The sequence below is a fragment of the Myotis daubentonii genome, chromosome 19, assembly GCF_963259705.1.
Source record: "Myotis daubentonii chromosome 19, mMyoDau2.1, whole genome shotgun sequence".
NCBI lineage: Eukaryota > Metazoa > Chordata > Mammalia > Chiroptera > Vespertilionidae > Myotis > Myotis daubentonii.
The window spans coordinates 24,361,450-24,432,128 of record NC_081858.1 but is presented as its reverse complement, the minus strand read 5'-3'; the positions used below and the strand labels follow the sequence as shown (position 1 = coordinate 24,432,128).

General features: G+C 55.0%; 1 long non-coding RNA gene across 2 annotated transcripts; it reads left to right on the top strand.

Moving 5' to 3' along the window:
- Positions 1-17,765: 17,765 nt before the first annotated feature.
- On the top strand, positions 17,766-24,516 carry LOC132222226 (uncharacterized). Of its 2 annotated transcripts, XR_009450165.1 has the most exons (7): positions 17,766-18,752; positions 20,071-20,179; positions 20,331-20,540; positions 20,927-21,499; positions 21,670-21,846; positions 22,136-22,259; positions 23,734-24,516. It is a non-coding gene; the product is annotated as an uncharacterized LOC132222226 (long non-coding RNA). The 2 variants fall into 2 exon arrangements; XR_009450164.1 differs by having other exon boundaries at positions 20,071-20,540.
- The last annotated feature ends 46,163 nt before the right edge of the window (positions 24,517-70,679 follow it).

Below are 70,679 nucleotides of genomic sequence, written 5' to 3'. Positions count from 1 at the left end.
CGTGGGTGCACATGGGCCGCCCCCACCAGGCTCTCTGCCCCTTGGGGGTGGATGGAAGTTCTTGTTCTGGTCCATTTCCGGCCCAGAGCCTGGCCCACAGTGGGTGCCCGGGAAGGTCTGATAACGAGTCTCGGGCCCTGTGTCTGGCTGGAGCGTGGGTTGGGGGCTGGCAGACCACAGCCCCCGGGCCAGACCCCCCTGCTGCCCACTTTTATAAATGAAGGTCTACAGGAGCACGGCCACGCGTGGGTTCACGTGTTGTGTCCGGCTGTGAGGACAGTGAGCAGCTGGGACAGAACCGTGAGGCCTGCAGCGTTGGAGAGAGCTACTCCCCGGTCCTTCCCAGCTACGGTTGCCAACCCCTGATAGCAAAGGAGGAGAGGAGGAGGCGGATCGGAGCCAGAGGAGGTGCATGTCCACAGGGCAGGTTGCTGTGGCTGCTGAGCTGCCCTCAGTGGGCAACGAGCCTCCCCCAGGAGGGTCCCCGCCCTACACTGAGCAACAGGGACGGAGGCCAGGCCAGGCAGAGCCACAGGAAGAGGAGGAAGCAAGCCCTAGCCGGTGTGGCTCAGTGGATAGGGTGTTGGCCTGCGGACCAAAGGGTCCCGGGTTTGATTCCGGTCAAGGGCACGTACCTTGGTGGCAGGCTCCTCCCCAGCCCGGGCCCTGGTCAGGGCATGTGCGGGAGGCAACCCATCGATGAGCTTCTCTCACATGGATGTTTCTGTCTCTCTTCCCCTCTCTCTTCCACTCTCCCTAAAAATCAATGGGAAAATATCCTCGGGTGAGGATTAACAAAAAATTTAAAAATGTTTTTTAAAAAAGAAAGGAGAAAGCAAGAAGAAAAACTCACTCCCCAAAATCGAGCCCCCCATTCCCCCGTCCCCGTCCCCCCCACCCCCCCGCACCTGCTTCCCTGACCTCCTAGGAGCAGCCAGCTGCTGCCCTGCAGGCCGGGCCTGAGGACGCGCATCAGAGGGGGACCGCGGGGTTGCATCCAATTTCCTGGGCCGCCTCATCGAAATGAGAAATCTGAGCCCGGGCAGCCACGGAGGCTGATAACACACTCGCAGGTGAACTCCTCACTTATCACCGCAGGGTCACCTCTGCCTCGAAAGACTTGTTTTCCTTAAAAAAAAAAATCGCCTGGGACGTGTGACGGGGTTGGCTGTGATAGGAAAAAGCAAAAAGCAGAGAACAAGGCAGAAGAAGACTTGATTCTGCCAGACTTGGGGGAGACGGGAGTTCTGCACCCTGCCTGCCTCCCTCCCCCTCCGTGAGGAGCAGCCTGGCTCCCACGGGCCCCTGCTGGCCAGGAGGGAGCCAGGGGCGGTGGAAGGGGGGGGGCGAGGAGGGGAGATGGGGGATTATTTAGATGGGGTGCCTCTCCACATGGCAACAGTTGCCACATGAAAGAGATGGCAGCCCGGACTCCACCCAGGGTGGTTTGGCCAACAGAGCGGTGTTTGTGCAGGAGGCACTGGGGAGGGCGATGGGGCGGCAGGAGCCAGGGGTGCTCGCCCCCGGCTGGGTTCCCAGGCTCCCTGCCCCTGGTGGGACCTCTCCCCTCCAGCCGATCGGCACCCGCCTCGGAGTCACTGGCCTCTCCCCGCTTTGGGATCCTGGACCCCCAGGTTTTCTCTCTCGGCCTCTCTCTGCCTCCCTCCTCTGGGCCTCCCTGTCTCTCTGTTGCTGTCCCTCTGTTCGCTCCTGTCCTTCGTCCCGTGGCCTGTGTCTCTCTCCATCTGTCCTCCCCCACACGGCCCCTGTGTTTCTCTCATAGTCCTCATCCCTTCTCATCTCTCATCTCGTCTTTTCCCAGGTCTCACCTTTCTCTCCCGCTCTGTCTTTGCCTGTGATTCTCTGTCTTCCTCAATATTTCTGTCTCTCCCCCATCCTGTCTGGCCCCGTGTGTCTCTCCTGCGGGGTTTCTCCCTCCTTCTCCTCTGCCCCCCCTGTCTCTGCCACAACCTCCCCATTCACTTAGAAGGAACTTCGTCGGCCCTGGCCCTGCTGCCTCCCCAGGCTGAGGGGCTGGTCCCTGCAGACCCACGTGGCCTCTCAGTGCTCTGTCCCCACCATGTGCATCCTCCTGGGTCTGAGGAGGGGCTTAGAGCGTCAGAACTTCCCCCATCGCAGGAGGACCCCAACTCCGGGACTCTGCCCGATGAAGGTCAAGTAGGACAGATGGGACCAGAGTCCCAGAGGGTGAGGGTGGGTCCCAGGGGCAGAGGGAGAAAGTCAGGGGAGACTCTGTGAAGCTCCGTTAAGCAGACCAGCCTCACTCTCCGTGAGTTCTGGGTCCCACAGTGCCAGCCAAAACGCAAACCCTGTCTGTGCCACTTCCTAGCTGGGTGACCCTGGGCAAGTCTTTCCATCGGTTTCAGTCTCATTTCCTCATCTGCAAAACGGAGGTCACAATAATATTGGCCTCATGGGTCGAAGGAAGGATTAAATTATTAAATTGAATCATGTTGTTAGTATACCGCCTGGCACATATTGGATATTCAATGAATATTAGCTTTTGTTATTGTTATTGGGAAATCATAAGACCTGAACATCCTGTGGGACGTCAGAGGGGGAAAGGACATTTTAGTTGGGGTTTTGTGGGTTGAGTAAGAGTTTGCTAAGCTGACAGCGTAACCTCCAGGTTGATGATACAGCCTGAGTCAATCATATTTCCTACAAGTAGAACTACCAGTCCAGAGAGGGGAACAGGCCTTCGTCGTGATTATAAACTACAAAGAAGGGAGTGTGGCAAGCCCACAGGTCGATGTTGACATTCATTCTGGTTCTGCCTCTGAGGCCTCTAGAACAGAAGGGCAAATAGATTGCCCCACCCTATAATGACCACCACTCCTCATGCCTCTCGCCTCCAGCCCATCTGCTCCCTTTTGCCCCCTAAGCTGAGAGCAAGCACACAGCTATCCCAGAGGCTGGGAGAGGGCTGGCCTGGAGGCGTGGGGGCAGCCAGCGCTGGCAGGTCTGCACAGCCCTTCCTCCAGCTGGAGCATCCTTGGCCCCGAGCAGCGTGCAGATGCTGGAAGGAATGAGGAAATGTGTCTCAGAGCAGCTGAGGGGTGTCTAGAGCTCCCAGAACCAAAGCTGCAGCCCCAGCAGCTGGAAAAAGCTGCCGTGCGCTTGGTCTTCAGGGCAGCTCAGAGGAGCCTGTTTTCTCCATCCCCCCCCCCCCCCCCCCGCCGCCCCCATTCTCTCCTTTTCTGCAGTGAAGAGAACTCAAGGAAACAGGAACTCGCTCTCCCTTCTCCTCACTGCCTGGGGTGCCTCTTCCCCCTTGAGGTCCGTCCACGTATTTTTCCAGAAAGACCGTGGCATCGAGAAAAAACACGCTGCTTGAGGCCAAACCCGTCTGTCTGGGTGACCGTGGCCTGCAGTTTCTGGTGAGGCTCTGAAGGGTCTGGTACTCACACCCCGAATCCCGCCCGTGGCCGCGGGCTGGGCCTTGGGACTCACTGCCAAAGAAGATGACATTGACAGGAAGTCGCTTCTGAGATGGAGACTCTGAGAGACCGTGGCTGCCTTCTTGCTGGCTTGCTCTCTCTCCTCCTCAGCTTGCACACTCTGATGAAGCACGCTGCCGGGCTGGGGGTGCCCCTGGGGCCAGGCACTGAGGGTGCGCGACCTCTGGCCAAAAGCCAGTGAGGAAACGAGACCCCCCCAGTCCAACAATCTTCGAGGGCCGAGTTGTGCCAACAGCCGTGGGAATGAGCTTGAAAGCACATCTGACCCAGTCGAGCCGTGAGATGAGACCACAGCCCCCGGGGTCGAGACCTTGAGTGTATAAACCCGTGAGCGGCTCTGAGCCAGGGACCTGGATGAACCTGGACTGGCGACCCACAGGGACTGTGGCATCCTCAGCATTGCTATCTGTAGCCACTCTGTGGTGGGGCAGTTTGTCATGCAGCAAAGATTAACTAGACAGTGACCTTGAGGAGGTGAGTTCAACTCTTCCAAGTGTCTATAAAGTGGGTGCAGCGAGTGTGAGAACTCAGCGGGAGAATGTTTGTGTGGGATCTGTGTCCGGGGGAAGCTCAGGAAATGAGCCTTTCACATCTCAGGCAACAGTCTTTCCCGGACCAGCCCTGAGGCCTGGGATAGGTGCTGGGGACATGGCGAGGGGGGAGTGGGGAGGAATGGAATGGGAAGCCTGGCAGGAAGGCTGTCACACTGGGCCCCCTGTGGGACCCCTCGAAGTGCCCCCAAGGGTGCCCCTTCTGTCTTCACCCAGCTCCGGGACCTGGAGCCTTAAGGCATCACTTGGGTTCAAATGCACCACCCGGATTTATTATCCAGGCCTCCTTCAGGCGCCCCCGCCCCCCACCTCTCTGAGCGTCGCCGGTAGCTTCTACCCAGGACAGGGGTGATGAGAGGACTAAGGGTTCATCCCTCCAGACTCAACCCTTAGCTCCAAACCCAGCAGCAATGTGCAGGCGCTGCAGGTGCAACAGGGGCGAAGACAGTGCGTCCCAGAGCACACGTCTAGGGGAGCGATTGTGGATCCGTCTAGAAGCCATGGCACCGGAGACAGAGGAAGCCGGCCCCAACTCCCCTAAGCACAGGGGGAACTTGTTAATACCAGTCACCAGGCAGGACCTGCAGGAAGAGCTGTGGGGCCCGGGCTCAGCCACAGCCTCTGTACCTCCTGTCCCCATCACAGCTCGTCTCCACGTGGCCTCAGCCTGCGGACAGGCCTGTCCAGGGGGCCGGGAGGGTGGCTGCTCAGAGTCCCCACATTACATCCCTCCAGCTCAGCACCCCGCACCCGTCTTCTATTGCCGTGTAAGGAACAGCCCAGCCCGGCCAGCGTGGCTCAGAGGTTCAGCGTTGACCTATGAACCAGGAGGTCACGGTTCAATTCCCGGTCAGGGCACAGGCTCGGGCTGCGGGCTCCATCCCCAGTGTGGGGCGTGCAGGAGGCGGCCGATCCATGATCCTCTCTCATCTTTGATGCTTCTATCTCTCTCTCCCCCCCTTCCTCTCTGAAATCAATAAATGCTATAGTATATATGAAAGAAACAACCCAAAGACTGAATGTCTTAACTGAATGTCTTAAAACACCATTGATTTCGGTCACAAACCTGCCATTCCGGCGGGGCTCAGCGGGACAGCTTGTCCCCGCGTCTGTTGGCATCGGCGACAGCAACTCCAAGGCCGGGGCTGGCACCGTCCGAAGGCTCCTTCGCTGACGCGAGTGACAGTTCGTGCTGGGCTGCGGCTGGAGCCCCGGCGGGGCTGCCACACCGAACATGTGGCCTCTGCAGGCGGCTTGGGCTTCCTCACAGCATGGCGGCCGGGTTGCAGAGACGCGCGTCCTCAGAGGGAGAGCCAGGTGCAAGCTGTGTCCTCTTTTGTCACCAAGCCTTCGAGGCCCTGCAGAGCCTTCTGCGGCAGTCTGTTCGCTGGGGCGGTCACACCAGGCCGTCCTCACCCACGGGGAGAGGGAGCAGATCCCGCCTTTGGTTGGGGGCAACCGGCGTCAGAGAATCCGGCCACATGTTCAATGAAAACCAGGATCCAGACTCTGCTCCGCGGACGCCGGTGGTCCCGGCTTGGGTCCCATGCGCACGCCTCGGACCAGCCCCTCTGATGGGGATGGGATGTTGTGATTGTCCAGGCCTGGGGGGATCAAACCTCCCTTCTGGGGGTCAGGGCGCATGTGCGGAGGGAGGGCAGGGTCTGTAACTGGCAGCCAGACTGGAACCATGTGTAACGCGAGACTGAGATTTCTCCAAAGATGGGAGGGTAGGAAGACAAAACAACATATGTCCTGTCCAGACAGCAAATAAACAAACAAACACGCAAGTACGTAATTACTCAGGAAGATAAATACTCTGTTGGCACAAGACGGGATGTTGTCAGAGTGACTAACGGTGGGATGGAGCCAGCTGGGGAGGGCCTTTCGGGCGGAGGGCTTAGGCCGTGCAAAGGCCCTGGGGTATGAAAGTGTGGCATAGTCCAGGACTTGAGTGGCCATGTGGCGGGAGCAGAGTAAGCGAGATGGGGACCTGGCAGAGGCGAGGCTGGATTACATGGTGTCTCAGAGGCCACGGTCAAGAGTTTGGCTTGGAGTCTATGAGCAATGGGAAGCCGCCCCCCCGCCCCCGCCGTCAGTTCCAGTTCATAGTCATGCATACTGTACCCCAAATGCCGGGCAGGGACGTATTTTGCACACATTTTCAAAGCCTGTTGGGTCCTTTCCTTCCTGCCTTTTGGCCACTCATCCTGCTTCCCCTTCAAGTCACTCCCAGGATGTGACGTTTCCTACCCCCTGCCTCCCCCCCGTATTCCCATGTCTTTCTACAACCCCCTCTCACCCCCCTCCCAGCGGCTGCTCTGCCCGCCCCGTCAGGCCAACCTCGCAGGTCCTGACTGTGCGCTCCGTCTCCCGGGAGTTACCAGGGCATGTCCTGCTGAACCCGAGACCTGCGCGACCGCAACAAGTGGCAGCGTGAAGGTGACACTTCCTTCACCAGCCGCCACCCACGCTGCCAGCCCATCCATCACTCGCTGGCACACTCAGTCCATCCAATTTAAATAAACAAAAACCCCAAACACGGCCCAGTGATGGGAACGCGGACAGACCCTCATCCACCGCGTCCCTGGGCGCACAGGCCTGCCGCGATTGGGCCTCCCAGAGGCGGAGGAGTTATGGCGATGGTGCCGCGTCCCTGACAGTTTAATCAGATCTCGAAAATCAGGGCCATTACACGGTGCACCTGCTCGTGGGGTCAAAAAGGGGGAAAGTGGCTGGTGGAGTCTTCGATCACGGCTTTTAGAGAATAGACTCGGGCAGGCCCTTCTGAGCTGATGATTCATAGCATGTGTGTGGGGGAGGGCTGTGTGCGGGGGGGGGGGGGAGGGGAGGGTGGGAACTAACCTTATGCTGAGTGGCCTCCGGCAAGAACGAGGGAAGATGTCCACAGTGGCTTCTGGCTACACAGCTGTATCTGGGGAGGATGGGGCATGTCCCGGATATGAAGCAAGACACACAGGGTTCAAGACCTTCCCGTCCTCCCTTCTTTTCCCTTCCCTCCCTCCCTTCCCTTCCATTCCTTTCCCTTCCCCCTCTCTCTCCCTCCCTTCTTTCCAAGGATGCTTGTTGGCCAAGCCCTGGGCACGGGGATGCTGTGATGACCCAAATGTGTCCAGGCTCTTCCTTCAAGCAGCCGACAAGGATGGCCACAGAGAACAAGCTGGCTCTCAGAACATTGTAGCAGGGGTCCCACCCAAGCAGGACCTTAGACACAGATGCAGGGAAGGGAATTTTTTTAGATGTGACTGCCAGAAGCAAGGGGGGAGAGAGAGAGAGAGAGAGAGAGAGAGAGAGAGAGAGAGAGAGAGAGAGAAGGAAATTGCAATAAAGGCGTGTTGTTGTTGATCTGGTCACCACTGTGGGCAGCTAGGGTGCAACACTGCTGGGGACTTCCTGAGAAAGCGCACAGAATGCTCCTCAGCTTCCAGAAAACCCCGAGGCAGGAAAACAGAGATGCCCACGTACGGGATGCTGTCCACAGGCAAGACAGCGCTCACTCCTGATGTGTGACATCAGTGGGGCGGACGGTGTGGCATGGCACACCATGGACAGCTCCTACTCCTGCATCCTGGGGGAGCTGGGGCTTCTGGGCGATCAGGGTAGGCTTCCTGGAGGAGGTGGTACATGAGATGAAATCTGACCACTGAGAAGCAGTTAGATAAGCAACAGGATGGGGCGGTGGGTGGGGTGGGGAGGAAGAAAGGACACTCCAGGAAGGTGGGATAGCATGTGCAAGGACCCAGAGGCGGGAAGGAGTGTGGTGCATTTGAAGACTGAATTCTCATGGCGGGGGAGCAGAGAGATGAGGGGGAAAGACTCAGGACATGGGACAGATGGGGCTGGGACCCAGGCCCTGGGAGCTCTGTGGGCCTCAGTAGGGAGGGAGCCATCGGAGGGCATCGTGGTGTGCCCCCCAAGACCAACAGCTACCCCCATGTCACAGATGAGGAAACTGAGGCCCAGAGGGGCCGCCACACAGCCAGAAGGAGGCGAAGGCCAGCTCGCACCCCAGGCTCCCACATTCTTCTGGACAACCTTGACGGGGGGCCGTGCCCAGGGCTGTAAGCAACAGCACCTGCCTGGTCCTAAGTCTGCCTTTGCTGGGGTCTGGGAGGGCTCTGGTGGGAGACAGCTGGGAAGTGACGTGAGCCATCACCGGGTCTTCACGGGCTAATAACCGCGCCGGCATGGGGGGGCGGGGAGGGAGGCAGGCCCGGGAGATGGATGGTGTCTCGGACCTCCCTCGCCATGCCCGGACCTGTCTCCGGCCTTCCTCGGGGAATGTGGTCCTTGCCAGGAGGCCGCCCCGGCTCCTCTGCCGTCTCCAGGCGGGGCACGTGGGGCTGGGCACACTGACCTCAGCCACGGCATTCTCCCCATTTTACAGCGGAGGAAACTGAGGCCAGGCTCCATTGGAAGGGCCTCCCCAAGGACGAGAACCAGCTCAGATGCACCTTCGAGTCTGGCAGTCAGCTGCGGGCCTGTTTTCAAGAAAACAATAGTGAGGCTGGTGCGACTCCCCTTTTACAGAGAGGAAAGCCCAGGCTCAGGCCGGAGGAATGTGCCTGAGTACATGGGAGCACAAGAGGTGGGGCTGGGACTTGAACCCAGGCCACTCATGCAGCCTCACTCCTAGTGGTCCGATGGCCACGATCTCCTTGACCTTGACTCTCCGAGTGGAGCGTGGGGCCTGTGCTGTGGGGCATTTCGAGTTAAAAGTCAGAACCGTGGGAGCGACCACGCAGCGGGCACTTACCCTGCGCCGGGCACCCTTAGCAGGACCTGAAACTGTGCCCCCAAACGACAGATGAGGGAACCTGAGGCTCCCCGAGATTTCCCTCCCCTCCCCGGGCCACACTTCTCCTGAGGACAGGACCCTGCCCCCCAGAGAAACACGCACGCGTTCCCCGCTCTGATTCCCACTTTCTTCCTCATGTGTGTGTGGGCGGATCTAGGCGTGGGGCCTCCCGGGGGAGCCCAGACCCAGACCGAGGCATCCTCAGGGGGCCTCTCTCCCCACGGCCCGTCTGTGGCTCCGGAAGCCAGCACCCAGCTGTTTGGTGTCCGCGGAGCAGGCCCAGCTGTGGCCCTGGGTGTGCGGGCCTCCTTGGCTGGCCCGGTGCACATTTGGTGACAGGGTTCAGCGTGAGGTCGGGCGTGGGCTGGGGAAGCACTTGTGCAGGGGTGAGCATTTGCAGGAACCTTCTGGATTCACCCCCTTCCCCCCACCCTGGGCTGGGGAGATCCCACGGAGCCCTCTCTCCAGCCCCCTGACACCCACGCGTGTTGGGGTCACTTGGGAGCTGGCTTCCTCGGCCAAGCAGGGGGTCCCAGCTGACGGGCTGTGTGACCAGGGGAGGTTACTTACCCTCTCTGGGCCTCAACCGCCTCATCTGTAAGGAGGGGTCAGACTGGCTGGATCATCTGCCTTCCACAGTATGTCTGGCCCAAGGGGCCTGGACCAGCAGCCAGGAAGACACACTGCCCCTTCCTCAGCCTTTCCCAGCCTTTCCCGGCCTTTCCCCAGCAGTTCTCAGCCTTTCCTGGCCTTTCCTAGCTTTTCCCAGCCTGCGGACCCAGCACGTGGGACTCAGTGTCTGCACCTGTGAAATGGGTTTGCTGCAGCACCTGCCTCACGGGCTATGCAGCACCCTGGGCAGGGACCTTGGTGCATGGAGCGCACTGACCAGCAGAAATGCGGCTTCACTGGCAACCCCTCCAGGTGTGAGGCCGGGACCAGCTGTGCCAGGTCCACCAGTGGCCCCCGCGTCCTCCTGTGTGCGGCGGTGCCAGGTAGCGCCCTGATTCCATGCGGATGTAGCAGGAGGGCCCAGAGCCGTACATGGCTGCTAGGATACCCTCCCCTCCCTTCTCCCTCCCCTTCCTCCTCTGCCTCCCGTCCCTCCTCCCTTCTCTTGCTCCTCCTTCTCCCTCCATCCCCTGCTCCCCTCCTCCGCCCTCTTCTATCCTCCCTCCCCTTCCCCTGCCCAGGAGTGCCCAGAGGCCTGGGAACAGGGAGGGGTGACACCAGCAGTTCCCTGGTCCTGTGAGCAGGTCCCCCACGCTGGGGCTCTGAGATGAGGCTCCTGAGGGCCCCCCTCTGCACGCTGGCTGGCTAAGTCCAGGAGGAGGAGAGGAGGGTGAGGGACGGCCCTCTCCCCTCCCTGCAGGACTGGCTAACAGGCAGAGACCCCCTCCCCAGGGCTCGGTGACTCCCCTGTCGCTGCAGGCTTCACCATGGGGAACCACAGAGGTCCAGGGCCAGACCTTGGGCCTGTCCCTGCGCCTCTCTGGGCCTCTGTTTTCCCATCTGAGAAATGGGGAGAGTGAAATTTGCCCGGGTCAGCGGGACTGTTGTCCTGAGTGAACGAGACACAGTTGGTTCAGAGGGTTCCTGCAGATCCTGGCATGAGGGGCTCACCAGAAGTGGGGACATAGTGGGAGCTGGGGTGCCAGGGGGTGCAGCCTTTTCATACCTAAAGCCCTGTCTGTGCCCCTAAATAATGCTTTGATTGAGGCAAACTTTGAATTTCCCGAAGCCACAGACCCTCTGGCCTCCTGACAGACTGAAGGGCCAGTGCAACCATGACTCAGCCGGGCCCCATGCGGGGGTGGGGGTGGGGGGTGTCTCAGAGCCCCTGGCTCGCTCCTCCTGGGGGAGAGAGGGTGGGTGGATCTGGGGGTCCACTGTCATGCTCGAATGATGAGGGCATTGCCCGGCCCCTGGAAATGCGGGACTAAACCCGCCACTTGTCCAACATCGCTGTGCTTGGCCTCACTCGGAGACAAAGTTCAAGCCCAGACTCAGACCCAGCGGGGCCTGGCTACCCGCTCCGTGGCACCCAGTGCAGGTGGACCAGCGGGCCCCTTGCCCCAAATTGGTCCAAAGAATTGCAAGACGGGGAAGCAGAGCAGGGGCCCCGGGGGACGGGCTGCCCGGGTCTCTCAGGGACCATGACTCGGCCTGAGCACCTGCCTTTCTAACAAGCTCCTGGCAGGCTGCTGCTGGCCCTCCCGGGGCCCCCTTTGAGGACCCAGGGTTGGGGTTCCAGTGGCAGCCCCAGAAGCATGAAGTGCTCCGCTGATGTCGGGGGACAGGGGGCTGGTCCTCTGTCTGCCACGTGAGCTTGGACACCCGCCTTGGCCGCTCTGAGCATCCGTGTCTCAACGGTAGGCGGGAGGGTCAGGCATCATGGCCTCAAAGCCGCCTCCCCTCTGGCCCTCTAGCCCCCCATGGAGCCCACCACCCCGGCCCAGATGGGCCTGCCTGCGGCCTCCTCCACCCGCCCGGCTGGAAATGACTTTTAAACAAAGCCCGCGTTCCCTTCAAGCCCGTCCCCTCCACCGCGCCTGCCGTGTCCTTGCCAAGCCACGGGCTCAGATAAACAAATGGCGAAACCTCTGCAAATAAATAAATAATAATTCGGGGCCCCCCCTCCCTACCCCCCACCAGATCCCACCTCGCCGGGCATCTTTTCAGAACAAGTGTCCCCCTGACACCAGGGGCCCTGGGGGAGGAGGGGCAGCTGGGGGGGGGGGGGCGGGGAGGACAATTGGAAGAAGATGAGGTCAGACCCCCAAGAAGGGCCGCTGGTTTTAATCCCATAATGGAAGGCGGGGAGGGTTTCGCCTGCGAGGGCTCCCAGTGGACTTCGGTCCTGGGGATAAAGTGGCTTTTAGGGCTATTAGAAAGTGGGTGTGCTGGGGCCCGGGAGGGGCCGGAGGGGGAATTAAAATTCTGCTCCCGCCCAAGGTTCCTGGGCTCCAGCTCGCCGCGCGAGCATCGATCTGATCTGTTCCAGCATCTGACTTTCAACCATGACAAAACTGTGGGCAAATTAATTGTTCTCCGGGATATTAAGCATCAGACTCCATTAATCCTTTCCGCGCGCGATGCTGGCTGCATACTAATAGGGAGGGTTCCAGCCTGCGGTGGGGTGTTTTTCCTGCCCATGGAGGCCCCCCCGGGACCCCACCTTTCTCTGTCTCCCCCGGGTGTGGGTGCTGAGGACCGAGCCCCCCCCCCTCACCCCTCACCTGGTGCTCTCCTTCTTCCCCTGGGTGGCCAAGGACAGAGGGGGGACAGGTGGGCCCAACCTGAACCTCTCCTCCCCCCGCCTGGGTGTCTCCCCCCGGAGAAGCCGGGGGACCGGTGGCAAGATTGTTTTATGCAAATTCCAATATCTGTATGCAGGCGCGGCGTGAGGAGGAACGCGAGAAATAATTACCAAATTATGCACGTCGAGTTGGTTTTCCTGAATCCCAGGCCCTTAAAAGGAAAAGGCGAAAACACAGCGACGCGAGTGTATAAAACAGAAAAAAAACCCTACAGCTCTGGTCACCCAAGAGTAGGGGCTGGGGGGCTGCTGCCCTGGCTTGAGGGTCTCCCTGGGGTTTTGAGGGGGATGACGTGGAGGATCCAGGGCAGGAGTCAGGGGTCCCAGGCTCTGGGCTGTCACCAGAGGGCAAGGTGTCCTAGAGCAGGTCACTTCCCTGCCTGGGGCCTATTTCCCCATATGCAGAAGGAGAGGAAGGAGAGAGGGCTGATGGTGCCATGTCTTGAAATGTGGGTGGAGGAGTTGGGGAGCCCACTGAGCTCTGTCTGGGCTGACCAGACCTGCCCAGTAGGGCTCCATGGGGACAGGGAGGACCCCTGGGGTGTCCCCTTGCCCTGCCGACTCTCCGTCGCATTTTCAATGGCAACACCCTTCTTCTGTCCATAGGGTTTCATGCCACCAGCGCATCTCAGTGGCCTGAGGTTATGATCCCACTTGCAGACTGCAGCCCGAGCAGGAGAGTACCGAGCCAATCATGACTTGTAGGGGACAGAGGAGGACTCGGTGACTTAGCTGTGCCCCCATCCTGGGCAACTCTGCCCCCTTGAACCCCAAGACACCTTCCCTGGTTACTGCTGCTTGCTTTCCTCCTATGTGGGGGAAGCTCAGTACTGCCCAGAACTGGGTGTAGTTCTTGCCTCCTACGGCCTCAGCTCTGCCGGGAGCCTCCTGCGCACAGAGAATGCACCTGGGTTAGACCCCAGTTTAGAGGGTCCCAGACCTAATGACAGGAGGCGGGAGCCACCTCCACCACCACGGCCACCAGCATCCACACACGCATAGCACTTGGTGCCAGGCTGTTTCTACGCAGCATCCCTTCAGCCGCTCACAACCACTCCATAGGGCGGGTCCCACCATGATAAGGGAACTGAGGCTCAGAGAGGCCAGACCACTTGCCCAAGGTTGCGCAGCAAGTCAGCGACCGTATCGGTATTCAGACTGCCTCTGCCTGCCTTCCCAGCCCACTCGCTCCATTATATCTTCAATTCTTCTTTCCCACTGTCCTGGGGGGTGGGTGAGGCAGGCTTTCCTTACCCCCCACACTGGCTCCGCTGCTCCCCATTTTTCCTAAGATGCCTTCTCAGACCTCAGCGGGCAGGAAAGCGTGCCAGCAGCTCGCTAACTGAGCGGATATTTATGCCTGTGCAAACACCACGCACAGCTTCTGCATGATTTGGAGCTAAATGCAGTGTTCCTTAATTGATGTGCATGTAACACACAAGAATATTACACCTATTAGAACTCACAGACAATTACCACTCCCAGGGCCACGGCCGCCACCACGTCCCCTAGACAAAGGCTCTGGGGTGGCCCCCGCGCTGGATTAGTTGCCCAGGGAAATGCTCTGTCCACTTCGTATTTTGTGCATCAAAGTTTCTACGAGCTATGCTACCAGGGCTGATGGGGCATCAAAGGTTTTTTACTTTCCAGCTTCCCCAAACCTCAAGGGGCTCATTGTCTACCTTGTTTGGACTGTTTCTAAAAGAAAACAAAACGTCGCCTCTTCCAGGGAGCACCCTCGGATTGCTTCAGCTCCTCCAGGTACTTTTCTCCACCGATATCCCACAGCACCTAGGCTATATGAGGGCAGGGACCCCAGCTGGGACACACCTGGGATATCCAGAGGGCCTCAGCTCTCACAGTGGTGAGATGAGGTCCAGAAAGCGTTTCCACGGCTCTCAGGGGCTGCAGGGAGAATGAAGCGAGGTGTGGGTTTTGTGCAAACCTGCAGCGACTTAGATGCAGCATCTTCTCTGTGCATGCATCATTCCATTTGTCTGATGGGCATGCCGATACCTTCCTGGGGAGCTGGGTGGGGGTGCTAAAGGAGCTGTCCTCATATGTAAAGAGTCAAGCCTGGTGCCAAGTCCTGGGGCACAGGGCCCAGGGCCTGGAATATTACATAAGTCAGGCATCTTGTTCCCATTTGAAAAACATTTGTTGGGCACCTACTGTGTGCAAGGGCGAGACTGGGAGCTTAGACACAGGCATGACCTCCTGCTTCAGGAAGCTTCCAGTCTGGTTGGAGAACAGGGTATGGGCAATAAGCCCACAGACCATGGCTAATCCTGGCTCATGACATATGTTAGGAAGGAAATCATCTACATGGCAAGTGATGGGTAAGGTCTCTTTTTGGGGGTGGTCCAGGAGGGCTTCCCGGAGGAGGTGCCCTCTGAGCAGAGGCCTGAAGAAAGAGGAGATGTTGCCAGGTGACAAGGAGGATGAGCAGCCTCCTGAAGTTGGCCCATGTCCCCTTGTCACTCATCATTCCCCGGCCGCTGATAGGATGGTGGCAGATGCATCTCTGGTTTCTCCTGTGGTTGCTTCTTGGGGGTCTACTCCCAGATAAACTGACCCCGGGGCCTACCGATCGCAGGGCCTACCGATGACCCCTCCCAAGCAAAGACTCTCAGGGGTCAGGGAGTAGCAGATTGCTCTGGGCTCCCAGCTTGGGGCACCCCTAGAGTCCTCCCAGGTAGACCTTTCCCCAGGGGCCCCCAGGCCCCACCTGTCCAGGCTACAGGGATTAGGAGGGTCCCCAGAGCTGCCTGTCAGATCCCTCCCCAGACACCGCTTTCAAAAAGGATTAAATAAATACATCCAGTAGGAGGGGGAGCCCCGGCTCTCACTGCCCGCGGGCGGGAAATTAAATAATGTTCATTTCTGCCGCTGCGAGCCGGGACAAGGCTGGCCGAGCCGCGGGGCCAGGCCGGGAGGCGGCCGCGACTGGCAGCTCATGGCAAGCCCTAAATCAGAGGAGCCGATGAAATTTCTAATAGCAGGAGCGCGACTGGCATCGGCGAATAAATAAAGTTCCCTCTGGAAAGGCAGCTTATTCCAGCCTGGCCGCCAAGGATATTAAAGCCGGGAGGACTGGCGGCTGCGGCCGGCTGGATCGAGGCCAGAAGCCAGCTGGGCCCGGGAGGTGAGCCTTGCCCCAGGAGAGGCCCTGCTGCCCCTGAATCGTCCCCGGGGTGGAGCCCCGGAGCCTGCCCAGCCCTGAGCTGGGTGGGTGCCTATTTGCAGCAGGAGGGTGTGAATGTGTAGGGCGGGTTTTATTACGCCCATTGCCCAGGTGCGCAAGGGCTCAGAGAGGCAAGCTGGCCTGACCAAGGTCACAGAGCTGGGAATGGTGCGCAGGGTGGAAGAGGGCAGATTCAAAGCCGGATCTGACTCCACCACCCCTTGCAGCCTCTGCAGCCACTTTCCAGGCTGCTCCTTGTGGAGTTGAGCCAGCCCAGCCTCCCAGGGACCCCAGTCCAGCGGGGGTGGGGAGACGTGTCCACAAATCACTCTCATGATGCCTTTCCCCCTGGCTCCAGTGGAGCTGAGGGACTGAGTCCTTGGACTCTGGAACCAGACTTCCTGGGAGAACCGAATCCTGCCTCCACCACCACCACAGGCAGCTGTGTGGCCTTGGGAAAGTTACCCAACTTCTCTGGGCCTCAGCTTACCCATCTGTAGAATGGGGATGGCAACAGCACCTGCCTGCCTTCTAGGGTGGATGTCAGGCTCCACTGAGGTGATTGGTGTAGAGGGCTTGGTGTGGGGCTTGGCACGAGTGCCTTGTAAGCAGGTGCTTTCATTTCTTACCGTTCATTCATTCATTCATTCATTCATTCATCTGTCCATCATGCATCCATTCATTCTCCGCTGTGGTCACAGTGCCTGGCACCTGATTGGTGCTCTGCACACATTTAATTTCCCAGCATTAGACTTGTCACTGCGGTGCTGGGGACACTGGCAGGGACAGGGGCAACATGGCAGGCTGGGGTCCCAGCCCTCACGACCCTGTGGTCTGGAAGGTCTCAGGAAGGTATTAAACAAGTCTTCATAGAAATAAAAAGGGAATGTTCAGGTCTGCAGGAGTGCAATCTGAGACTCATATCCCCTAGAGCCTTCGGGTGAGGGAAAGGTTCCCCCCATCCCAGGCACCGCTGGCCCCGTCCCCGGAAAAAGCTGGGAAACAGGGAGGAAAAGCAGGGTGAGTCCTTCGAGCCCCTCGGTGGGCCAGGCTCTAGGGCAGGCGAGGAAACCAGAGGACGTGAGAGGGCTCTGGGTCCTTCCTGCCCATTTTGCATATGGGCAAACTGAGGCCCCCAGGTCACCCAGCAGAGAGAGGAGAGCCAGAACCAGGATGGATTCTGGGTGTGCGCCCTTGTGGGAGGACGCGCACACACCAGCCGGAGGAGGTGTTCAAGCCCCCCAGCCAAGTGGTGTGCCCCTCTCAGCTCCGGGAACCCCGCCAACAGCCCCAGGAAGGAGGTGTGTGGGTCCGCCTTAGAGGGCAGGAGGCTGGGGCTTGGTGGGCCCATCACAGCTGGCAGGGAAGGGGCTGGGATTCAAAGTGGGAGCCAAATGCTGGAATGTGGGCTCAGGCCCCGGGGAGAGGATGGACATGGAAGGGGGTGGGGGTGGCGCCTAAGGGAGGCCAGGGTGAGTTGCTCCTTCAGTCCCCTCAGGCCTGGCCACTGCCTGGGACAGGCACGCAGGTCCCTCCCCGCTTCTTTCTTCCTCCCCATTGCCTCTGGGTTCTGGTTCCATTTCAGAATCTGACTTCACGTGGCCCGGGCCCTTTTGTGCAAACCGCAGAGCCGTTTTCTCCGTGATTATAAATTTTTTTTGGTTGTTTTGGAATCCAAAGTCTCTCTTGACAGGAAAATCGGTGCTGGAGGTTGGAGAAGCTGATTTCCTTCTCCATGCGAAAGCCATTACAGGCCTGTCCGGGCCGGAGCCCACGCATGTGTGCGCGCAGACGGTCCAACTCCCTTCCCTGCGCCCTGGAAAAGTGCGTCCAGCTGTCGGCCTGGAGCCGGCCCGGCGGAGGTAATGCAAACCAGGCCGCCTGGGAAGCGTCCTTTAATCAGGGCTTGTGTCCGCCCGCCGGACCCTGCTGCCATCGGGTGCCTGCCCTTTCCCGCGGGGTGGGGGCCCCTTCGTGGTGGCTGCAAAGACAGTGGGACCTGGGCCTGGTGGTCCTCCGGGGGAGGTGGCGGGAGATTCCTGGCCAATCCGGGTCCCTCTGGGTTGGCATGGGCATGGAGCCACAGGGCGGGGGGATTTGGCAAAGGCAGGGCCGATGCTGATGGGGGCAGAGGCAGCGGGCACCCTCGGAAGGTGAGGGTGGGGGCGGCCCGGGTGGGTAGGAAAGGAGGGTGCAGCGGGGAGGCAAGGGGACCTCAGGAGAGAAAGGGACGACAAGGAGAGCATGGAGGGCGATGGAGGGGGAATGGCGGACAAGGAAGTGGAGAAATGGAGAGAGACACAGAGAGAGGGATGTAATGGGGGAGAGAGGGAAGAAAAGGATCGGGAGGGGCCCAGGAGGAGGGGACGGGGAGGAAGGATTGAGGGAGGGAGGGAAGACAATGGAGGTAAACAAAGGAAGGAGATGGAGTAGGGATGAGAGAAGAGAAAGTACATCAGATGCTGAGATGATTGTCCAGGGTCTGAGGGAGGGGCTGGAATCGGGGCCTGGGTCGGATCCACAGGCCGCCGTGTGACCTCGGACAAGTTCCTTCCCCGCCCAGACCCCGTCTCCGCATCTCCAGCGAGAGGCACGTGCCAGGGCTGCGGTCCGGCAGCGGCTCCAGGGCCAGCCCAGGAGGCTGGGAGCCGGTGGGGAGGAGGCGCGGGCTGTGCAGGAACTGAGGTGCTTGCCTAGGAAAGTGCACGGTTTTGCCATGGCGTCTGCCACGGCCCACGAAACGGGAGGATTCCTCAGCCCACGGCCGCGGCTGCAAGCGCGTTTGAGAGCATTTGATTTCTGTGTTGACTTTGGTGCTGGGCCTGACGTCCAGCAGCATGAGACGAGCTGCTTCCAAGGCCAGGAGATTACGTGTGTGTGTGTGTGTGTGTGTGTGTGTGTTCACACTCACATGGGTAACACGCCCTCTCAAGGCTTCATGGCACGCTGCCCGGAGTCCTCGTTGTCCCAGGGGAGTGGGTTCTGGTCCTGACTGGGGAGACCCTCTGAGAGCAGTGCCTTTGGTCATGCCGTGACCTGGGGTGGCCCAGCCAGGCCTCTGCCATCTCCCGTGGGGCCAGCCTTCAGGACTTAGAGAATCCAAGCCTAGGATGGTGCTGAGGATGAAGAGACCTGGGAGAGGGAATCCAAGGTGGGGGTCCCAGTTGCCCCCCAGCTCTGAGCTCCTCTTCCTCATCTGAGAAATGGGCCTCAGTTTCCTCATCTGTGAAATGGGCCTAGCGATGCCAGGGACTGCCTCGCAGAGCTGCTGTCAAGATGAAGGCAGCAAGATGAGCTTCTCTGACCTCACCCTCCTGGGTCTTCCATCCCTGCCCGACCACCGCCCTGTCCTGCTTGTGGTAATGTCTCCCCACCGCTAGCTGTGAGCTGTGAAAAGGTAGGGACCAGGCCTATCGGCTCACCTTGTAACCCAGTGCCCAGCACATAGTAGGTGCCACCAAACATCACTGCCTATCTGCTGTGCCATCTCCCCCTTGCCACCCTAGGACCCCAAAATGCCCATGCCTACCCTGACTCAGAGACACGAGCCCGGGGTTATATCCCAGCCCCCTCTCCACTGTCTCTGTGAGACCTTGGGTGTAACACTCGGGGCCTCAGTGTCTCCATCTGTAAAATGGGTCCAGGCAGGCCTGTGGTGGCCACCTCTCCTGGTTGTGGAGAGGAGAGGGGAAAGGTGGTGCTCAGTGGAGGTCCAGGAGGCTTGTCCTCACTGCTTGCAGGAGCACTGGGTCAGGAGTCTGGAGGCCGGGGCCTGTGCCCGGGCTGGCCCCTGCGGGGTGGGAGGTGGGACTGGTCGGTTTCCCACCTCAGATTAGTCCATCTCCCAGTGTCTCTGGATTCCCAGCTCCCGGTTGTCCGTTGGCTCCTGGCTCTGGCTCCACCGCCCTGGCTGCCTTTTATGTTCTTATCTCCCCTCTCTGTTCAGCGGCCTTGTCCCCCACCCCCCCCCCACCCTGAATTCATCCCTTGGAGAAGGTCATGTGAGGGGGAGGGAGGGCCCTGCCTGCCTGGCGGGCTTTATCTGTAATCTAACGCTGGCCCCAGGGACAGGGGTCAGGGCACTGCCCGAGTGAGACAGGCGGCCATCCAGTCGGGCTCCCGGAGAGGGAACTGGGGGGAGGGGACCTTGTGGGGGTGGAAGGAAAGACAGTGGTAGGGGGGTTGGGGCTGCCCTGTCTTTGCTCCTGAAAGGGGGAGGTGCATCTCCAACTCCAGGCCTGTCTGCGCCGCCGTCCTGTGGTTTTGGGCAAATCATTCCGCTTCCTGAAGCCTCAGTTTTCCCCCCAGCAAAATGGGGCCAGGGGAGGAGCCAGGACCCCTGCGGTCCTCATGGGGCTCGATGGCTGGGCTCCGGGGGGTTCCCTCCATCAGCGGGATCTGGGGCTCCCCGGGGAGTGTTTAGTCGGGCTGCCGGCCTGGATGGCGACCCCCAACAGAGCCACCCAGCACCCCTCCGCCAAGACACATTTCCTTGGAGGGCGTTTTGTGTTTTTTTTTAAGGCGAGAAACAGCATGAAGAGCTCTCCCCCGCCACTTCTTGTATTTCCTTTATAGTTTCCTTTGTTCTATATTTAATTTTTGGTTTTAAACCCAGTTGAGAGATGGGCGCATCTCCGGTGGCTATTGATTTATTATTTATGGCGAGTCCTACGTCGCTTTAATCGCGTCTTCTGTCCTGTCCTTATTCTCCGCAGCTGAAGGACAACCCAAGGAAGCCGTCCCAGACGTCAGAGGCCCCTGGAGGCATTTTGGTTTGTCTCCACGTGGCCACCTGTGGGAATGAAGCCAGGATCGCTTTTTGGGGTGCGCTGGCTCTAGCTTTTTGGGGTGCGCTGGCTCTAGCTTTTCTCAAAGGACAGAGATGCAACCCGGAGCCTCAGCTGAGTGGCGACCATTGCTACATGGGCCCCAAGCGCTGTGTCCTCTTCTTCTGGCCTCTCCTTCCGCGTCCAAGGAACCCCAGGACTTGCTTTGAGGAGCAGCCCCCTCCGTGGCGCTCACTGCAGAACAGCAGCCACACCCATAAATAACTGCACGAATAATCCCGATTCACGCTCCTACGATCCGGCACTTACTGAGAGCTCTGCAGCCGACAAATGCCAAGGGCTCGATCGAATCAGCTTCATCAGACTCAGGCGCGGGGCGTGTTATTCCAAGTTCACAGGTGAAGATGCTGCGACCAGCGGAGGGGAGGAGCTTGCCAGGGGGACTGGGGGAGCCGGACCGGCACCTGGCGCCTGAGCACTTACCTAGGAGTCCATCCTGCCTCCTCGGAGGGCCAGGCAAGGGAGGGACCGGGAGGGACCCAGACGGTCACTGTCCATGTGCCTGGTATCTGGATGCTGGGCTGTGGGTCTGGCCAGGTGGGCATCCTCCCTGATCCTCAGAGGGCATATGCCGTCCAGCACGGGGGTTGGCCTGGGGTAGGTCTGGGGTGGGATGGGGTCTTTGCTCCAGGGCTCTGTCCAGGGTGCTGTTCAGGGCTGTGGTCAGAGGATTAGGTGACCGCAGCTGGGGCTCATGGCGAGATGATCAGATTTTCATTTCCAGAATCTCAGATGGCAGCCTGGAGCTCTGCCCTTCGCAGACATCTGAGATCGAAATCCCACAAGAACCTTCACGAGGGTAAGTGGACGTGCGGGGTTGAAGATGGCTGCACATTCTCTGCCCATCCTGCCATCGAGGGGCGGGGTCGGTGCGCCTCCTTTCGGATCTGGGCTTGCTGGTAACTTGCTTTGACCGGTAAAAAGCGATGAAAGGAATGTTCTGGAACTTGGGAAGCTAGGTCAGATGATGCCCTGCGGCTTCCACCTGCAACTGGTGGGACCCTTGCTCGCAGAGCGCTGAGCCGCCATGTTGTGAGGAGGCCCAAGCCACCCGAAGAGGCCCTGGAGCACGGGATGCCTGTGGAGGCAGAGGGGAGTCAAGGGGCCGCACCTGTGAGCAAAGAGGCCGTTTGGAAGTGGATCTCAGCTGCCGCCTCACCGGCTGGCAATGAGCTCTCTCCTGCTGAGCCCTGAGTTCCTGACCCATAATGCTGTGGGCAAGATAAAGCGGTGGCTTAAACCACGTGCCTTCCAGGGAGCTGATGAGCTGATCACACAGCCAAAGGTAACTGGAACGGTGAGTACCACGGCTGCCCTGTGAGAGGTGAGGCAATGCCATCGGAGAAGGGGAGAAGGGAAGGGATTGTCGGGGTCCCACAAGGAGGATCAGAGCCCAGGGCAGTGGCTCCCCAGGCTGGGCCTCCGTCCCTCTGTAAACTTACAATTTACTCCCACTTGTTCTTGTAGATAATCAGAAGACCCAGATCAGCCAAAGGGAAGAGATTCATCGTTGTCAGCACCCTCGGCAGGCAGTAGCGCCTACTCCCGGGTGTCCTCCCTCCAGCTCTGCCCGTGGCGATAGGACATGATCCATTTAAATACGGAGTCGCCGTAGAGGTGCGTCAGGATCGAAAGGGAGGCCAGGTCCAGTCTCTCGCTGAATGACTTTCATTTTTACGTCCCGCTGAAATGATGTGATTGCAGAGTTGGGCAGAGTGGGGGAGAGGAGTTAAGCTTCCTGTGCAACTCGCCTCTGTGGACTGGCTTTGGCCTCCCACTGCCCCCTGCCCCCTGCCCCCTGCCCCCTGCCCCCTACCCCCTTCCTATGCTGAAGCCCTAACCTCCACCGGATTTGGAGATGGTGTTTGGGAAGCAATGAGGGTGAGAGGAGGTCATGGGGGTGCTGATGGAGGGGTGCTTGCTCTCTCTGCAGCTCTCAAAACACAATCCTCATCCCAGAAGGTGACCCTCATGAGGGCGGAGCTTGTCTGTCTGTGTCCCATGTCCGGGATGCCAGCTGGATCAGGGGCTGTGCCCAAGAAGTAGTGGACGAATTGGTGAGTAAATTCCCTGTCTCCCCACTGCACCATCCGCTCCAGAAGCTCGGAAAGCATTTGGAAAGGGAAAGAGATTAACAGATGAGGGTGGGATCCTGGCTCCCCTATCTGTTAGCTGTGGGAGCAAAACACCCTCTCTGAGCCATTTTTCCTCTCTATGCGAAATGGCAACGGTTGCACTTCCTTGATGATCGCAAAACACCTGGTGCACGCTGGCTCCTCATTGGCGCCCATCGATCGGAAAGAGCCGATGGGCCCACGGGCCTTACCTGGAGGATGAGAGACGTTTCCAGTGCAGGGTCTGTGTCTCTTACAACCCACGAGGCCACGGGCTCCTCCTCACCAGGTGTGGTTTGCACATGTGCTGGAGACAATGAATATGGTGATTGCAGGCAGCCAATTGAGTAGCCTGTGTTCAGGAATCTGATGGTGGCAGCCAATGGGTGCGTGCCAATCTGCATATTGGCTCAGTACCATTAATTATGCATCCTGGGCCATGAATCCCCATAGTATGCCTGTGTGCATGCTGCGGAACGGGGCTTTGGGTCCTGACTGAGGGAGGATGCTTGAGGAAGCCCCTGGAATGGTGGGTGGGAGGTGGGAGGGCACACCTCACATGGTGGCAGCCAATCAACGTTGAGCCAGATTGAGCTATGCCCTTGCATCGGCCACAGAAATGGCTCTTCAAACCTGGGGTTGCCAACTGGTAGATGGCAGGACTGATCCAGCCCGTAGATGTGTTTTCTTAGGCCTGAACAAGCATTTTTTAAAAAAATGGATATAATCTACTTATACAAGGTGGGCATGCCAGTTTGCCACAGTCCCCACTCCTCCTTACTGTCTCCCACTCCACCTACTTCACTCCGTTTCCTGCCTGGTCCCTTTGGGCATTTGAATCGACGACAACTAGAGATCAGGGTTTTATCAGCATTTTAAAAATTGCTGTCTCCCTCAGGAAGTCTTTTAGACATTGTTCCGCACTTGTCCCCACCCCCCAGGGAAACGTTAACACCACAGGTGTAATGGATAGCTGTTGATGTGCTGTATGTACATCTGTGAGATGTTTTTGCCCCCCAAGGAACAAACTTGACCCCTATTCAGAATGTATGTCTAAATTATATGCTGTCTGCCTGCCTCTGGTGGTTCCCATGGCAGGGCAGGGATAGGAAGGGGGTTGGCAATGAGGCGATTTGTATAATTACTTGCCTCTTGTATTCCATTGGATATCTCCATGTTGGTCCCACTGTTTAAACTAGCTCTGGGGGGGGGGGGGTCCAGATTCCATTTAACTCTGCCCTTGCTTGTCTCCCCCCCCCCTCCCCCACCCCCACCCCCTACCCCGGGAGTGCCTAAATCCTCAGTGTTCCTCCTCCAGAAACTTTCTGGCCAATTAAATCAATTATTCATGAGTATTTTAGTGTCAGAGAGGGGAGCCTTTTAGGGAGTCACAATTTCTCAAGTTGCATTTATGCAGATGAGAGAGTGGAAGCTCAGAGAGGGTGAGGGACTTGCCCAAGGCTACACAGCAAGTCAGCAAGAGGTAGGAACCATGACCAGATGTGAAGGCCAGTACTTTGTATTCACCTCGATTGCTCCCTAAAGAGCGTTTCGTCCTCCTTGCATCACCCGGGCCTGGCACAGAGGCGGTGCTTGTGGAGCGTCACAGTGCACAGCAACACATTGACATGCCAAAGGCCCTGACAAGTCCTGAAGAAAAACAAGTAACTTCCGTTTTGTTGAAAATGCTGCTTTTCTTAAATGCGTTGGACCACAGAACGTGTTGGTGACTGTAAAACTTACCATGCCCTTGGGCACCAGAAGATAAGTCCATTTATCATCTTAAAATCCATCAAGAGTAAACTAGATTAAAAAAACAAACAGACATGTGGATATGTTCACACTATGGAATATTATACAACAGTGAAAAATAATAAGCGATAGCTCCTCACAGCAACATGGATTAATCTCACCGTTCGATGTTGACGGGATGAAGCCAGACAAAATAATAATGACACGATGGCTATTCTTACTGTTATTATTTCACGTATATAAAATCAGAAAGAAGCAAAATGAATCATGCTGTTCTCAGGCCTAAAAAATACCCAAGAATAGGATGATCACCAAAATCAGGAGAGGAATGAAATCTCGGGGAGGGAGGGGGAGGGGGCTGGAGGAGGGGCGCCTCTGGGTTCTGTTTCTTGTCGGATGGTTACATAGGTATTTGCTGGATGATGAATCATTAAATTGTGTAAAACTAGATTGTCTGCACTTTCCTGCACGTGAGTCATATTTCACAATCGAGAGGAGAAGAAAGTTGTGCTGTCTTTGGCTCCAAGAATGGTCTCCGGGGGCAGGAGTGGAGGCTGGGCGGCCTGAGAGGAGGTTGCCGCAGCCCCCGGGCGTGAGAGGATGTGGCCTGCGCTGTGGTGGGGACTACGGGACGGAGAGAAGCAGGGGGATATGAGAGGGACATGGCAGATAATCTGGCGACCCCCGCATGCTCATCGATGCATTTGAACCCCTCTCTCCGGGGCCTCTTCACCATAGTCCTTGCTCATCAGAACCGGCAGGCCAGAAGAGCCTGGTCCAGGCTGCCCGTGGGGAGAGCATCAGTGAACCCCATGCAAAGGCGGCCAGGAAAGGAGCCCAGGGAATGGAGTGCAAAGAGAGAGAGAGTGCAGCGACGTCCCTCACGGCTGTCAGCATGGGGCCCAGGCGCCCATTAGCTTTTTCTCAGGATCATTTCATTGGCCAACGCGCGCAGGTGGGGTGGCGGGCCGGCCAGGATGACCTGTGCAGATGTGATCAGGGGTCGGAGGCCGCGATCAGGGGGTGACCGGACCCCCAGGCGGCCGCCCCCAGCCCCCCGAGCCCCCTGATTTTCCAACGCCGTATTCTCTCCCACCTCCTCCGGGGATGACCGCAGTGTTTTCTGTCTGGCCGGCCAGGCCTGGCCGTGCTGGGGAACACAGGCCCCTTCAGAGGTGCCCCCCAGTCGGCCGAGCTGTCCGAACCCTGACAAGCTCTTGAGGGAAGCGGGCGTCGCAGCCCCAGCTGTGTAAATGTTTTTGGTTTTCCTGCTGAGGCTGGGGCTTGAGCCGGTGCCAAGACAAGCCTCGCTGGAGTTTTCTTTGGCAAGGCGGCCAGGCTCAGGAATGTCAGGAGAACTTTCCAAATGGGATGGTTGTCGGTGGGACCCGGGGCTGAAAGCTGAGCCTGGGTACACTCTGCCATCATCTAATTACTGCCCCCCAATTAGAGTCCGGACGTCGGGCCCGGCCTGGTCAGATGGGAGCCATTTTCTCTGGTCACTTTTTGGAGGGGCCTGGGCCAGCCAGGGGGCTCTGTGGGCATGGGAGGGAAGGTGGCTGTCAGCAGAGAAGGGGGTGCAGTTATGGGGGGCGGGGGGTGGGGGGCTGAACTCGGTCCCGGGCCCTGGCTGTGAAGCTGGGAGAGAGGCCCGCGGAGTCACGGTGTGTGTTTTCCCTCTCGCTGGGCTCCCTCTGGTCGACTGCGACTTGGACCCTTCCCCGGTGGATCTCACGGAACAGAAACCCTAGAGCAGCGTTTCCACATGCAGAACCCTCCAGGGGCAAGCGAACTACCTAAGGGAGTGACACTGGCCAGGAGTGAGGCAATAGGGAGGGGTGGGGCCTGGGGCAGCCTGGGGAGCGGGGGCCTCATCGAAAGGGGTTCGAGCGCCTCTGAGTTCCAGCGGATTGGCTCCGGGGGGCTGAGCGTGACTCCGATGTGGCCCACCCTCCCAAGGTTCCGAGAGAGACCCCAAATCTGTATTTTTCTTTTTTCTGTGACAAATCTCCCAATCTTTCAATCTTGGCAACTCCTTCGATTGTTTAAAAATGGTCGAGGCAGCTCTGTTAGCCAAACAAAACACATCTGGGAGCCGGATGGGGCCTCCAGACCACGCATGTGTGACCCCTGGATTCTCACTTCCTGACCGGTGACTGCAAGCGGCGTGGACAGCGGGAGACGGGGACATTGTTCGCGACAACAGCAGCCACCACGACAGCCTTCGGCCTGCGCTCCGGGCTGGCCTGGCGTTCTGCCGAGCACTTTGGAGCTTTGCTTAATTCTCACGTCACCCCGATGCACAGATATTATTAGGCACCGAAGTCTCAGAGCAGGGATGTCCCTCGGCCAAGGTCCCGCGGTTAATAAGCTGCAGCGTGAGGGTGTGATCCCAGGCCTGCCTGACTCCTAGCTCTGGGCTGCAGGCAAGGGACTTGCTTTGGTTGTTGCTGTTGTTCAATTCCTTCGTAGGTCCAGCAAACGTTTATTGAGGTATTACTATGTGCCAGGCACTGGGCTGAGTGCTTTGCAAAGATGAAGCGAGGGAACGTATGCAAAGTGCATAGAGCAGGTAGTAAGCATTCAGTTTGTTGTTGGCTCCTATTATGATTACTACTAGAGGCCCGGTGCACAAAATTCATGCACGGGTAGGGTCCCTAGGCCTGGCCGGTGATCAGGGCCGATCTGTGGGGCGACAGGCAGGGCGATCAGGGGCCTCCACTGGCACCTGCCTTGGCCGTCCTGGTGCCGCCTGCTCACCAGCCCCAACCCCCACCATCGCTGCTGGTGGCCTCCCTCTTCAGGGCGACTGGCACGGCAATTGGGGGGGGCCCTCGCTGGCACCCGCCTTGGCTGGCCTGGGGCCTGCAGGCTGGGGGCAGCTCCTGTGTTGAGCGTCTGCCCCCTGGTGGTCAGTGCGCATCATAGCGACTGGTCGTTCTGTCATTGGTTGATTTGCATATTAGGATTTTATTATATAGGATGATCATCTTGCTCCCACTACAGGAGGTGTGTCCTACACAGGCATGGCGGGGTGGGGTAAGGAGGAGATTGTAAAAATATGAGCAACATGTAGCCTCATCTTCTGAAGATGCCCAGCCCCGTGGGTCTCAACTGGATGCGTCCAGAGACTCTCTCCGTGACCCTGGTATTGAACTTCCCATCTCCAATCTGTGAAATGGGCAGCAGGGTGGCCTGATCAGGGTCCCTGGTCAAAGAAGCTCAGCTGGGAGGAGGTGGCCTTGGGCACCTCGACTCCCTGAGGTGCAATAGTGATGCTTGTGAAGGTGCCCAGCCAATTTGGGGGTGGAGGCTAGTGGACTTGGGGGGCGGGCAGCTAGCCCTGCAGTACTGGGGAGGCAAAGTCAGGCAGGGTACAAGGATGGCACTGGCTGAGGCCCTGAGACCTTCTCTGTGGGAGCAGAGAGGGTCTGTAATGGCCTGGCGTGCATCGTGTGCAGAGCATTTTACTTTTGGCAAAGCCAGGCTGTGAAGCCAGCCCTCCCCTGCTCATGAGCAGTCACTGGCTCCCCATTGCCTCTCACACTGCTCACAGCGAGGCCTGCGTCAACGTCTGAGGAGTGAGTGAGTGTGAACCAAGGAACACCATGCATGTGCAGGGCCAGTCCCTCCCAATCCACCCGGCCATGGCTTCGGCTCCACGTGGAAGGCAGTTTGAACGAGGTTGGGTGGGGAGAGTCGGAATGTGCTCGGACAGGATTCCGGGGAGACCTAGGAGTGGGGACACCTGGTGTCCCCGGATGCTGACTTCTCCATTTTACTTGGGTCCCATTTCATGACTAGCAGTCCTGCTGGGAGAGTGTCTTTAACAAAAATGCCATTGACTGTGTGGCTGAGGAACAGACATGTGTTTCTCACAGTTCTGGACGCTGCAAGTCCAAGATCGGGGCGCCAGCACAGTGCAGTGCTGGGGGGGGGGCTCTTCTGGGCCACAGACTGTAGACTCCTTGTTGTGCCTTCACATGATGGGTGCCAAGAGGGTGCAAGCTCTAACTCCCGACCCCGAGGAGGACAGGAATCCCATTTATGAAGACCCCACCCTCATGACTACGTCCAACCCTCATCACCTCCCGAAGGCCCCGCCTCCACATGCCATCGCCTGGCGGGGGGGGATAGGGTTTCATCATGTGGATTTTAAGGGGCCACAAACATTTAGTCCATGAGCCGCCTTATTTTCCAGCGCCTTATTCTCTCCCGCCTCCCGGGATGACCGCAGTGTTGTGCTGCCTTTGGTTCCAAGTGAACCCCAATCTTGACAATGGAGTGAATCCCAATCTTGACAATGACCACCGTGACAATTTGTGCTTGTTGTGTGCCCAGCACAGTGACATGCCATTGGATCCCGACATCTGCCCTGTTATTCTCATGCCACAGAAGGGGAAACTGAGGCTCAGAGAGAAGTCATGCAGCAAGTGAACGGGGAAGCCAGAACTCGAACCCAAGCCTCTTTGCATCGGGACACTGCTTTCACCAGCACGTCCTGTTTACCCACAATCCTCAGAGGTGCAGACATCATGGTCATCCCTACCCCACAGGTCAAAGAGGCCACAGAGAGGCCCGCCCACAGGCCTCCAGCCCTATGGTGAGGCCCCAGGACTCAGGTCCACCTCCCAACATCACCACCCACAGCCCCACCCCCAGCCATGGCAGGTTCAAGGGATGCCCGCCCCACCCTCCCCCCACCCATCAGATGTGGTTAAAAGCCGATCAGACGTGAACTTCCCACCCAGCAAGGTCTCTAGGGGTTCCCAGGCGGTGTTGCAGGGGGTGGGCGTGCCCCCTGGCGCCCAGTGAGCCTCCTGAGGTGGGTGATTTGGAATCGGAACACACAGGGCGCTTCCAGGTCTGTAACGAGCAGGGAGTGAGCGGATAGATATGCTAATTTCATTATTCATGTACATAATTACAACCCAGAAGTTGGCAGCCTTCTAGGTAATGACAGGAGGGAAGGGGAAATTTACCTAACTTTCCTAATATATGTGTGGTATTATTTAACTCTTAAATGAAGACCGGGGACCTAATTCATTTTCGCAAGGCTGGTGAGTGCGAGGCATTGAAGCCGACCTTCACTGCACCTCTGCCGGGTAATCCTTCCTTCCTTCAACAGAGATCTACCTACGGGTGCCAGGCTTTGTGCCAGTCTGGAGGTGGCCATGGCAGTGGAAGCCCATCCCTGCCCTGGCAGCTCACGGTCCAGGACATAAATAAGTGAAACAAGAAGCTGACAGAGCGAGAGGGACACGATAGAGGAAGAGTGGGCGGCAGGAGGGGCTGGGGGCACAGCGAGAGGGAAGTCAGGGAGGGCTTCCAGGAGGAGGAGGCATCTGCACTGAACCTGAAAGGTGATGGAGGAGAGCTGTGCATTGGAAGTGGGGAAAGGCATTTGTGATGGGTGGGAGGGGAAACAGCTTGGGCAGAGGCCCAGCGCTGAGCCCATGTGGCGTGTCTGAGGAGGCCAGGCTGGGAGCAGGGGAGAGGGGCATTGGCATGCAGTTCTGAGAAAGGACTCAGGGTTCAAATCTGAAAGTCCCATGTGCTCAGTCTCCCTGGGAGCCCAGCGTGCAGAGGCCGAAGTGTCTGGGCCCACATCTCCTCCCACCCTCCCACTGATAAGGCCTGGGAAAGGGCAGTAGAGGGTTCTTTGAGGCCCATTTGGTGCCTGCTGGCCTGTGGTGGGCACCCAGCTGGGGCCAGCAGAACCCAGCCACAGAAGCCCTCCAAAGAGAGTTTGGAGCCCAGCCCTCTGGACGGGGAGGGGGCAGGGTCCAGAGTGGGGCCCCGTAGTCCCCAGCAGCCTGTGAACAAAGCCAGCTTTGGGCTTCCCCCCAGCTGGATATGGGGGCTTTGCCGACAGGCCTGGTCCCCTTGGGGGTGTGAAATTCTTGATTAGGGCCACTGTGGCCTGCCCCCTCCCCCCTGCTCCTCTTCCTGCCCCCCCCCTGCACTTGGGGGAGAGGGAACAGCTGCACAAACACAGGCCCAGGCGGGGAGGCAGCTGAGATGTGAGCCGCGGTCTGCCCAGCGGCCCACTCCCCACACTGTGCCCCACGGACACTTTCCGGGGACAACGTGTGTGTGCACAGCCCACATGAGCGCATGTGCTGGCCGGTGGAGGGTGGGAGGGTTACTGCACGTGTGTGTGCATTTGGCATATGCACACGCTGGGTGTGCGGCTCTGCGTGTGGAACATGTGTTAGGATGTGTGTATAGCAACTGTGTGTGCGCACAGGTTGAAAACAAATGACTGGGAGGGTGCGTGCATGTGGGAGTATGCATTAAGCACGCACACACGCATGTGTGTGGGCTCATGGCCATTGTCTTGACAGGAGCATGTGGACATGTGTGGGTGTGGGGTGTATGCATATGCAAGACTATGTTGGTACATGTGTATAAAGGGTGGATGTGTGTGGAAGGTATAGGTGTGTATGCATATGTATGTGTCATCTTCTTTCCCATGCATGTATCACAGATGGGCGCACATGTGTGAGATTGTGCTGGCCTGCGTGTATGTGTGTGTGTGTATGTGTGACGCACGGGAAGGAGAAGGGGTTTATGGGTGATGTCGTAACAGGTGAAGGTCTGAGTCAGGGCTCACCCCTTGCCCAAGCCCCCAAGTGAGTGACAACCCCATGGAATGTACCGGCCTCCAGGGGTACCCCCTGCCCAACCGCCTGGCATCTCCCCCAATGCCTGACCCCGTTCCCCCTCTGGCTGGTCTTGTGCGGCTGTGTTCCTGGGAGGGAACGTTTATTTTCCTTCAAGTCCGTCTCTCTGTAATTGTTTCCATGTATTTCCCTTGGTTTGTAGTTTGAAATCCATCCCCACCCCACTCCACTCCCCTGCCTGGGGCCTCGCTCAGTTCTGGGCAGGCAGATGGAGGCCCCCCCACTGGGCAAGTGGGGGCCTAGGTGAGGACCTCCATGTACCAGGCACCTGATGGGGTCACTGACACCCCTCCAGGCACCCAGCCCTCCCCAAAGTCTTGAAAGCCGAGACCTTTACATAAAACAAGAGGCCCGGGATGTATATGGTCCCCCCATCAGACACCCTGCCTCAGGCTCTCAGTCTGTAGAGGTTGCCCAGACTCCAGAGCAAGCCAGGTTGGGAGCCCAGATCCCATCTCAGGAGCCAGGCCCCATGGTGCCTACTACGCCGCCTCACGGACCCGCCGCCCCGCCCCCTTCGCGCCTGAGGAGCAAAAATGAGCAAATGGCTGTTAGGAGGTGCAGGGCGAGTCTGCCGTAATCCAGGTTAAAATGGAGATGGAAAGAAATTTATAGGATTCCACTTTCCGCATCTCTCCGGATCCCTCATCGAGCCGGTAATATATTCACCCTTCTTGCTAACACACTTTTTAAAATGTTAATAGACTGTAAATTACTTTTCTTTTTTATACTTCTTAAAATAAGCGTTTCCTCTTGTAGATGAGAGACGACGCGGGAGTTACGGGCTTGGTTTTATTACTGTCGAGATGAGATGGACTGTACAGAGCTCATACAGCTTTTATAGGAACTATTTTATTTATAAGAATTTTCCTAATGTCAGATGGATGTGACATGCCTGGCTTCTCTCGGCCCAGTCTGGAGAGGAGAGCAGAATTTAACATGGCTGGGCCTGGGTTGCATTTCTTCGCCCTGGAAACTCCAGAATTGTAGAAGGAATTCATTCTTTAGCAGCCCTCATAGGGTAGCTTTCCAGTTTCTACTTGCATGCTTCTGGTGACGGGGAGCTCACTTCCTACCAAGACAGCCAGTCCCCAGTGAAAGCTCCAACACTTCCTACAGTAACATCCGCTTATGGGTCTGAGCTCAGCTCTCTGAGGCTAGAGAGAAAAATCTCCGCACAAGACACCTGGGCACCCTCCCAGAGATTTAAGGCAGCCACCATGCCCTATCCTCCTTTTCCTTTTCTTTGCATGAACATAGCCCCCTGGTCCTTTAAATATGTCTCCATCCTTTCTTATCTCACCCACCCTCCGAAATGCATTCAGTATTCTTTTCTCCAAGGTCAGAAGGACTATCTTAGTTTCTCTTTGTTTACCAAGACCATTTATATACCATTAGCACTCCTGGAAAATACCAACCCAGGTCATGTTTGTAAGGATTCCCTGCTCAAATCCATTTTGGAAAGGCTGGGCTAAGTAAATAGAAACGGGTTCCTTTGCAGCAGGACTTATCAGAGCCTTTATACGATCCATGCACACCATGACTCTCCAAAATGGGTGCCGTAGGCAGCATTTCACAAACTCAAGTGATGTGAGCCACGGACGTTCAAAGGGCATCCTAGAGGGGATGGGCACTGCAAACAGCTCAGAAATGCTGCTTGGCCGCGGCACGGTGGTTCTGCCAAGGGTTACTGCAGTGGAATCTGTTTCCTGTGGGTGCCGGAATGATGCTCTGACCGAGGCAAGGACGCATTCAGGCCTGCTCCTCAGCCTGGCGGCCTGCAGTTTGCCTCCTTGCTCCAGGCTGTTTTCCCATGACGTGCAATGAACAAAGGGGATTGGATAGCCTTTCAAGCCGCCTGCAGCCCTGATGTGCTGGAAAGCTGTGGTCTGGGGCAGGTGGGTTTGGGCTTATGGGACAGTCACGTTAGAAAGGAATCTAGCTCCGCCACGGATTACCTCTGGGACCTCGGCAATGACTTCACCTCTCTGACCTCCAGACTCCTCCTCTGCGATCTGCTTCATCTCACAGGGCAGAGGGAGCCCAAGGCCTGGCCCAGAGAAGATGCTTGAGAAATGCCAGTGGCTCATTCCAAGCTTTTCCTGCATGACCTCACGGGTGCCATTCCCGCCCCTGCCTCAGGGCCTTTGCACATGCTGCCCTTTCTGCCGACAACACGCGTTCAGGCTGGGATACAGTGGCGTGTGACAGATGCTCAATAAACACTTTCTGAACCGTTGGGAGATGTAACCTGTCGTCTTCCTCCTGAAGCCTCCGGTCTGGCGAAGCGTAAAATCTTGTTCTTCCCCGAGAGAAGCAGGAGCCCCTCCCGCACATCAGGTCCCACACCCCCCGCAAAGCAGTTCCCCGCAGCCCCTGGGGCAGGCAGGGTGTCAGCTGGGGGCTTGCCAGTCATGCACCCTGACTACCTAGCCCAGCCAGGCACCCTCGTCGACGTCATCTCAGCAAAATGCAGGCGATGTGATCAGGGCAGACTGCTGTCCCCTCTCCCAGTTGCCCGTGCTGGCCACCAGCTTAATCAATCCTGAACAATTGGCCACAGGCCTATTTCCTTTAAAATGATGTTCCCTCTAATTAGCTCTGACAGGACGTGGTGCCGGCGCCTTCTTCTCCCTTCTCAACTCATCAGGGCGCGCGTGAGCACCGCGGCTGAGGTCATTGAATATCTTCTTGAAACAAACAGGCTGGAAGGGGGCGGTCTGGCCTCCCGGAGGCTGAGCAGACCTCCTAGCGGGGTTCCATGAGGCCGGTCCGGGGCATCTCCTGAGAACAGGGCAGTGTCTATATCCCCGGAAGGCTCTGCTCACCCCAACATCTCCTGCCATCTGCTCGGTGCTTGCCGGATAATCCACTGTTTGTTGGACCTTCTGGGTGAAGGGCACTGGGATTGAGAGCCTGATGGCCTGGATTCAAATCCCAGCTAGGCCATTTTGGAGCTGTGTGATCCTGGGCCAGTTGCTTAACTTCTCTGTGCCTTAGTTTCCTCCTATGTGAAATGAAGGTGCTAGTATCTCCTGGGTTGTATGTAGAGCAATGCCTGCACATAGTAGGCACTGTGTCAGTGACCACTATTACTGTCAAAGGCCCTTTATTGAGGGGGGAGGCATAGGTGTGGGGGGGAATATCATGGAGGATCCGTGGGGACTCTATCTACTTTGGAAATTATATTTTCAAGGTAACCTTTTGACCCTTTGGGCCAATGCACATGAAAAGTGGGTGAACCCAATCGTGGCTACAGAGAAACGTAGAGTTCAAGAGACAGAAATTGTGGCGTGAAATGCTGAAGCAGCCAGGGGCCTGGGAGGTCATGTGGGCCAACCACCTTGCTTTTCAAATGGGGAAACAGGCCCAGAGCAGCGGAAGAACTTGCCCAAGGTCACACAGGGAGAAAGAAGGTGACGAGCCCAGTGCTGGAAACCTAAGGCTTCATGAAAATTGTCATCAGAAAGAAGATGCCTTTATTGAGCACTTACTATGCACCAAGCACACCCCTTGCATTGGTCTGTGGGGAGTTGGGAGGATGAACTTGGGGATGACAGGAGGGCTTCCCCGAGGAAGTGGTACCCCACCTGGAGTCTGAAGGATGAATTAGATGTAAATGAAGAAAGGGAGGGGGAAGCATTGCAGCCAATAGAAACAGCATGTGCAAAGGCCCTCTGGTGGTCCCTGAGAAAAGCAAGTTCCACGCGTCTAGAAGGAGGGGCAGTGCGGCTTAGAGGAGCTGCCAGGGGCTAGTTCTTGGGGCTGCAGCAGGGTTTGGGCTTTTTGGCTTTTATTCGAAGATCCCAAAAGCCATTTGACCGATTTGAAGAAGGGTGTGACAGGTCCCTATCAGTACATTCCCTCTGACTACCCCAAACCTGGGTGGACAGTGGCCTCGGGATGACAAATGTCTACAGCTGATCCTTCTGTGTCACTGGGTCCTTCCCAGGGTGCCCCCCGGGGAAAACGGGCTGCATCGCCAGTTTGGAGGCAGGGAGCCAGGAGCCCCCCTCACCCTCAAGCTGGTGGGCTCATTTACATGATCCCAGTTTAATTCTCCCAGGGTATGCAAATGTATGCAAACCACAATCCAGGAGAGGCAAAAATAGCAGGGCGCATTAGCATCCCCCACAGGAATATTGCTTCATGCAAACGAGGAGCTCAGGGCTTGCAGAGTGGGCGGAAGTGAAACATGCCGGCCCAGGGGTTCCAGTGCGTGCCCCCTCCTGGCCTTGGCCCTTCTGGACCCTGGCCAGACCCCTGCTGCCAGGGGAGGGCTCCAGGGGGTGGGGCAGGTGGTACATGGAGGAGCCTGGCTGCCCAGTGACCAGGGACCAGGCAGGATCCCCAGAGTGGGAGAGCCCTGATCCCACTGCTATCCTGCCCTGGCCTCCACCTTCTGACTGTCTCATCTCCGCGCCCGCCCACCCCCCCCCCCACCCCCGCTTTTCCACTCCAGTTCTCTCTGCCTCTGCTCTTTCTATAATCTCACCTTCCTCTTTGCTTCCCTCTGACCTTTTTGTTCCTTTTTTTCCTTTTCTCAGCCTCTTCCAGTCCTGCCTTTTCTGTGGCTTCTCTCTGCCTGACCTCCCGGTCCTTCCCCGCTGGGCACTCGCTCTGGTGTCCTCTGGGTGCCTGTCTCACTCTGGTCTCCCTGTCTCTCCCTCTCCGTCTCTCTGACTCCTCCTCCCGTTGCCTCTGTCTGTCCCTGAGGTTTCCTGTCTCTCTTTGTCTGTCTCTCTCTCTCCCCTTCTGTCTGTCTTTCTCTCTTGATTGGCAGCTTTCCTTGGCCCTGTCTTTTGGGCTCTGCTGGTCCCTCTCTGTTTTGCTTTCATTTGTTTTTCTGTTTCTTTCTGCCTCTCTTGTTCTCTCTCTGTCACTGTCCCTCTTCTCTCTACTTCATTATCTTTCTGTTTGTTGTTTTTTTTCTCTGTAGTGACTCTCCCCAACCTCCTCCTTGCCTCCCCCCTGTATCTGCCTCCTCACGGGCGTCCTGGAGACCATTCCGGGACGCACATCAGCACCCCCTCGCTCATGTCTAGACCAGGGACTACTGAGCTGCATGGAGAGGTGCAGGGACCACCCTGCCACGGAATCCAGGGGACACGCAGACCCCTGCCTGCAGCCCTGTCCAGCCAGCTGTGGGTTTGGGGAAGGGGATGGGTCTTCCCGGATCACTGGGAGCCTAGGTCTGGCCCCGATCTGGCCATGCTGGCCTGGGGTTGCCTGAGGCTGGGATCCTGGGGAGAGAGGGCACAAGTAAGTCCAGTCCTCTCATGGCAGCAGATACTTCGTGGCTGTGTGGCCTCTGCATATGGCTTCCTCTCTCCGAGCCTCAGTTTCCACCTCTGTGAAATGGACTTGTTGGGGGACTGGCCTGGTGCACAGCCACTGTTTACTTGCACCCAGTGGGCATTGTCTGCTAATGTTGTGATCACCATCGCTGCTCTATTTCCACTCGAGCTCTCTGTGCCTCAGTGTCCTCATCTGGAAGATGGGGAGAACATTTCTCCTGTCACTGGGTCTTTGGAAGAACTGGAGGAGATAGTTGCATAGGTGGCGCGTAGTAGGTGTTCTATAAAAGGCCGATTTTTTTCCTTCCTTCTGACACTAGTTGTGTGACTTTGGCAAGGTGTGCCGGCCCCTCTCTCGGCCTGTGTTTTCTCATCCGGAAGCACATCAGCACAGAGACCCTTTCAGCCCTGCTTCTGTCTCCTCTGCGGTCTCCAGGCTCAGCTGGACTGGACTGGGGCTCCAGGAGTGGCTGCCACTTGGTGGCGACTCCACAGTGCCACCAAGTGGCCACCCAGGTCACCACGGGGCAGGCTTGGGGTCTGGGGCTGGGGGCCTGGGTGAGCCTGACCTCTGTGACCTTGCCAGGGCCCCCAGTGCCTTTACAGGAAGGAGAAACGGTCTGCCCAAGGCTGGAGAGGAAGGGAGAGTCTCGGATTCTGGGTTGTGGTCCGGAAGCTGCCTCAGACTTGCTGGGTGATCTTGGGCCAGTGCATTCCCCTCTCTGTGCCATGCGTTCCTCCCACACCAGACCAGCACGGAGGCTTCCTCCAGGGGCCGTGTCCTCCATCCCTGTGCTGGGTCCAAGGCTACATCACCTTGATCGTTCACAATGTTATTAGGCTCCTACTCTGTGTTGTATGCAGGGTAAACAACAACAAGGGCGGCAATGATAATAATAGTAATTGTTCACTAACAATGAGCGTTTATTCCAGGCCAGGCCTTGTGCTCAGCCTGGGATGTGTCTGCCAGCTCATTTATTTAACATGAGCTAGAATTCTCTGAGCCTTTTACAGAAATTAACTTGTGCCATCCTCACAGCAAAGTGAGGCTCAGAGAGGAGAACTAACTTTTGTTATTAAATTTATTCACTGTATGTTTGTTGAGCGCCTACTATGTGCCAGGAACTTTGGTCAGCACTAGGGCCAATGGTAAAAGACACGGATACAGTTGCAGCTCAGGTAGGTTCGCGGTTTAGTGGTGGTGGTGGTGGTGGTGGTGTGTGTGTGTGTGGCGGGGGGGTGGGCGGGAAGGGGGGAGCGGGGCATAAACCATAGTAAGCAAAAAACACACCAATGAATGCAAAATGGAAAAATGTTATAAAGAGGAAAAGAATAGGGGACAGTGAAAGGGAAGAGGAAGAAAGGCAAAGCCATCAGGAAAAGGCAGCCTGGAGGAGGTGGCATTTAAGCTGAAGCCCAAGGAAAGGCTAGGGAGCCTGCAAAACATAGGGGCTGAGGGAACAGCTTGTGCAAAGGTCCTGAGGTAGCAACAAGCTTGTCCCATGGAGGAACTGACAGGAGGCCTATGCGAGTCCTTGAACCCAGGAACCCTTCCACATCCCCAGGTGCCAGTGGGCAGTGAAGTTTATATCAGGGGCTCTCAGACTCTGCGAAATCTCCAGGAGCTTTAAGGAAAGACCTATGCCTGGGACCTTTGCATCAGAATCTTCAGGGGTGGGCTGGCCTAGGTAATTATGTCCATCGCCTGGGTGATTCCAATGGGCAGAATGGGGGTCCCTCAGACTCTGAGGCTTGGGTCTTACTAACCTTTCCTGATCCAATGCCTGGGGCTGTGCAGGGAAGCGGGTTCCTTTTGACGATCGTATTTATCAATCGTTTCCCCCATTCTGTCAGCAGTACACATGTTGGGAGTGATGCCAGTGAGTCAGGCACATTGCTGTTCCTTCCAGTTGTCCGTTGCCATGTCACAGACCACCCCAAAACTTAGTGGCTTAAAACGATGATACTGACTTTGTTCACGCATCTGGGAGTGGGGCAGAGATCAGCAGGGACAGCTCAAAGGCCGCAGGTGGGACACCTCTGACGGCTTGTTCCCTCATGCGTCTGTGGCGGATGTCAGGATGGGGGCTGTGGGCTGAGACTCTCGCTGGGGCTGTTGGGTGACACGCTTGCATACGGCGGAGGCCCCTCTGCCTGGCTTGGGCTTCCTCACAATATGGCGGCCAGGTTCCGAGGGCCAATCAGAAGAGAGCACCAGGCGGCAGCCCCATAACCTTTCATGACCTTGTCTCAGAAGTCATGCGTTCATTCAAGTCCGTGCACTCGCAAAGGCCCGCCCACTTTCTAAGGGAAGAGGGTTGGCCTGCATTTTCTGTTGGGCAAGTTTCTGTGCTCATTTCCGGCAAATAGAATTGGCTCTGATTACAGAAGAGGTGGGCAGGCGAGGCTCACAGGGGGAGAGCTCCTGCCCAGGCCCCCACCGCACGGGCGGCCCGCCCTCCAGTCATTCCAGAGAGCCCCTCGGAATGTGTCTACGCCCCAGGGGGTGGGGGGCTGGTGGGGTGGCCTTCCCCCGCCCCCCCAGGCCCCCACACAGAGGCCTGCGGCGGAGCCTCCATCTGGCTTGTAGGCTGGATTTGTCACCGGGGAGAAAAATAACTGATTTTCTGCTTATTTTTTCTCAGCTCCTTATTCACATGTTGCCCAGCAGGGAGTACTCAGGGCTCCTGGTCCTCCTGGCTTGCTTCATTCATCCAAGACCCCTCCTTCCTCTCCCCTCCCTCCTCGCCCCTCTCCCTTATTTCTTCCTCTCTGTCTTTCTCTCTGTTTCTCTCGCCCTCCCTTCAGGTGTCTCTCCCTGTCTCTGTGTCTCTGCCCCTGTGGCCCTGTCTCTCCCTCTTCCGTCTCTTTCTAGTATTTGCACCCCACTGACACCCTACATTTCATTTCTGTCCCCTCGATGGCGTTACCCTCGGGGAAAACAGGCTGCTTAGTGCCTGGACACGATAGCGATGGCTCAGGATTCAGGAAGGGAGCCTGGGAGGAGTGTGCCGGCTGCCTTACTTGCTGATTTTGCTTTTTTTTTAAAAAAAAAAAATGAAATTGAGGTGAAATGGGATTAACCGTTTCAAAGCAAACACTTCAGTGGCTTTTCGTGCATCCACAATGTTGTGCAACCATCACCTCCATCTCCTTGCAAAACATCCCCATCCCTGCCGATGACCCATTAGCGGTCAGTCTCCCGTCTCCCGCCCCTGACGTCCGCCCGTCTGCACTCTGTGTATTTGGATTTCCCTGTTTAGCGCCTCCCAGACGAATGCCATCACACGCCACGTGACCTCTCGTGTCTGTCTCCTTCCATTCCCCTTGCATGTGGTTTTCAAGGCTCGTCCGTGGTGGGGCAGGGATCCGTGGTGCATGCTTTTTTAATGGCTGGATAATATTCCACTGTGTGGATGGACCACATTCTGTTTATCCACTCACCCGCTGATGGGCGTGTGCGCTATTTCCACCTTTTGGCTATTGTGAATAACCCTGCTCTGAATGTGGATGGACAAGGATTTGTTTGAACACCTGTTTTCAATTCTTTTGGTTATATATATATATCTGGGGGTGGAATTGCTGGGTCATATGGTAATTCCCTCTTTAACTTTTTGGGGAACTGCCAAACTGCCTCACTGTTTTACCATGCAGACCTTAATGATTTCTTTAAAGGGATCACGTTGGCACCCTGAAACCTTCTGTCTAACATTGTTCTCCTGCCCATTTATATCTGAGGCCGAGCAGGGAAACCTCGTATCACGTACTAGTATGAGATGTTCAGTGAGGAGATACAGGGAAGGACTATGAAAGGAAAGGCCAGTGACGTAGTGGACAGGGCTGGAAGGTCAAGATTATTCATTCATTCATCTATTCATTCATTCATTCATTCATTCATACATCATTTACCTAACATCCACCATGTGCTGGGTGCTATATAGGACACGGGGAGAGATGAATAAGATAGAGTCCATGCTCTTGATCTTGGTGGAAATAATACTGACATGGTTGGTGTTTCTTATAAAGTCACCAAAACCCATTAATACTACGCTAAGTAGTCTGAGGTCTCATCTTGGGGTGGTGAGAGCCATCGAAAGACTTAAAAACTGAGCCATCAGAGGAGGTAGATGCAGCCTTCCCTTCCCTGTCTGCAACATGGAGGAACTGTAGAAGTTTGTATCCGTCAGGATAAACTGGGTTTTGGTGCAGTAACAAATAATCCCACAGTCTCCACGGTGTGAGACAACAGGTTTTGCTTCAGACTTTCCCTACATGCTCATTGCAGGTTGGCTGGTGGGGGGCGGCGGGGGTGGGGGGGTGGGTGGGGAGCGGGGTGCGGAGGGGGGCGGGTCTGCTGTGCATTTCTACCTGTAGCTTAGAGCTTTGGTGGGTGGAGGAGTCAGTTTCCGGAGCCTGGCTGGTCACTGAGGCAGAAGGAACAAAGAGAGGAGCATAGCAGCCTGCAGCTTCCACGCACAGGGGATGTGACAGATGACACTGAAGCCCTTCCAGGAGCCACGCCCACCTCCAAGTGGGCAAGGAAGTGCAGTCCCACTGTGCGCCCTGGGGGAGAACCAGGCCTCTGAGGTCAGCAACACGAGGGACGGCCACGGAGGTCCTCTCTGAGCTCCTTCCACGTTTATGGGAACAGGACTTTGGCGCAGGGATGTTCACAGAAGCATTGGCTGCAATGCCTGCAGCTGGGAGCAACCCACGTGTCCACCAATAGGGGATTCATTGCACTGTTGTTACAGGCAAGCTCTGGAGTATCACCCCACTGTTTAGAACAAGACAGGGCAGATTTTTATTTGTTAAAGTGGAAAATGCCCCACATCTATTGTTAAATTTTTAAAAATTACTCTAAGGTACAGAACATAGTGCCTGGTATGATCTAATTCATTTAAAAAAGATAATTGTGTATGTAAGACATATATATATATATATATATATATATATATATATATATATATATATATATATATGTAATGGATAGGTATGATAAGCATATGTGTATACCATATATGTTTCTCTCTCTCTCTCTCTCTCTCTCTCTCTCTCTCTCTCTCTCTCTCTATATATATATATATATATATATATATATATATGTATATATATATATATATATATATATACATATATATACATACACACACACACACACACACACATACATAAATGGTCAGGGACTTTGCTGGTCATTCACATCTATAACCTCAGAGTCCAGCACGTAGTAGGTGTAAAAATTATTGCACATAGTAGGTGCTCAAAAGTATTTGTCAGATGGAAAAATACTCTTAAGAAGAGCAGTTAACCTTTCAATTGTATGCCCTTCTGCACAGTTAGAATCTGCTTTAATCGTATGTGAGTATAAAACACAGACTTTGATTTTTTTTTTTTTAAAGACCATGCAATAATTCCATTTTCTGATCTTCCTCTGCCATCGGCTCTTGAAGAAGCCAAGACTTCGATTCACTTTTTTTTTCCTTCTGCAGACGCACAAAGAGCAGTAAATAAGTGTAGCTTTGAAAAATCAGGGGGAAAACTGCCACGTCAGTCCTATTTAAAAAAAAAAAAATCCCGAAAAATAAACGAGGGTGTCCTGCTCGCCATGCTGCTGTGGCGGAGATATTAGTCTTGTACGGCCTCCCTCGCTCGCCTCCCGGAATGAGCCTGCCAGGGAGATGGATAACTCCCGAGCTCCCCCCACTCCCTGCACTACATGGGGGTTCAATTAGCGGAATTTGTCCCCGCGTCCCTGTGACAGAACAGCACCCAGCATCTGCGCAGCCCTCCGCCTCCATCTGCAGCCTGCGCGTGCAGAAGCAGCAATATATATTTTTTAAAATCTTATTTGTTTTAATTGCTTGTGTGCTGATTTCTTGCCTGCCACCTCCCCCAAACCCTCTCAACATCAGAACCTCGATTTTCTGGGAGAATAATGTTCTTGCCGGGAAAAGAGCTCAGTGTCACTGAATCATGGGGGTGGGTATGACTGTGGGGAGCAGGGAGGTGGGGTGTCTGCGGGGATGTTGAAAGACAGGGGCTGATGGCCTTTGGTGCTGTGACCTCCACCCTGGCAGAGGCGGAAAGACCTTGGTTGGTACCACGGACAGCCTGGGTTCAAATCCTGGCTCTGCCCAGTCAGGCCCAGCAGTACGAGCCTTGGCTGCGTGACTCCAAGGTTCTGGCCTCACTTTTCCCATCTGAAAAATGGGCGAGAATAATAACAGTTACTTCAGAGGGTGTTGTGAACACTTAAGAAGGTAAAGATGGTAAAAAATAAGCATTGACATGTGTTCGCTTGAATATTTTAATATTTTTATTTCATTGTGAAACCACTTTCTGATCGACTGGCCATCTATGGAAGCGCGATTTTGGAGACGAATGCAAATATCTCATCCTAGAAGATTTCTATTCAGAAAGCCAGCAGCCAGCTCTCCCGGGTCTCATGGATGTGAACACAATATTGGACAAAAGACCCAAAAGTTCTTTGTAGAACTAAAGTGGAAATGGAGAGAACGGACGTTTACTGAGGGCCTGCGTGCCATGTACAGTGCAACTTGTATGTGTCAGAGGCTACAGCCATGTGTCTGCTTGTGTAGGATCGCGAGCTAAAAATAACTTTTACACGTGTAAATCATTGAAAAGCATTAAAGAAAAGCATGTTATTCTGTGACATCTGAAAATTACACGAAACTCACATTTGTGACCGTAAATAAAGCTTTATTGGCACTCAGCCACGCTCATTCATTTGCATTTTGTCTAAGGCTGCTTTGGTGCTAAGAGGGTAGAGCTGAGTAGATGCAACAGAGGCCATCTGGCCTGCAAGGCTGAAAATATTTACTATCTGGCTGGCCCTTTACCGAAAAAGTCTGCCGACTTATTCTTCTCTCACTGCATTAAAGACTCAAAGCAACTTGGTGAGGTTCGTTATCATTATGGACCCATTTTATAGGCGAACAAACTGAGGCTTTGAGAAGCTACGCTATTTCAGCCCCAAGGGGGCAGGGAAAGTGGTTATTGAGCATTGATGTTATACCCATTTTACAGATGAAAAGACTGAGGCCTGAAGAGTATATAGTGGCTTGCTGAAGGTCAGCCAGTGAGTGAAATAATGGCAGTGCGAGCCCCAGAAGCCTGCTCCGAGGGCCGGGGATCTTTCTTTCGCGCCTGCCGCTGTCCCATGGGACTTAGAGGTGAATATCCCAGAACCTTTGGGAGGGGCTGTCACTGCTGGCTGGCTGATTCGGGCTCCAGGGGATCAGATGCCCCTGCCAGCTGGGCTGTCAATGGGTTAGGGGGCGTGGGGGGTTGCTGGGCCAGGAGTAGGGGTGGGGGAAAGAGAGTTGGAGGAAGAAGAGACCCAGGATGCTTATGTCTGTTTGCTCCCCGTCTTCCTCCATGGACTCACTCTGCGTCTTTCACCCCCAAATCCGCCCATCGTTCCAAGGATGGCAGCATGCGCCACCAGAATGCATAGAACACGTGTCCTTGTCGCCACTTGGTAAATACCTAATCGCCCGTGTCATACGTTACACTCTCCAAACACAGGCTCTAAAAAGACAGCTCCCCCCGCCCCACACACCCCACCCCCGGAGAGACTGCACCATATTTTGGCCTTAAAATGATTTTGATCCAGGTCAGCCCAAAAGTCCATGGAGGGGGGCTAGCTCGGCCCCTCCCCCCCGCCTCAAACATAGAGACCCAATGCTGCTATTGATGTGTGAAGGCCTAGAATCACGAATGGCATGGGAAGATACTCATACTGTGTTAAGCAATACGGAAGCAAGTTTCAAAACTGCATTCTGAGGTAGTCACGTCGTTGTGACAAACATACAACAAGGGGAATAAGTTAGGGGTACAGGCCTGGTGGCAGGCAGACAGGGTCTGAAGGTGGACACTGCCTATGAATCATGGACCCTCACCTCTCGGGCCTCCTAGTTTTGTGGTCTGTAGAATGGGGGATGTTGAGAGTGCTACCGCTCAGGGTCGGTGGTGCTTGCATGAGACCACGCATATCAATGTTTATTCTAATCATTTTTCTTAAAGACAAAAGGGAGAATGGCGTCTATCTGTAAAGGTGGAGAGCTACTGGCAAAGCCAAGCTAGGTATTTCTAGGTTGGGAAATTGTGGCCCAGAGAGAGCAAGTGACTTGCCCAAGGTCACACAGCAAGTGAGAGGAAACGGGGGAACGAAGACCCCGCCCTGGTCCTGGAGCCCTTTCCACCAGATCTCACTGTGCCCCCGAACTACAGAGATTTCAGGGAGAAGCACCCCCAGGAGCCTGGCTCAGCCTGGGGTCCTGCTACTCCTACCCCACGGCGGGAGGCATATGTTATCCACATCACCGTGGTAAAGACTTACTCATCGAGACTTATTGATTTGCCCTTTAGTCCTCACAGCAGCCTCCGCTGGATTCTAGTGTGATTTCCCGTGTGGAGCCCCTGGGCACAGCACCCAGTAGGTGCTCAGCAAATACTGCTGAATGAACAGCCCCTGCCAAGAAGACCTCCTTCGCCCCAGAGTCCAGGGCAGAAACCAAGGCCCAGGGAGATAAGAGTGGAGCCCAGAGTCACACCTTTGCTTTCAGGTCTGTCTGCCTCCAGAGACACCTGCAGTGTGGTCGCCAGGGTTGGGGACATGCAGACACGTAGGCCTGGAGCGGCGAAGGGCGGCCACTGAGCTCCCCGCCCGACGGGGAAGATCTTTGCAAAACAGCAAGAGGCGCTCAGGGCAGACATCTTTTTGACACAAAGCACGGAAAAGAGAATATAATTTCCCCCTTTTTAGGTTGTTTTGGGGGAGGTCCCAGGATGGAATGAATAATTTGCTTTGCAAAATCCAAGTCTCCAAGTCCCTCTGCTCTGGGGCCTGCATTGATATGCTAATGTGAGAAGCCCCAGGGACCCTCTCCTGGGTCTCTTTGTTCCCAGAGCATTTGTGGAGAAGGCTTTGTGCTGCTGCCTGTGTGTGTGTGTGTGTGTGTGTGTGTGTGTGTGTGTGTGTGTGTGTGTGTCTGAGAGAGAGAGAGAGAGAGAGAGAGAGAGAGAGAGAGAGAGAGAGAGAGAGAGAGAGAGACCTAGGGAGAACAGAGAGGCATGCACGGGTGGGATCCCTGGAGTCCTGAGAACCTGAGGCTGTGTAATGTGCCTGCAGGGGACAGAGAGGCACTGTAGTCATTCAGAGATAGGAATGGCCTACCGGGGTGCAAACAGCACTTGCCTCATGCAGGGAGTATTTCAAGTTCCTTTACCCTTCCTCCCTCCCTTCCTTGCACCCACCCCTCTACTCACTCAGCTCTCCACCCTCCTGCTCACTCAACTGGCCACCCTCCCGCTCCTCCACATACATGTCAACTATCTACACATGTACCTACTCATCAATGCACCTACCCTCCCATCCATCCATCCAGTTATCTCACCAACCATTCATACATCCATGCATGCATTCATGCATCCAGCATCCATCCATCCATCCATCCATCCATCCATCCATCCACCCATCCATCCATATAACCATGCATGCATCCAGCATCTATCCACCCATCCATCCATCCAACCATCCATCCAACCATCCAGCCATCCATCCATCCATGCATGCATCCATGCATCCAGCATTTATCCATCCATCCATCCACCCATCCATACATGCATGCATGCATCCAGCATCCATGCATCCATCCATCCATCTTCCATCATCTGTTATCATCATAAGTAGCGAGTTTAACAGTAGGAAGAGAACACCGGGGAAGCCAGACATTAGCAGCACGGTCATCTGAGCAACTTCCCCAGGAAGCTACAGCTTCATGCTCCACAGGGAACCACCGGTTCGTTCCCTGCAGAGCCTGGGGGAAGGGATGAACCTAGGGGGAGCCTGGCACATGCGCAGTGAAGTCCTGGTGATGAAGGGAAGGCACTTGACTGGGGAAAAGATCATTGACTAGGAGGATGGAGCCACGGCAAGTGAGCGAAATCTTGGAAAGTTACAATCCCCAGAGTTCCCTTGCTCTTGTTCGCTCTTGCTCCTGCTCTCTCTCGCTCCGTGACCGGGATCCGCACTCACCGTCTGCTTGCCTGTTCTCTCCCCATAGCTGTGTGGCCTTAGGCAGCTGCACACAATGGACCAAGCTAGCCAGATGCTGGACTGCACTGGACTTTAATATGGAGCGGAAACCAGGGCAGCGGCCTTCATCCTGGCCCTGCTCTAGACAAGACCCATCTTCCATGGCGAGCCAGACAGACAGGGGACCTTGGAGGGCAACCCCCTTAATTTTACATCATCAATAAAGCTTTCCACAAAACTCCATCATCCTGTGGGGGCCTTGGGAAATTCTTTTCCTGATAGCACCCCAAGAACTCCACATCTGCCAATGACACCTCCATCCATCCATCTATCCTCCATCCATCCATCTATCCTCCATCCATCCATCCATCCATCCACCCAGCATCCATCCATCTGCCCACTCATCTGGCCACTCACCCATTCCCTCTTCTGTCCAACCTTCCATTCACTCATGTATATCCCTACCCCAGCTCTGCCCAGCACACACCAATGTTTTTCTAGGTGACCACTTTATAGGCGAAGAAACCACATTCCAGACAGAAGGACGTAGAACGCAAATTCTGACCTCAGGTGGCATTGGGTTCAAATGCTGCCTCGGCCATTGGCTGGCTGGATGCCCGCAGACAAGTGACTGAGGCCTCTCTGTGCCTGTTTCCTGTCAATTTGAAGACGGGATGGCACCTGTCTCGCCCTTGGTGGAAGGAGGACAGGAGGTGGCCCCAGTAAAGGGCCATCCCAGGGCCCAGCATGTGAAATACGCCCAACACGTACCTTCTCTTAGTCCTTGTTGAGCACTTCCTGTGTGCCAGGGCGGGGAGGTGCTTTATATGAGTTCTCCCATCATTAGTGTCTCGGGGCTGATACTATACTACCCTCCCTGCTCTACAGACCAGGAGCCTGTCTCTGGGAGTTTAAGGGCAGGAGCAGAGTCTAGGACCCCAAGCCAGGGAGGCAGGTCTCCTAATTCCACTCCAGGACCTAGATATGGTCTCTTACTGCTGAAAACTAAGCATTAAGAAGAACCATCCTGCCAAGGTGTGTAGAGAACAGAGGTCCAGAGAGAGGGAACAGCAAGTACAAAAGCCCTTGGTGGGATCAGCCCGCTGGGGAGATGGGACAGGGGACCAGGGGCCTCGCCGACCCTCCGTTTGGGGCATCGTCACGTGGCTTCCATCGCCTTCCATCCAGAAACGAATTGCCAGTGGCATCTCTCCTGCTACCTGGAGAGCAGGAGCCCGCCGCAGTTCCCATCCTTCTCCCTTATTTTAATGACCTGCATTTCAAAATTATGTCCCCACACCCCAGGGCCCTTGGGTACTAGGCCCATTTCTCCAAATCCCAATAAATAAATACAGTAAATCCACGTGCTTTCGGGGATTTTTATGAGCCGGTCTGCCAGGGAAATGGGCCGGCTGCCTCGGAGGGCCGCGCTGGCGGAGCCGGCGAGGTAATTAGCTGCTGAGTTATGGGGGCCACTTGAAGTCTAATTATTGCGAGAGCTGAGGCGCCCGCCTCATTTGGGTCTAGATTTACATGGTGTTGGCGGGCTCCTCGGCTAGGCGTCTCCCTGGGGATGCAGGCGGGAGGGCAGTGGGTGGGTCTCAGAGAGGAGGGACTTGGAGGGAAATGGCCAGAGGGGCACCTAGAATGGGGTGTGTCTGGGCCAGGGGGGCAGTGTCTGCTCCGGGAGCCTTCTCGATTCTTCCAGAAGGTTCCTGCAGCTCTTCCATACGCTGTGCTTCCATTGTGCCTATGGTTTAGGGCTACCCCATGATATCTATCTGCCCACAAGCCTCTCGCTTTTGCTAGCCCCATTTACACTCATCCATCCATCCATCCATCATCCATCCATCATCCATCCATCCATTCACTCAATAAAGAGATATTCCCAGACTGTACAGGTCTACTTGTGTGTGTGTGTGTGTGTTCCTGTGTGTGTGTATGTGTGTGCACATGCATGTACTCAGGCACACACCCTGTGCTCAGCACAATCACCGGGTCCTCTGCTGCTCTGCCCCTTCCCTCCGCTCTCTCCCGTCTCTACTGGACTCTAATCTCTTTATTTCTTCTCTGCTTTCTTTTTCTTCTTAGCCCTCATCACTGTTTCTCACATTTACTTGTTCCTGGATTATCATCTGTCACCCTTATCCCCCACCCCCACCCCCCGGTTCCGGCTAGAATTTCAGCTTCTTGAGGGCAGATGTTTGGTCTCTTCATTTCACGGCTACATTTTTGTCAGAACCTGGGACAGCGCCTGGAACATACTAGGTGCTCAGTGAATCATTTTTGAACGAATGAATGTACCGTTCCATCTGTAACAACTAGCGCAGTAACTGGCACCCCACAGGGCTAAGTCGTCGTTCCATTACACATGGGGACAAATGAATGGAAAATCATGCTAAAATGGGTTAAGAATGATTCCACCTGGATGACCACAGAGCACGGGAGTGTAGGGAGGGGTGGGGTGGGGTCTTTCGGGGGCGTTTTCCAGGTGCTAATCGCACTGGAGCTGACTGGTGAAGGGTTTGGCAGATGGCTGGCGGGGCAAAAGGGCCCAGGAGGAGAGAAACGTGACATCCCTTAGAAGACCTGATGGTGCTCAGTGTCCACATTGCAAGAAGGGTGCGGGGCCCGGGGCTGAGACAGGCTCCCGGTCTTGGAGAACCTTGAATGTCAGGCTTGGATTGAGTCCCGAGGGCCCCGGAGAGAGCCCGGATGCAGGACCCAGGCGAGGGATACAGTCACATTGGGATTCTGGGGCCGCCTCTTCTGTGCTGGTGGCGACGCACGGTGGCAGCAAGACTAAAGGCTGATCCCGGTTGGTGACACGGGGCCCAGGGAGAGGGGCGGCCTGCCAGGGGGCGGCGGAAGGGATCCCTACAGGGCTGCAGAGAGACTACAACGGCATCACCCCAAACCGCGAGAGGCCAAGGGCGCCCGGGCACCTGGCTCCTAACTCCATTAACCAGATTTTAAAAAATTGTCCTCGCAGCCCCCGTCCTTCTCCCCTCCCTCCTTTTCCCTTAAAGATCTTTTATTATATATGCTTTCTGACAGCAAGAGACTCGATGTGCTGTATATTAAACAGAGTGGCAGCTGTGATATTGCCACGCGAAACAAAATACAAAATTTACCGCAGTAAATCCTTCTCTCTTCGGGGTGGTTAATTATCTTAATTACTTTTATTGTCTTTTATCTTTGAAGATCCCAAATTGCTTATTTCTGCCTCTCCCGCCAAAGGCGACCACATATCTTTTATGGGTGCCTGCTGAGGAAAGACAGTCATGTGTACAGCTTTCTGGAGAAATGTAAAGGAACTTTGATTTATACCTGGCTGCAACATGGGGCTTGAATGGTAGCAACTAGCGCAAACGAAGTCCCTGGGAATATGGATGGGTGGCGGGAAACACACTCATGCACACACACATGCCTGTGCACACACTTACATGTGCACACACACACACACACTCTAAATCTGATGGATGCTTTTTTCTTTGTAATATGTTTTAAATCGATTTCAGAGAAGAAGGGAGAGGAAGAGAGAACCATCAGTGATGAGAGAGAGTCATTGATCAGCTGCCTCCTGCACGCCCCCTACTGGGAATCGAGCCTGCAACCCAGGCATGTGCCCCTGACCGGGAATCAAACCCGGGACCCTTCAGTGCACAGGCCGCCGCTCTATCCACTGAGGCAAACCGGCCAGGGCTCTTTTTCTTTTCATCCTCCTCCTCTCTCTCCTGCAACCTTCATGCGACATGGGGAAAACCATTCCTCTCGAACAAGTATTGACTCGGGAGAGAATTACAGGCCTTGCAAACTGTCACCCTTTCCCGGGAAACTGGGAAAGGTGATTTGGTTGGGAAGAAATCCATTGATGAGTAACAGTTGACAGCAAAGGGGGAAAACATCACCAGGCCGCCAGACCCGGGGTATTTCAGGCTGGGGATTGTGAGTCAGTTCAACCAGCTGCAGACGGATGGCGATACGGACCGAGCTGGCCAGCTGGTGGGGACGCGGAGGGTCACGGTGCCCAGCCAGTGATGTCACCCAAGGAGGGAGGCGGCAACGCTGTGTTTTGAAATGGCCGGCTCACAGGCCACAGTCCGATAGCCAGGCCTTGGGTCCCGAGGCGTCCTGGAACTTAGAATTATTGTCGGAGGTCAGAGAGGGCGCTGGGGAGAGCGCTCTAGAACTGTGACTCAAAGCTGCAGCCCGGGACCCGGGCAGACCTGGGCTGGAGCCCTGGCTCTGCCAAGTCTGAACTGTGTGGCGGGGGCACGCCCCCTCGCCTCTCTGTGCCTCAGTTTCCTCCTCTGCACAACGTGGATGCTAAGAATGAGCATCCCTTCTCGGGGGTGTTGTGAGGACTGACTAAAATGATGGCCCGTGTGCGAGGTCACCCTTAGCCAGGCAAGAAGCTGGTGGTGCACAAATGCCCTCTGAGTGTCTCCTGTGTGCCAGGCACCCGCTGGGCAGACGGAGAGACAGATATGGAGCAAACGCCTGCACTGCTAAGCAACACCGTGCCAACCGGTGACACGCATCAGCTCATCTCATCTCCAAACGGCGAGGCTTACGGCTTCCCCTGTTCCACAGAAGAGAAGCCTGCGGTCAGAGAGGCGGGGAGCTCTGCCCAGGCCGTGCACACCATGGCAGCGGAGCCCCCACCCTGGCCTGCAGGTCCCTTAAGTCCCACGGCCCCGTCTCTGAGCGGGCTCCTGAAGGCTGTCCCAGGGGTTGGGAGGGGAGTGCCCCCTGCCCTCCGTGACCTCGCCTCTTTGTGGGCCCGCCCCTCGCACAGCTCTCTCGGAACCCATTGTGCCTGCTTTTCATCGCAGCCCTCGGTGAGCCAGCGGGTATTTTTAGCCCGCGCCACCTCTGGGGATAATGAGTCTCATACGTTTACTTCCCACTGAGGAAAGCGCTACAGCACTTTAATTTTTCCTAAAATGCATTTGAATGTCCCCGGGAGATGTAGGTAAGAGGAGAGAGAAGTTGAATCGGCTGCTCCTCACCATGCAGCCTTGGTCTCCCCGGGGGCTGGCCCTGCAATGGAGCCTGCCCCTACCTCCCCCGGCCACCCCCAGTCCTGGGTCCTGTGTGGGAGGCTGTGGGCAAGAGACTCCACCTGAGTAAGTCTCCCTTTGCTCCTCTGTAAACCAGGAACGGGGAGAGCAACCTGCAGGGGTGGGACCACTGGGGTTGCTCCTGAAGGGGAGGAGAGTGGAGAGAAAAGGGAAGCCTTCCCACACACCTCAGCTTGGGCGGTGCTGCCCTGATACCTGTAGGGTGAGAAACGGGTGGGCGGGAGCACTATTTCTAGTCCAAGGGTTTTAAAACGCATAGGAGGTCAGCCAAAGTCCTGGTGGTGGCCCGGCGCCCCCTCTGTCCTTATCCCTTCCACTCCCCCCTCCTCGCTCTGCGCCAGCTCCACTGACAAGCTAGGCATGCTCCTGCCCCAGGGCCTTTGCACTGGCTGTTTCCCCAGCCGGAACCATTCTTCCTCTCAACATCTGCCTCGCCACCTCCCTCGTCTCCTCTGGTTGTTGTTCAAACGTCATTTGCTCATTGAGGCCCCCCAGGCCACCCTATTGAAAAGCACCCATGAGCTGCGTCGGAAATGTCTGGGAATCCCATGCCTGCATCCGAAGCCATGATTCTCCGCCCTGGCTGCCCGGAGGACCTCCTGGGGTGGGGGCTTTCAATAATGCGGATGCCGGGACTCCGCCCCAGGCTCATGGACTGAGGACCTCTGAGGGCTGGGTGGGGGCCTGGTTTGTTTTGGAAGCTCCCCGGGGGATTGTCATGTGCAGCCGGGGCAGGGACTCTAGCTGGGGAAGGTGGTGCATTTATTGCACGAGGATGGCCTGCTCCCAACCCCCCAATGGGCACCCACAAATGGCAGACGCCAGATAGAATGCCGGCCACTTCCCCCTGCCCGGGCCAGCGCCCTGCCTGGCGTATCCGACCTGCTCAGTTTGCATCGGGGAATGATTTTTCCAGAGAGGCCTGGACTCGCACAACTCAGCCTCCACCTAGCGATGCCCCCGTTTCTCAGAGTGGGAATCTGAGGGTTGGACATAGGAAAGTCCGTGGCCACAGCCCCTGCTCCAATGGGAGGAGAATATCAAATACACCGTGGGTGGGGAGGGGACATCCCTTTGTCCATTCTAAGCCTGACCATCAAGATTTGAAGGGAAAAAAAGCGGAAGAGAAATGAGTGGGTTTTGCACCTCTCTCTTTGGAAAAAAAAAAAATAAGTAACTAAGGAACGCATGTCTTTAAGGCGGTGAATGTGGCGAAGAAATAAAAGTGCCTCATCAGGGCGGGCGCGCTCCGGGCTCCTCTGTATTCCTGTGGCAGCCCGGGCCGCATAAACATTCGGCACAGAGCACTTGCAGACACTTTTTAATAGAATCGCTTAAAACAATTAATTACCAGAGTTTTCATTCAAGCTGCAGTGCAAAAGATACGCAGGCAATAAAAGGCATTTATCCGCGGGTTTCTCGAGGCCTGTTTGTTATTAAGATGTAAATTAAATCATCACAGATGTTCCATTTTTTAATCTAGGCCGGGGAAGATCAGGGCCAGCCGTGGCCAGAGCGGGTTTATTTCATTACCCGCACATTCATTAGAGACCCACCGTCTTCTTGGAGATCATTTTTCTTGGGTGCCTGATCCCCCCCTCTTCTTAAACAAATTATCGGGATAATTTGTTCATTTCCCTCTCTATTTGTTCTTCGCGCTCGCCAGCCCCGGGGTGGGGTCCCAGGCTCCTGGGAGAGGGGCCCTGTTTGGGGTCCTCTGCCCTCCTGGAGGTGGGGGTGACTCGGCATCTACTCCAGGCGTGGAGTTGGGGGGAAGCATCTGGAAATCTCTGGAAAACCATCCCCTTCCCTAATAGGGGGGTGAGGTTGAAATCTTTGGCTCTGGCTCATAAAGAGTTTCATGTCTGAGTTGGAAGAATCGGTCACCTCATTAATAACCTTCTCACCCCCCCCCAAAAAAAGGGCCCCCACTCTCTACCCGGGTCTCTCGCTACCGTGTTACCCAGAAGCCTTTGCTGGCTTTTTTCTGCCTTCCTGCTTGGGTTGCGAGGCCCAGGAGGGTATCTCTGTCCTGTTCACCACTGAATGCTCAGAGCCTAGCACAGGACGTGGCACATAGTAGGTGCTCAACGAATAAACCCATGTGTGTTCACAGTGATGATTGTAAAGTGTCTGAGACCCTCAGAGTGGGAGGGCAGCGATGGTGCCTGGCCTGGTGCTCACCACCTAGTACCTCATTTAATTCCCGAATAACCTAGAAAAGAGGCGCCATTATTATCTCCGTTTACCTGTGACGTCACCACAGCACAGCACAGGAATTTGCCCAGAGTCATGACTGGCGAGTGGGAGGGTGAGGCTCTGAACCCGGGTCTGGTGGCTCCAAGTCCCTGGGGTGGAACCCCTCCCTGCTCGGGTGGGCATCGGGTGTGGAATCCAAACCTTACCAGGGTGTTCAACACACGCTTATTTAGCGCCAAGCGCCGTGCCAGGCACAGGAAAGTGCCCAGCGCAGCCCAGGCGGGGCCTCGAGAGAGCACAGCCGTCACCGTTAGCATCATGTTGTCACCATCCAAGGGCCCTGCTCTGTGGATGTGGAAGCTGGACGGGGACCCCCGATGCCGGCTGAAACTCAGGACCGGCCGCATAATTTTCAGAGTCCAGAGCACAAGGACAATGTGGGGGCCTTGTTCAAAAATGATACGAATGCGAAGATCATGACAGCGGAGCATGAAACCCAGCCCGGAGCCCGCGGGGCCTGGGTGCCTGCAGAGGCGGCATGCCCGGGAGCCGGCCCTGCTGTGACTTCCAGCCCACCTCGGCGCCCTTTCTGCCACGGACTCAAAAGCAGGACACTCCCAGGCCGCCTCTGGGCGGCCCCCACTCCCCCTCCCTGACCCCCTGCCTTCCCACCTCTTTCTTCACCTTCATCTGCCTTTCCAGCTCAATCAGCCCATCCCATCGGGGCTACAGGACCCTCGTACGCGAGGCACGCTGTCTGCTCGGAGATGATTCCTTGTGTTCCTCCAACAGCCAAATGCAGGAGGCGTCCCCCTCCTACCGTGCAGGGCAGGACACAGACAGGGGGGTGACTTGCTTAAGGTCACACAGCCGGTGGCTTCCGATCTCTGTGGCTGTTGGACTCGCTTCTTCATGAAAACAATCGTTTGCAGGAGCCGATCCTCCCACAAAGGCGCAGCGGAGGGGGTTTTGTGGGGTGGGAACGCGCCCCAGCCTTCCCCTGCGTCCCCTGGAGCATCGGGTCGAGGAGGAATGCTCTCACCCAGAGGTTTGTTCTTTGCCAAGTTCGAACAGTTAGCAAGAGGCCCTTGAACTTGGACCTGCCAGGGCTCTGGACATCTGCTCTGCTCAGAAGTCCTGCTGGCTGGACCTCTTTCACTGCTGCCTCCCCATGGGGTGTGGAGAGGGCACCCAGGATCTGAGACCATCCGAGTGGGAGGGCCATAGAGAGGGCAGCGATGGCCCCCCCCCCAGGGCGGGGAGGGACCCCACGGGCCTGAGAAAAGAAGACCATCCTTCAGAAGCCCGGGCCCAGCGGCCCCCTCCCGCTCGATGGCGCGCTGGGTACAGGCGCGGCCGCCTGCTGTGAGATGATCATTTTCTGCTCCCTGCCTGCGCACGGCCTCATGTTTTCATCAAGTTCTGGAGGAAAAGGATGGGAAAATATCGTGGCTCTTATCCCCCCTGCGTGCGGCAGAAATTGCCTTTTTATGAAAGTCCTTGTGGTTGCGTGAGCGTTTCACGGGCTCTGGAGGCTGGGAGACCCCTTAGACACCGAGCCTCAGGCTCCCCAAACTCCCTGCCTGCGGAAAGTCCGGAAACACGGGGCTGGGGTTCCGAGGGTGAGCAGGAGCAATGAGATGAGGAGAAGACAGTGGAAATCACATGTCCGGGGAGCTGGTGCCACTCCCCTGGGCGCTCGGAGGAAGCCCGGTGTCCTGCAAAAAGCCCCAGGCTTGGTGAGCACGCGGACCAGGTTCCCAACCCTCTCTGCGCGGGCTGAGCGACCTTGGGCCACGGCCAGGGCCTCTCTGAGCCTGTGTCCCCAGCCGTGAAATGTTATGCTGATCCCCTCCACGGAGGGGTGTGATGAGGATTAAATGAGGGGCTGCTTAGAAAGACCCCAGTGTGGCGCCTGGCACACAGCATGCTCTCCATACAGGACAATTTGCCACCAACCCACCCATTTCCCTTTAAATCCTGTTAGGACGGAAAATAGTCTCATGAGATTAAAACCTTTTTTTTTTTTTTTTTTGACCTGCCTCCACCCCGCTTACCTCCCCGAAGGGGGTGAGTGCTGAGTGCACACAGGGCTTGGGGAAAGGCTTGGACACATCCCTGCAGCACTGCTCGGTGGCCTTATGAGTATAAAACGCCTGCCGTAAGACACGTAGCGGGCTCCGCACACATGGCCCTGGCTGCGGGGCGGGCTCCTCGGTGGCTGGCACGGGGCCGAGGTGGCCGGGTGTGTGGTCTGCCCAGCCGAAGGCCTTTATCAGCACGCAGAGTTCATTGAAGGATTCATATATTTTCTCATTGAATTCTTTTTATTTTTCCCCCCCAAATTGAGTTCTTCACAGTGAACGGGTGGTCACGCTTAAATGATTCCCTCGCATCCCTCCACCGGCCAAAGGAACCTTAAAGAGCAAAGTACAGGCACACACGTCCGCGCGCCCACACATGTCCGCACGTGTACTTTATTGTTTCTATGTCTGACGGCCTAGAGGGCACAGTATATTTTAAAATATATTTTACATCCTCTATAATGGGATCGAAGAGGGCTTTGTATCACGTTCGCGTTTTGTAAAACACACGTGGACCAAGGAATCACGACCAGAGGAGGGCGAAAGGTGGAGCCAATCGCTTTATTAGCGGCGCTAAGAGGCTCTGCAGGTGCGGGGCTTGCCACCTACCAGGTCATTAGCCACCGGAAGACGCCTTTGTCGGGGCCTCGGAGAAGAGACGCCCTCCCTTGGCGCAGGTAAGCAGCCCACTTTCCAATCAGCGCTCTCACGGCGCCATCACGGGCTCCCACGGCCGCTGTGGGCAGGCCTGCTGTGTCAGGGAGGGGAGTGTGGGCACACAGACCCCAGGCACCAGCTTACGTGGGGTCAGTGGGGGGTGAGTGGGCGTCCTGGGCTGGACGCTCAACAGTGCTGGCAGCCAGGACAGACAGAGGGGGGCCCTGTCCTTCCAGCGGGTGCCATGGCCCTGTCCACAGCTCTCCCTGGCTCCCCGGGTCCTTCCGGAACTTTCCCAGCCTGAATGCGCGTACCAAGGGGAGCTGGTCAAAACGCCGACTCTGAGGCAGAGGGCCTGGGGGGGCCACACGTCTGCATGTTCCGAGCGCCCAGGTGACACGGGCTGCTGGCCGGGTGCCGCCCTTTGAGGCGCAGGATTTAGAGACTTCCCTGGGGGGCCTGGGCAGTGGGGCCAAGTGCAGACCCAATGGCCACCCTCCCGTTTCGGCTCAGAAGCTGCTCTTCCTGGCCTCCTGGTCGGCGAGGTGGCCCCGTGGGGCTCGTACTAGGCGGACTGGTTCCTAAGGCGGATTTTCTCAATAGCTGGAGTCACACATGTTGATGTAGATGCGATTTGATATGTGTGCGGTTTTGTTGTCGTGCTCCTTCAGGTGACCACTTGTTCCGATCGAGGGCACACACGCTTTCTGAGCAGCACTTCAGAACGTAGGGAGAAGTGGAAAATTTGGTCTCTGAATGGTCTGCCTCAAAACAAGGAGAGTTCTATTGGGACGGTCTCTACAAATTACCCGAAGGGTGGGGGAATGTGAAGCTAGCGATGGGCATTACTTTGAATAAAGCACTTTTGATGTTTCTCTTGAAATTATCATGTTTTCTTTGATGACAAAATCCGCATTTTTAACCGGTTAACAGTTAATCCGCATCCCGGTTAAAAATGCTTCAGCCACGAAGTCTGTGGTTAAGATGCACCAGATACAGACGCACGGGAAGCCTCAGCCTTGCCTCCAAGACGCTGTGACTGACCAGCGGGGAGGAGGCCGGCTGGGCCCTCCCTCCCCACTCCCAGCCCAGAGCACCTGCCGCAGCTCGGCAGGCATCAGAAGACTGCCAGGCAGGCCCCCCGAAAGAGACGTCGCAGGGGAACAGGCTGGAGCCAGAGGCCTGACTTGGAGGCGCCTGATGCCCCCTTCATTCATCCTTCAGGGGAGATGCCACCAAATTCACAGCCCCTCCCAGGGCCAGGTCTGGCCTCCTCACAGACCCCAAGGTGGCATCTCATGAACATTTGCTGAGCTGCTCAGATTATGCAGAGTGGGGAGAACAGATAATGAGGAGAGGGAGAGAGAGAGAGAGAGAGAGAGAGAGAGAGAGAGAGAGAGAGAGAGAGAGAGAGAGAGAGACCACCCTTCCACTTGCATCTCCCCCCCGATAGGATGGAGCTGAGGATGCTGGTACTCAGGGCATCTGGCTGGAGAGCTGGAGCTTGTCCGGGGGATGAAGGGAACAGCTCCTGGTGTAATGAGATTGACTCTTAAATTGGAAGTGCCAGCGCTGTGCTGGGTTCAGGCTCCCCTGCTGTGCGCTTATTCCCAGGGCTCTAACATTAAGACATTGCACATACAGGCTGGGAGCGTTCAATTAGGTTTTCTGTTATTAATCAGTCAATTAAGCCGCCATCTCTGGGATATCCGTTTTCACTCCTAAGGAGGTGAGAAGCCTGAAGGGGGCCTAGTCGGGTTTGGAGGGAGAGGCCAGGGGCCTGGGGACCGGGCAGAAGGGAAGGGGGTCGGATGGGATAACAGGAGAGCGTGGGGCCAGTGGGCAGCGGGGTGTTCGGGTTCTGGAAGCTTCCAGGAGGATGCTCGTTCAAGGTTTTCTTATGGAGGAAATAGCAAGTGGAACCCAGGCAGGAGGCGGCCCGGGAGCTGTGGGGTCTGGCAGACTTTAGCTCTAGGTCTGGCAAGCGTCTTAGGGCTTCACTGACCCTGAGCCTCAGTTTCCCCGTCTGCAAAACTGGAGACCCTAAATCCTGTTCGTGACTTCTCCCTCTTTCATGAGGTGCACGTTCAATCAGAGAAGGACGGTGGAAGCCTTTTGTCAGCTGTGACATGCTAGAGGGACCACCGAGAGGTAGCCGTGACCGTTGACAGACAACGTGATAACATTTAGGTGTAAATACCTTGAGGAGAACAACGGCGCCTTGAATGAGCAAGATGACCGCATAGAGCGAGCGTCGAATAAGCATTTGTACTTCATTTATTGATTTCCTCAGATGGCTCTAGACCAGTGATGGCGAGCCTATGACACGCGTGTCAGAGGTGACACGCGAACTCATGTTTTTGGTTGATTTTTCTTTGTTAAATGGCATTTAAATATATAAAATAAATATCGAAAGTATAAGTCTTTGTTTGACTATGGTTGCAAATATCAAAAAATGTCTCTAGGTGACACGGCACCAGAGTTAAGTTAGGGTTTTTCCAAATGCGGACACGCCGAGCTCAAAAGGTTCGCCATCGCTGCTCTAGACAGACAAAGGCCAGAGCCCGTCCTTACCCCGGAGAATGCCTCAGAGCCTGCTCTGAGAGACTCCTAAGGTTTGCCGCATCCCCAAGTGGGACCCCCAATCACATAATCAATAATTGGGCAGGCCCGAGGGAGCAGGCAGGGGTGGGGGGCGATCAAGAGAGGACCCTAAAACCTTTTCATTACGGACGAGAAATTTGATGTGGATTCATCACGAGAATCAACCAGAAGAAAACTGTCAATCTGCCGATGACAGCGGATCCTTAAAGGAAACAGATAAGAACAACTAATAATGAGTCCATAAATCAATGGCAAAATAAGTGCTCAGATTTGTGATTAGCATACAAGTAATTTGTTGTTTGACATTTTTGAAATTAAGTATTGGTGTAATTAGCGCATAAATCATTTGCACATGGGTGTTCCCGAAGTGTCTGGTGTGTAATTAAACATAAATCATTTGTACTTGGGGGTTCCTCAGGTGGTTTATACGTCATTAGCACGTAATTTATACATTGGTTTTTGTTTTTTAAAAAGTGTTTATTGTGTAATTAGCACATGAGTTATTCGCAGGTACAGGGTGTGGCAAACGTAGGTTTACAGTTGTCCTTCTGGAAAATGATACGATCATTAATAAGTAATAATACAAGAATAAACTGTGTTTCGGCTACTCACAACTGCAAACCTACTTCTGCTGCACCCTGTATGTGTTTCAAGTTGTTTGCTGTGTGATTAGCATGGAAATCATTGGTGCACAGGGTTTCCTAAAGTATCTAGTGGGCAGTGAGCACGTATTTAATTTGTAAATGAGGGCCGATCAAGCGTCTTTTGTAATTAGCACACATACTATATATTGTACACTATACCCGTTGTATATGTGTGAATTCAAGTTCCTTGACGTGTGACTAGTGCACAGATTGTTCTGTGAATGAGCTCTCTGATGTGATGTGGAATTTACACAGAAATCATTTATCAGTGGGTGCTTCTAGAGCACTTGATTTGTAATTCGCAGACGTGCAATTGGTGGATGGGTCTGTAATAACTGCTTGGCGAAAAGTTCTCCCTCTCTTAGGAGATGTTCTCTTCTCCTGTTTACACTTGCTTAGTAACCCTAATGGCACTTGTAGAGGGAATTGATCCGTGGCTGAATGCTCACGCCTTCTCACTCACTAAAAGTTCAGCGTGCACATCTCAGTTATCAAAGCATTTCATGCGATCCTGCTGTTGGTGTGATGAGACTCAAAGCCTGGTGCTTTTCTGGGGATTCAGGTCAAATCTCAAAACCTCTTCCATTGAGGTGCAGCTAGCTCTCTCATGGGATCATAAATAATGCCTTATCTTGGAAATAATACTGGGGATCCGGTGAATATAATCATGGGCAACACCAATTTATGAATAAAATGACCTTTATCCAAATGAGAAGCCCAACTCTCCAAACAATGACTATGCAGGAAACATAAGAGGGGGTTAGAATTGTGAACACTCGGTGGATGCTAGGAATCACCTCAGTTTCACTGTGGAAAACAAAAAAATCTCACCCAATTATCATAACCATCCCAAGAAGCAGTCATTGTAGCTCCAGCATTAATCAGAGATACAGCAGAAAGAAACACCAGAGTTTAAAAGATCCTCAGACTGTGTCTTGAAGAGCACAACCATACATGTATAAAATAACGAAAAGATGACTGTGACTAGCTGAACTCTGGCTTTGAATCTCAAAGGTAAATTAAAAATCATGTAAGACTCTAAAGAAAAAAAATTAAACGTGAAAAGAATCACTTTACCTTCAAAAGACTAACATTTCTTGTCTGCAGTGATAAACACCCCCCCCCAAAAAAAAGGAATATTAAAAGAATAAAAGTTGTAAGCCATAATTTTTATACCCAGCCAAACTGTGTTAAATCTATAAAGCCAACAAAAGAAAACATTCTTATACATGTAAGGATTAAAAAAATAAACAAACACCACACACATACTTTCATGTATCCTTCTTGAAAAAAAAGGTATTTTTCTAAATATAAAATGGCATTGAATGACCTGAGTTGCTGGGCTTTGTTTAAATCAAGAAAGACAAATAGTTTTCCAGGGGTAGATATTAGGTGACATCAAACTGCTAAGTTTCTGCCTGGGGTCCCTAAATGATTATATAGATAGATAGATAGATAGATAGATAGATATAGATGTAGATATATAGATGTAGATATAAATTTATATATTTATATTTATATATAAATTTATATACATCTATATAAATACTTATATATATATCTATATCCATATCTATATCCATAGATATGGATATAGATATGGATATAGATATATATAAGTGTATTCTAGCCAACAAATGGATGAATCAAAATTCAGAATTCAACAATGGCTAAATGATGGTCAGAAAGGACTTACACATAAACTATCTCTTGCTTTGGACCCAGCAAGAAACTCGACTGAATAATGAATTTTGTGAACAGTGTGCCTTAGCGTTTGGTTCTGGAAAAGAAAGAGGAAAAGAGAGACCACAGAGGGAAATGTTACCTGGCTGACTGCTCCCTGGAACAGGAACATCAGGTAACAGTGCACCACCCAGCTGGATTCCTGAGTCCTGACACTGGGTCCAAACTCGGATCCAAACTTATATTACATTCCTCCCTCTTTTTAGACGCAGTTTTCCCATCGAACAGAAAGGTGGAAATGAACAGAATGGCCATGTAGGGTGTGTCCACTCAGAAGAGACTCTCCCCCAAATTAAGAAAGGCCTGAATTTTGCCAAATCTTTTGTCCTGGGGTTTCCCTCCCTTCGTGCTTCCTGCCCCAGCTGGCAGCATTTGTATCAGTAACGCCATCATTTGCTTAGGACTTTTCTTAAACTAAATACATACCTGTATTTAATACACATCCGTGTCAAATATTTAATTTAGAGCAGCTAGTATTAAATACACTTAAACTTAATCATTAAAATTTTAGTTTAAGAAACGTGAATGTTTTTATTTTACTATTTGATTTAATAAACCCTTATTTCTAAAGCTGACCGCTGTAACCAGTTTCCATGGAAATTCCTCATCCTCAGTCATAAATAGAAGCAGCCACACCTATAATAACAATGGCAATAGTGCACGTATTGAAAATTGTGATTAACAGGATATCTAGGAGGGTTCTTGTTGTTAGTTTGTATTTGTTTTATTTGTCTCTTTTTCCATTTTTTGGGGGGTACACTTTAGTAACTTTGACATTGGGGTGTAACGTGTCATGAACGGTCTTTCACAATTAATTGGAATATTTTGCTGCTTTCTTAGAGGTAAGCAAAAGTAACGGTGCGTCGTACAGTCCTGGCACCTGGAGTGGGTGAAACGCTGTCGTACTATCTCAGTCCATTTGGCTGGTCAGATACCACCTCTCGCTGGAACACTGCTTGCTGCTAAAAGAGGGGAATTAGCAAGTTCTGCAGAGGTGTTAGCAGCAGAGGAGTCACACTGGGCTCTGCCCAGATCATCAGAGGATCGCAGGGATGTGTGGAAGGCCTCCCCCAGCCCCGGGGTCAGGCTATTGAAAGCTCCGTCTGCCTTTGGCCCAGAGGCACCCCTTCACGTGCCCGGCGGGGAGCCGAGATGCACAGAATTCTTAACCAGTCTCCCTCCCAACAGCAGCCCTTCCAGGTGCCAGGCTTAACTGGCCATCGCCCGGCCTCACCGCCGAGACAATTAGTCCAATAGGAGCAGAGGGTCTGCCAGCCCACCAGGGCAGGCGGTCTTCCCGACCTTTAAAATAAAACACAACAGGGCTCAATTACCTCCTCAGTGGTGTCCGGGGCTGTTGCCTGGCACTGGCTGGTGAAATCCTACTGACTCTACACTCACCGCTGCCTGGACACGGGGGTGGCTCCTAAAACACAGCCGTCTGTCCCAGCCCTTGTCGGCACAGGCACAGGGGTGGGGTGGTGGCGGGCTCTGTTTCTTTGTTATGGGGTGGGGCCACAACATTAGTAACAAAGAAACAGAATTCCCGGAGGATGAGGCCCAGAAATCAGGATTTTAAAAAGATTCCCAGGGGATTCTCATGTGCAGCCAAGGTTGAGAACCACTGGCCTAAACCCGTGGTCGGCAAACTGAGGCTCAAGAGCCACATGCGGCTCCTTGGCCCCTTGAGTGTGGCTCTTCCTAAGCCTTAGGAGTACCCTACTTAAGTTAATCACAATGTCCCTACCTATATAGTTTAAGTTTAAAAAATGTGGCTCTCAAAAGAAATTTCAATCGTTGTCCTGTTGATAGTTGGCTCTGTTGACTCATGCGTTTGCCGACCGCTGGCCTAAACCAAGGGGCCTCTTAAGTGCAAGTCGTTTTTTAATGGTTGTGCTTCCCGACCGGCTCTCTAAGAAACAGTCCCCAAGAGCCGCCTGGGGCCTGGGAGGCGAGCCTTACGGATTCAGTCACAGCTGCGGGGTGGGGGGGGGTGGGGGGGGGAGTGGACAGAGTGTGCTCTCTCTAAGTCCCCACACAGCCTCAGCGCCCAGCCCTGCTTTGCTTGTCCTCGTTAGCTCTGACCTCTCTCCCCTCGCCCAGAGCTCCGCCACGCACGCAGGCCTAATTGGTCCAAATAAAACCCGACTGTTTTGCAAGCCCAGGTGAAAGAGACGTATTAGAATACATCTTTAAAGCCAGATAGTTTATACACACACATATCTATTACCGGAATGCTGTTCTCGCTTTATGAGCCTCAATTGAATAAGAAGAGCGAGAGGATAGAATTTATTTCAGGGCTGGTTGCTTGGCTGGGGCTCTAGATAAATCCCTTGCCTTTCCTCAGCCTCTGAAACGGGGCAGGACGATGGCCACGTGTTCCCTTCCAGCACTGGCATTTTTTTTTAATTTTATTTTTTATGAGAATTTAGGGGGTCTGCGTGCTAAACATTCTTGCATGGGTTCACTCATTCCATTCCATTCATTCGTTCATTCATTCATTCACTCACTCATTCTGGCCCTTGAGTGCCTAAGCAAGGTGGTGAGTGAGGTAGGAGTTCACGTATAATCAGACAGACCTGCATCTGAATTCTTGTTCTGTGTCCTAGCACAGCTCCGTCAAAGTCCTGGTCTGGAGAGTGCGGGGTGGCAACACCACCCCCGCGTGTTGGAGAGAGATGATCCATGCAAAGGGCAGACTGGAGGTGCCGGGACCACCTAAAAGCCGACGTAACCTAACGCCAATGTCAGAGTCCCTCTTGGCATTCTTCCTTTGGCCAAACTGGACCATCCAAGGACTTCTGCTTCCAGTCAAGATGGAACAACAGGGCCTGAATTTGCCCTCCCACCTGGAAATGAAATAAAAATACAGGCCACCATGGTCTTTAGGACATCAAACATCAGGCAACGGAGAACAGTGATCACAGAGAGACGGCAAACCAGAGGCGAGTCCTACAACGACCCCAGCTTCCTGCTCGGAGAGAGATGCCCCGCCATGGGGGAGAGCGGGGGCACCCACACAGAGCGGGGTGTTCTTCAGCTGAGGAGATGGAGCTGGGTGTCGGGGGGACCAGGAAGGCTACAGTTTGCAGAGCAGAAGACCAGAGAGGAGAGGACTGTGCAGGAAAGAGCTCCCAGATTTGCAGAGGATTGTCCTCGAGCAATTGGAAGGAAATAACCTGAGGCGAGGTAGAGAGTAGGTGTGTGTGTGTGTGTGTGTGTGTGTGTGTGTGTGTGTGTGTGTGAGAGAGAGAGAGAGAGAGAGAGAGAGAGAGAGAGAGAGAGGCATCCACACTATACCTATCAGTTTATCAAGTTAGACTTTCTTAGACTTTCCAAAAGCCGTGCAGGATCAGCAGAGCTAGATTTGACCTGGCCTCACTGGTGATTTTATTGGTGATTTTCCCCCATAGCTCTCCGCGGTCGTCTTTATTTCGTATTCATTTTTTAACAGCTGTAAAGCGATGGGTGGAAGACCAGCTCTAAGGGGTCTGCAGTTCTACCTTCTACTCTACTCTTTGACTGAGGGTCAAAGAAATGCTTTGTTTTCCATATTCTAATCTCTCTCTCTCTCTCTCTCTCTGGCTGGCTCCAAAATAATGTAAGATTGGTCAACCTAATGAGAGAGAGAGAGAGAGAGAGAGAGAGAGAGAGAGAGAGAGAGAGAGAGAGAGACCAGGCGAGTCCTCCTGGCCGAAGCCTAGCGAGATGGGTACTGAATATTACGAGGAGAAGGGTGAGCAATTAGGACGCCCTCTCCTTTGCCTGCGGACTCCAAGGCGGAGACTAATAGGTATTTACTTAGTCTCGCCGGTCGGGCTGTGTTTAATATTTATCCGTCACAGGAAGCTGCTACGTGTTAAATGTCAGCCTCTTGATGCTGACAGCTCACGTGAGGCACCGCCAGGACCTCACCAACGCCCCCATGGCCCCAGCCCCCAGCCCCCAGCCTGCCCGGCCGGCTGGAGCAGCCATCCCCGTGGCTCTGTGGCACCCGGGACTGGCCCCTGGGTGGGTCCCTCCTGACTCTGGTGGGCCTGACCCCAGGTGTTCCATCCAGGTGTTCTGCTTGGGAAGCTGGTCAATGCAAGGACAGCAGAGGTGGGGAAATGGGGAGGCCTTGCCTTGGGGGGCTGCTGTGTAGGGGGGGCGGGGAAGGGGGGAGCATGCAGCTTCTGAGCCCCACTCTCTCATTACATCTTCGGCAGAGATGCGCTCCATCTTGTTCATTTGCCCCTCAAGGCCCCTCTGCGCCCTTCTCCCCTTCGCTATGTACCCCAGGGCTATCTTTCACCTGCTTTATCAAGTGCCCCTTGACCTCCTGCTTCTGCTGGGTCAGCCAATAGGGAGCCTGGGCCAGAGACCTGGGGGTGGGACAAGAGAGAGGCGAGGGTATGTATTCCCTCCTGTCCCTCCTCCCTGCAGTGTTGCTGCAGGCTGGCTCCTGCCCTTGACCGAGGCCTCAGCTCCGGCAGCTGGATGGAGTCTCCTGGCCCCCCATTCGGTGACCTATGCCCGATGCCAGCCAGAGGTGGGGACGGGCCAGGCAAGCTCTGTGAGAACGCATTGCCACTCCTTCTGCTGGACAGTGATTCCCAAGTGCATTCGAGTGTGGTCCAGCCCCCTCTCCAGCCCCCTCTCCAGCAGACTGTGCCGGCTCCCGTCACACAGGACCCTTAAAGGCCCTGGAGAGTCTCGAGTCCGTTTAGATCAGGATTTGCCGCCAAATATGTTGCTTAAATACTTGAAGTTTTCAGAGCCTTTCGGGTTATAGAATTGAGAACCAGGGATTAACTCTGCCTGAAAGTGTTTCTTGGGAAGATTAAAACAAATCCTGCCCACCCAGGCCTGGCACATGGTAACTACTCAATAAGGGTTCGCTGGTTAGCATCATCCTTAGAGTGGAGCTCCGAGTAGTAAGATGCTTATTACAGCGCTTTGGAAATAGTAGGCGCTAAAAAAGAGAAAGTTTGAGGGATTTATTATTATTATGGCTTTATTTTATTTTTAAAAATATATTTTTACTGATTTCAGAGAGGAGGGGAGAGGGAGAGAGAGATAGAAACATCAGTGATGAGAGAGAATCATTGACCAGCTGCCTCCTGCATGCCTCACACTGGGGATCAAGTCTGCAACCCGGGCATGTGCCACGATTAGGAATCGAACCGTGACCTCCTGGTTCATAGGTCGACGCTCAACCACTGAGCCAGGCCAGCTGGGTGAATTATTATTAGGACGTTAGACTAGCGTCCAGTTCTGCCTTTGCCCCATCGCTTCTTTGATGACTAGTAACCAAGGTGGAGGAGATGCTGGCCCCAGAGCTGAGAGTTTGATCTGCGGGGGCAGGAAGCGGGGGGGGGTGGGGGGGGGTGGTCTGATCTTTGCAGAGCCCCAGGCCCCTCCCCTCGGTCACGTGATGCACCCAGCAAGGCCCCCTCCTGCTACTCATTCATCACCATGAGGTCCTTCTGTTAGGTTAACTGGATCTTAAAAAACAAATGCACCCAATTAGAAAAACAAAACGTTTCCAACGAGCTCGAAATAAAATAAGTGTAATTACTAATGATATTTAAATGCTGTAGATATTTTATTTTATTTTTTAGCACCCTTAATTAAAAAAGAGGTATGACTTTCATTTAGTGGAGAATGCGCTCAGTTGGGAGGAGGGCAGCCTGGCTCTTGGCTCCCGGTCTCCTCCTGGGTTGTGAGAAGGAAGATCTGGGATCCCCAGAGCATCCCCATGACCTGGCGAGTTGGCATGAAGGTTTATCGGGGGCGGGGGAGGGTGTCTTCCCAGGAGCCCTGTGTTCTCTTTTTTTTAAAAAAAAAAATATATCTTTTTGTTGATTTCAGAGAGGAAGGGAGAGGGAGAGAGGGATAGAAACATCAATGATGAGAGGGAATCATTGATCGGCTGCCTCCTGCATGCCCCACACTGGGGATCGATCCTGCAAACGGGGCATGTGCCCTGACTGGGAGTCCAACTGTGACCTCCTGGGTGAGTAGGGGTGATAGTCAAGCTAATCCAGTCTTGACATCGAACAAAATACTCACTCCCAGCGAACTGATTCCTTTGCAGCCCATTGGCCTGCCTGGCTCATAGTAGGTGCTCAGTAAACACGTGTGGGATGAGTAAAGGGACTACTTACACGGGGTCTGTCCCACCTCAGCCTTTCAGGGCAACTGTGCTCTGAGGGCCTGAGGGATGGAGGCGTTTATGAGAACGGAAAGGGATCAACTTCAAGCGGAGAATAGTTCGGAGTTGGCTGTCATGGTTACATCACAGTCATCATCATTTTTTTGTTTAGAGCAAATCCCCTGTTTCTTTTTCCTTAAAGTTGGCAGAGCGAGAATGGCCTTTCTTTGCCTGATAATTAAAGCACTTCGACGTCATGGTGGGCTGGCCGGTCTCAGCAGAATAAGAAACAAAATTATCCTGCCACTTAGGGAAAGCAGCGAGAGATGCCTCGACGGAATGTTTTCCCAAGTCCTTTCAACAGCAACAAACAAACATGGCCGAGTTCAGATTGTATATCTACTGTGACACACTAATTATTTCATGTAGTCTTTCCTTTCCATTCCAAACATTTTCTGGTGTCATTGACAACGCTGTCTCCTGGTCATGTTTCGAGCTATGTCGTGTCCCAAGGTGGCTGCCTCAGGCCCCCTGTTGTTACCTTTTCGGGGTTGCCCCCACCCCCACCTTGGTCATTAGCAAGAAAGCCACGATGAACACCTTGTCCAGAGGGCTTCCCTGCATCGCAGGCTGGACCCCAGCAGGTCGATGATCAGACAAAAGAAGCTCGAAATGTTTTCAGATCCGTGCTTGCTTATCTGTGCTCTCAGCCATATTCCATTCATTTATTCATTCATTCAACGTGAGATTAAACCTTTACTAGGCACAGGACAATGTTTACCGTCAAGGAGTGAAAAAAAATCGCCATCCATCCTTCCGTCCACCCACCGTGCATCCACTCCTGTTTTTCCCGTCGTCGATCTGTCGTGTGATTCTGCGTTCAGTGGGTTTCTCGGTGTTTATCCCGTTCTGCCCATCTGATGCTCTTGGCACATGTCTTCATTCTCCCCTGCTCCAGGCCCTCCCCCCCTCTTCGACCGCGGCCCTCCTGTCGTGTTGATAGGACGCCTGCCTGAGCGCACCTGTCTCCAGGCCTCCCCGTGAGTCCCTGCGGGAAAAAGCTGGGACTCATCTACCTCCAGGCCCCGAACTGGCCCCGGGCCCCTCACACGCCAAGTGTCCGTGAATGGCCACTGAATGTCTGTCCTTGGTCCGTCTGTCCTTCTGTCACATTACCTGCTTAAAAACCATGGAGTTGAAACTTCACACACCGGGCCCTGGCCTGTAGCTCGGTTGGTTAGAGCATCGTCCTGAGCCACCAAGGGTTCGGGGTCCATCCCTGGTCAGGGCACACACAAGAGGCAACGAATGACCGCACAAATGAGAGGACCAGCAACTCGACGTTCCTCTCGCCCTCTCTCAAATCAACAACAACAAACATGTACACACAGGAAAGTGTACCTCTCAGTACACAGATCTTCAGGTTATAACTCAATGGACTTTCATATGAGTGGACGCCCGTGTAACCACCGGATCAGGATTTAGAACATTTCCACCCTGGCCCGTGTGGCTCATGGGTTGGGAGTCGTCCCGTGCACCAAAAGGTTACCGGTTTGATTCCCGTTCAGGGCACATGCCCACGTTGTGGGCTCAGGCCCTGGGAGGGGGCCTGTAGGAGGCAGCTGATGGTTGTCTCACTCTCACATCGATGTTTCTCTCTCTCTCTCTCTCTCTCTCTTCCCTTCCTCTCTCTCTCTAAAAATCAATTTTTAAAAATCTGAAGAAAAAATAAAGAGTGAGAACATTTCCCAAACCCAGAAGGCACCCTCCCATCCGCCCCAGCCAATACCCCTGCCCACCCCCCACCCCCCGCCCCGAGGTACCAAGCCCTCTGACCCTGCTACATGGCTTCCTTGTGCCTCCTTTCAAAATCATGCAAATGAGACGGCGCTGCTTCCCCTCCTTTGTGCCTGGCTTCCTTTGCCTCTATCTGCCTGTGAGATCCCGGCGGGGAGGTAGCGGTCGGGGCCCCTCTTTACTGGGTGGGAGATGCTGGGTGTTTGTACAGAGGTCAGACTTCCTCACTTCCCTGTTTTCCTTCTTCCCTCCCACCCCCTGGCCTCCTCCCTTTCTCTGATGTGGGGCATCCACTCCACAGCGCAGAGCTTGGTGAGGCTCAGCCCCAGCCGCACAGACAGGGACAGGGACCTTCCCCATCCGGGGAGGTGGGTGCGATGACAAAGGCGCTGTGTGTCACTGGGCCCAGGCAGAACGGGAGAAGGATGACTGCCGGCCCCACCTGTCCAGACCGCCTTCTCGGCGTTCCTTTGTCTTATCTCTGTCCCTCTGTCCGTCCATCCACTCACTCACCCCACGCCGGTGACCCTTCCCAAGGTCAGCAACGGGGAGCATCTCCCTCCCTCCCCTCCCCCTTCCCTCCCCCTCCTGTGTTTCCCTCCCCACCCCCCTCCCTGTGTGAGCAGCCACTCTCTCGCGGTGCCAAACAGCCAACTGCACCCCAGCCGGGAGCCTGCGCTGGGGAAAGAAAGGAAAAAATGTGGCCAAATGTTGGGGATGGGGTTTGGGAGTTCGCACTCCGGGACGCTGAGCCTGGGGAGATCACACCTCCCTTGGCTGGGAGCCCCTCCGTCTGCCCACCGGCTGCTGAGCCCCAGCCTGCCTCTCGGGCGGGCCCCCAGCCCCTGCACATCTCGCCTCCCCCAGAAGGAGGGTGGGTTGGGCTGTGGCGCCTCAGCTGCGGGAGCTGACACCCCAGGTTTGGGAGCCACATGGGGACCTTCTGTCTGGGGACTGTGGGTGTGGACTGGTCCCCCAGAGGGTGCCAAGAGGGGAGGGGAGGGGAGGCTGGGGAGAAGGCATGCCAGGGGGTGACTGCTTCCCAAGCCAGGGGAGACCCAACCTGCTTGGGGTCTGGCCAGATGACGAAGACCCACCCCCGATCCATGCGGGCAGCCCCGGTGGCTCATAGGGGGCCTCGGGCAAGCCCCTCCCTTCTGAGCCTCCATTTGCTCTTCCTTTTTTAAATGATTTTTGTTGTTGTTGTTATTGATTTCAGAGAGGAAGGCAGAGGAAGAGAGGGATAGAAATATCCATGAGGAGAGAGAATCGCCAATCGGCTGCCTCTTGCACGACCCACCCTGGGGATCAAGCCCATAACCCGGGCCTGTGCCCTGACTGAGAATGAACCCTGACCTCCTGGTTCATGGGTCGACGCTCAACCACTGAGCCACGTCGGCCGGACCATTTGCTCTTCCTTAATGTGGGAATAGGGAGGGGATGATGCCCTGAGCATTAGGCAAAACATCACTTGCACAGCTCTCAGCTGAGGGGCAGCCCCAGCGAGCCCCTAAAAACATTAGTATAGAGCAGCGGTTCTCAACCTGTGGGTCGCGGCCCCTTTGGCGGTCGAACGACCCTTTCACAGGGGTCGCCTAAGACCATCCTGCATAT